Below are 65,046 nucleotides of genomic sequence, written 5' to 3' on the forward strand. Positions count from 1 at the left end.
ATTCAAATCCTCTGGACACATCATTCAAACTCCCACAGAGGGGGATGGTGGTTCACAATATAATTGAATGGGCAGGTGAGATAAAAAAAAATAAAATAAAAAAAATAAACACTAGGGAGAGAAAAGGCACAGATAAATTCATAGAGGACCAGATAAGACAGATTTTTTTTTTTTATATATATTCTGATGTATCTAAAGCACCCTATTTTAGACATCAGCTGGCACATCATAGCATGCACATTCAGTCACCAGAGCAAAAACACACATATTGTTTGCTGGTTTTTGCTTAACAGTTTTGAACTACTGCTATTGTTCAGTCTAGATAGTAATAATAATAATTGAAACAATCTTTTGCTGTCGTTTAATGCCAAATGGCTGCAGAAATGATAGAGGACAACTGTTTCATGTGGAATGAAAAGCAATACACAGTCATCTTATTTGAAAAGATTGTTGAAAAAATATGTTACAAAAATGTATACAAATTAGGTTGTGATTCAGAGTGCTCTAAATTCAAGTCATTGTTTTTCCCTCAGGCTTGTTCAGTTCAGAGATATTCTCATTACTGTAAGACGTCTGCAGAGACAAGCAGTCTTGAAGCCTTTGATGTGTGTAAGATTCAAATCATTGATTTCAATACACTTAATAATGTTTGAATACATTTAATTACGATCATCCTTTTGAGTTTACTTATCTATTGTTTAACTTCACTGTTTGTTGATAAAGTGTTTTAATAGTTGCATTGACTCTTAGTAACCCATTTAATTTAATTTTTTTCTAATTATTTTCTGAAAAGAGTCTTGGGAGTGTATATACACTTACAGTATAGCTACTATGTTGGCATATTAATAAAAGGTGACTAAACCTGATAAAGAACCATTTTATATTAAAAGCTTGAAGATTTGATTACTGACATGAAACGATTTATTGTTGAGCAGAGGGTTAGAGTTATATCAATGATATCTAAACAGACAGACAGACAGACAGATAGATTTCCATACTGTAATCACAGTGTGCTGTTCATATTGATTATTTCTGTTTCTGAATTAGTTTATTATTCTAGTTTATTATTCAAGTATTGAGGACAAGCGCAAATCACTCTGTACAGTAGTTATTCGAGCATTTGTGGGCAGGTGGGCCTTTGGACACATTTGTCTGATCACCAAGTAACGGGATGTGTGTGTCACTCTTGGTCGCGCTCACAGCAGCGCTATCCCACACCGAGCTGCTGCCAGCCGAAGCTGTTCTTCCAGCCTCCGGACACTCCTGCGCTTCCTCCTTCGCGCGTAACGCCATGAGTTCGATCTCATGTTTGGCAGCGGTTTCTAGCACTCGTTGCTTACTGTAAACAATGACGAAGTTGTTTATAATCGGGTGGATTGGCAACGCTATAGCTATTACACCACATAGAAAACTGACAGCCGCGTTACACCTGCCCAGTGTTGTTTTAGGATAAATGTCTCCATAACCCACAGTGGTCATGGTAATGATAGCCCACCAGAAGGACTGGGGGATGCTGGTGAACATGGTCTCCGGGTGGTTCTGCTCCAATGTATACCCCAGCGCGGAAAACAGGAAAATCCCCACGCTCATGTACATCAGTAACAGACCCAGCTCTTTCAAGCTGCTTTTGAGTGCGAATGTAAGCGTTTGCAGACCTGCTGAGTGGCGCGCGAGTTTGAAAATGCGCGCAATGCGCATGATGCGCAACGCCTGCACTGCCTGCTGGACATTGGCGAGCTCCATGATAGCAGTGCCCAAATGCGTAAGAATCAACACCACGTAGAACGGCATGATTGCTAGAAAGTCTATTATATTCATGAAGGAAAACACAAAGCGCAACTGATTCGAAGAGGACAGGAAACGCAAAATGTATTCCACTGTGAACCAGATGATGCAAGCCGTCTCGATGGACTCAAGGGTCGGGTGTTCCACGAGGTTACCCTGGGCATCTTGCACTTGCAGCTCCGGGATGGTTCCCACGCACATGACCACAGAAGAGAGCAGGATCAACGCGAACGACACCACTGCGATTATGCGCGAGGCTAAAGATGACTCTGGTTTCTCCATGAGTTTCCACAGGAACGCCTGACACTTCTGACCTCTAGTGACCCTCACATCATCCTCCAGGTCGTCCAGAATGGTCTTGACCTTCTCTGCTATTTCTGCCAGCTCGGTTTGCACCTCATTTAAACTGCTTATACAGCATTCATCTAGATACTCCTCGTCTATCTCCCAATAGTCCATCTCTCTCATGAAGCGCATGGGACAGATTCCTCGCTTTATGTGAATCTCTCCGTAGTAATATAGCTCTAGGATGCATTTGAAGGCCTCTGGGTCTCTGTCGAAGTAAAACTCTCGCTTTAAGTCGTCATAGTCATCACAGAGTGTGCAGAGATCTTCATGTGTGGAATCCGTTGCTCGGTTCACCAGCTCCGCCAAACGCGTCTCGGGATATCGGTTCAGCACGTCCCCGTGGAGAATGTGCTTGACACCACCGATATTCACAGCAATCTCCGTCTCCTCACTCGCCCCGGAGCCGTTACTGTCCGCGTAACGAGTCCTCGGGAACTCCCACATGTCAACTGATACAATCCAGAGTTTTAGACAAAAACAAAATAAGAATCATTTTTAATCTAGAGGACCATATGGCATAAAAATCAGCATGTCCATGACTAATAGTTTGATAAATATTACAGGAGAGACCGGGGCTAGACACTTCCACATAATTTCAGACTTTGATTTTTTTTTTATCTGCTTCTACTTGTGCTTCTAAAGACTACGTTGCTTGAACATATGATGACCTTTTATGACAACATTTGCCAACAGATGGGCACAATGGGGTAAGTGTCACAATGTAAACTCCTTTTGTAAATCCCGGGACAACAAAAGCGTAAAAGAAGACTTAAATATGATATCCTTACTAGGACAAAAATATTGTAAGTGATCGGTTATATACATTTATAGGCTAACGTTTAAAATGTATGACGTTTGAAAACTAGCTTAATTTGTCTGAGAGCAGATTATACAGAAACGATATTAATATTTTCATAAAAATTCTAATTTACGAAGTGTTTTGATTTTGGCACCAACATAAAGCCTAAACCATTGCTAAGACTAGTTACTGTGATACAGCCCCTGACATTTTCCCCATGTGAAAGCTATAGCCCCGGTTTCCTCTTTTCTATTTGTAAATTTGCAAGAAAGAGGACAAAACTCGTTTTGCTCGCTTTAAGATTAAATAGGTTTATTTATTGTATTGAAGAAAAAAAAACTATTTTTACCTAAGGATTCAATACATTATTCAAACTGAATAAAGCCAAAGCTGTGTTTACATTAAAGTCGAGTGCTCCACGTTTAAATAATGTTCTAATGCAAATGCTAAATTGTAATTTCAAAACAAAAAACTTACATATGTTTGGATCAAAACCTGTGAAGAAAGTCCTGAAAAGCTTCCGACTTCAGCTGCATGATGTCCGCGTGTAGAGCAGAATAAATCCGAAAGCGCAACATGAGTAAAGACGGGTGACATGAGCAGAAATAAGGTGTGTGTGTGTGTGTGTAGGGATGGAGCAGGCGTGATGGGAGGGGTGGAGAGTCATAAATTGTTTTCAGATTGAAGGACCAGGGACAGGCTGCAACTCAGGGAGTCATAAAACATATACTTTCTTACTGTGGTTATAACTGATAAGGGTTCATTTAAAAATAAAACTTGACATCTCATGTCACTCGCACTTTCTTAAACTTTTATTTACACTCATACAGTTTCTTATAGCCTATTATTTCAATTATATAAATATTTCGAATGTAAAATTCGACCAAACGTAAGCTTTTCTTTTGAAATACACTGCTTTCTCGACCCACTCAGTACAAGTAAATGCACACTAGAAAGCCCTTTGGTAAGTTACTCTTGTGGTTTGTGTCAAACAGCAGTAGTCCAGCGGTGAGTTAGCACACGCAGCAGCTCAATGTTGTGTTGAAATATCCCACTCTAGTGTTGAAAAGTGAAAACTGCAAGGCTACAACACGTGCCAGGTGATAACTCTGGAATACCTGACTCACTTTTGCAGTCCACACGCTGCTTGTATCTTTATCTTTATCAGTCAATTTTTTAACACATATAATTTTTTCAATTTTTTTAAAGTGTCGATAATGTTTATTTCATCTCAATAACTTCAACATAAAATATCAAGCAGTTTTGGAATATTTATATTTTAGTAATACAGATTAGAAATTACATTCTATTTTAAGGTATGTTTCAAAATCTGCTAGTTTTGATTACTGGAATGAAAGGATTTATTTACTTATATTCTGGACACCGGCGGCGTTATTTTCTGAAAGAGATGCATCATCATTGCCGATAGATAGATCAGACACAGCACTATCCCACACCGAGCTGTTGTCAACCGAAGCCTGTGATGGCATTTTTGTAGACTCCGGACAGCCCTGCGCTTCATCCTTCGCACGTAACGCCATGAGTTCGATCTCATGCTTTGCAGTGGTTTCTAGCACACGCTGCTTACCGTAAACAATTACGAAGTTGTTAATGATCAGGTGAACTGGTAGCGCGATAGCTACGATTCCACACAGGAAACTCACAGCGGCGTTACACCTGCCCAGCGTTGTTTTAGGATAGATGTCTCCATAACCCACAGTGGTCATGCCAACGATACCCCACCAGAGGGACTGTGGGATGCTGGTGAACATGGTCTCCGGGTGGCTCTGCTCAAATGTGTACACCAGTGCAGAGAACAAGAAAATTCCCACAGTCATACACGTGAGCATCAGACCCAACTCTCTTAAGCTGTTTTTGAGCGCTACGGCGAAAGCTTGCAGCCCTGCTGAATGGCGCGCGAGTTTGAAAATGCGTGCAATGCGCAAAATGCGCAACGCCTGCACTGAATGTTGAATATCGGCCAGCTCAATCTGAGCAGCACCCAGAATCAACACTAAGTAGTACGGCATGATGGCTAGAAAGTCTACTATATTCATGAAGGAAACCACAAAGCGCAATTTGTTCGAAGAGGACACGAAACGCAAAATGCATTCAAGGGTGAACCAGATGATACAAGCCGTCTCGATGGACTCAAGGGTCGGGTGTTCCACGAGGTTACCCTGGGCATCTTGCACTTGCAGCTCCGGGATGGTTCCCACGCACATGACCACAGAAGAGAGCAGGATCAACGCGAACGACACCACTGCGATTATGCGCGAGGCTAAAGATGACTCTGGTTTCTCCATGAGTTTCCACAGGAACGCTTGACACTTCTGACCTCTAGTGATCCTCACATCATCGTCCAGGTCGTCCAGGATGGTCTTGACCTTCTCTGCTATTTCTGCCAGCTCGGTTTGCACCTCATTTAAACTGCTTATACAGCATTCATCTAGATACTCCTCGTCTATCTCCCAATAGTCCATCTCTCTCATGAAGCGCATGGGACAGATTCCTCGCTTTATATGAATCTCTCCGTAGTAATATAGCTCTAGGATGCATTTGAAGGCCTCTGGGTCTCTGTCGAAGTAAAACTCTCGCTTTAAGTCATCATAGTCATCACAGAGCGTGCAGAGATCTTCATGTGTGGAATCCGTTGCTCGGTTCACCAGCTCCGCCAAACGCGTCTCGGGATATCGGTTCAGCACGTCCCCGTGGAGAATGTGCTTGACACCACCGATATTCACAGCAATCTCCGTCTCCTCATGCGCCCCGGAGCCGTTACTGACCGCGTAACTAGTCCTCGGGAACTCCCACATGTCAACTGAAAATGAATGAATGAATAAATTAGCTAATTAGCTAGATAGATAGATATATATGATATTTTAAAAACCCATCCCCTTGCCTTGACTAATAAAAAATATAGAAGACCGGGGGCTAGTTGTCAAAGTTTTTGCATCGGTGAATATTTACAAGTATGCATTTTAAGATAGCTAGATAGTTATTGAGAGAATGCTGACCAATTGTGACACACTATGGGGTAAGTTGTCAGAATCTGGCATTATGCTCTATAGACAAAACTAAAGTAAAACGATTATAAATTACAAAACAATTCATAAGGCAAAAAAAAAAAAAAAAAAATCCAGCAGTTGTTTGGACAAAACACTCTAATATATTATATACTAATTAATGTAATGTTTATATTAATATTATGCACATGTATAAAATAAATGCAATGATTATCAGGCGTAATTAATAATCAAAACAATGTGACATCTTACTCAACCTCACATTATTGAATAATGCTTTTCTTCTTGTTCTTAGTTCCGTAGTTAAACCTGAATGTATGCTAAAAGCAAACAAACAAACAAAAAACTGCAATTGAGTTTGGGCACATGTTCAAATGTAAAGGTCATTTGTGATTAAAACTTACTTATGTTTGGACTGCAGTCTGTAAAAAAAAGTCTTCAGAGTCTCCTCTTCATGCCACTGCTCTTCTGTGTAAATGTCGCTATAACGGACGTGTTTGACCGTTGCGCTTGCGTCTTTTGAAGTCGAGAGACTGTGTTTCCCCCATTCAAATCTCACTTAACATAATAGGGTAAGATTGAGGGGAATTAATTGATCACCTTATGATCTCTCTTTTTTTTTTACACGAATACGTATAAACGAATTATGTTTATATTATAATATATAATTGTAAATAAGTGCAAAACAGCCAACTAGAATTTATGTATTTATTGCAGTTTTTTTTAGTCTATGATTTATTGTCGCAACATCCCCATCTAGTGTTGAAAAATGGAAACTGCAGCGCCAAAGATCAATTCGTTTTGCAACAGTCATAGTGCTGCCTTCAAAAATCGGCCAAATGAAGTCATCTCAGCAGACGGGAACTGAAGCGAACATTGAATTCGGTCTTGATGCCTTCCTACCTTGGAATGCGTCCTCCGGAGGCAGCATTTTTTTTTTTCAGTTTTCGGATGCAGCCGTGTTTGCCATCCGTGTACTGGTTTACATGCTTAGCAATTAATATAAAAAAGTTTTCAGATTCTTGTATTTAAAATGGTTTATTTCGTTCCCCCATCATTTAACAGGTCCCCCAAAAAATTTACCTATGTAAGTACCTAATTAAGTTATTTGGGTTTTAGAATCAATATTAGTCTTAAGGTTATCTATAAGGCAGTGTGCTCCAAAACAGTGACAAAATTCCATAGACAGTAAGCAAAATTCTCATTTAGAAGATATACTTCCGCCAAAACGGCTTAACGATTTTATGACGTCACATCTTCATCTTCTCATCAAATCTTCTGACCAATCAAATGCTCTTTAGAATCCGAAGTGACCGCCTCCTGCACTATAAATAGATGCTGAAGCTCCAGCTAATACCTTAGCAACCACATATCAACACCCTAGCAACCACCCCGAGTACCTTATCAACAGCATAGCAACACCTTAGCAACCCCGGTACCCTAGCAACCACACAGCAACTATCTATCTCTGACAGACTGTATTGCCTTCAAACTTTATGCTTTTAAAACTTATTTACTTTTTTAATTGTATTGGTTTATTAAATATGATACACAACACAATTTGCTTGTGGAAACAAATCACGAATTTGAGAGGAACATAATGTGAAAGTTAGATAGTTGAGGTGCCAACGATCATACAAATATCTCTTTATTCCTGTCCCGCAATACTTTTGCCACATTAAATAAGTATATACTAAAGCCCCTTAAATCAGTGTAGTGTCACACAGCGCCAGTCGGAGAAATGACTGAATAGAGACCAAAAATAAAAATCATCAATCATATTACATATATAAATACATTCTGTTCATTGTTGGTTTTCCTAACTGTCAAAAAGTAATGGGTAACTAGCATGGATTAGCTGTGGTCGTTAACCATGGACTGAAACAAACTAACGTAGCCAGAAATATAATTTCGTAACATTGATAATCTGAATGAGCTTTATTGTCAAGTATATTTATACATGCAATAATTTTTTTCCGTGACAGAAGCTCCACGCGCAACAGACTGACGGCGACAGAACAAAAAACACACATAAAAAAAAAAGCTAAGGAATGACACATAATAAAAGAATAAAAAATCCAAAGGAGTAGGTAAGGAATGACAATATACAAATTGACAATTGTGTGTTCAGGTATATAGGCAGTTCTGTACGTACAGGTATTTTATGTGCAAAAATTGAAATGTACACTAAGTATGTGTGTTAGAAAAATATGTGTGTGTGTATAAATTTAAATATGTTTTATGATTCAACATCCTTGCTGTCTGGATTTTATATTTCTTTCTTTTGAACATCCATATGCAGCACAAAAGTCCGACATTGTCCATTAATTCAAAGTACAGGCGGAGATCGCAGTGTTACCCAATGGTGTTACCTAGCTACTTCCTATGACAAGACCCCTGTTCCAAGATGGCAGTGGTTTTGACACATGCTTAGAACCCCAAGGCGACATCTAGTGTATATATCTATGGGACGGACATTTGTTCACGGTGTTGTGTTTTCTGTAGCAGTAATGTCTCGTAGTTCACAATGTAGGCGATAGGGATAGCAAATGAGGTCTGATTTCACTTGTTTCACGCGAACCGCACAGTCTGGTCCAGAGACATATGCAGCATGATTATGACCACTATTTTGTTTCACTAAAAGTTTCATATTGAATTTAGGGGTTGATCTATTAGATTGTGGATGTCAAATGCAGCTATACCAAGCTCAAAGGCTCTGGCCCAAGCAGATATAGAAGAACAAGGGGACCTTTAAGCTTGAAAATTTCAATTGCAGTGCTGAAAGGCATTTTTCACCATTTAGATTGCAAATACAGATTTTTTCCATTGTTTTATTTTTCGAAAGTATATCACATGTGGAACTGCCTCATCCTGGTGGGCTGCATCTCCAGCTCAGCACTGGCCTATCAGGAGAAATCAAGTTATATTATAAGAGAACAGCCAAACTGAACTTGTACCATTATGCAACACACTCAGACAGTCACCTTGGAGGTTGTATAAAGATGCAGCAGCTGTCTGAGCTCAGTATTCTGTTGTTGAACATTCTGTGTTTCTGCCAGAAGCTTAGCCCTCTCAGTCAGTACAGTACTGCGAATAAAACCTCATTGTTAATGTGAATTTCTCTAAGTCCAAATCAAGGCTTTCATTTGGGTGTAGCATGCTATAATTATTGACAACAAAAATGCACTTACTGGTACTTGTTGAGAGCTGTATCAAGAGCACTCCAGAGCCTAAGTTTGGACTCTGGGATGACATTAGCTATGCATTCCCAGTATGCTGTATCTTCAGATTCATTTCTCGTATCCAATCCCAAAACACTGCTCTTCTGTGAGGCCTGAAGATCACTGGACATAACAACAAACAGTTGATTTTAGGGAATATGTATGACCGCAGAAACCTTTAGGCTTGAAATGTAAGTGCACTGACTGGGGTCTGCAGTGGTGGGCGGTAAAATCTTTCAGAGCCACTAGTAGATCATTATGATGGATTAAGTCAGAAGGTTGGATGTTAGTTGTCTCCTCTTCCTAGCAAAAACACAAAAGAGAAATACAACATATTTAATTTTGTTTCCAGAGTGGTATAGTGAGAGGTTGAGCTGTGATGGATCCCCCTTTACCTCCATCAGTTCCCTCTGCTCTCGTCCATGCTGTCTGTAATTCATTAAGAACTCAGCCATTTTATGCACATCATTCTCACTCTCGATCCCTATTGCCTGTGTTCATAAAAGAAATCAACTGAGACATCAGACTTTGTGGTTTTTTAGTGGTTCTCAACCTTTCTGACTCCATGTCTCCCATTTGTAAAAGGCAACATTTAAAGCCCCTTCAAATGTTGTTCAAACATTTAAAGATGTCTTATTGTAGATTTTTATTTTAGAATTTCTTTAGCATATTAATTATGTCACTTTATTGAACTTTATTTAACTAATTTATAGTCTTATTTGGGGCCCTCTTGGAAGTTTTCTAAGGCCCTCTAGTTGTTCGTGTCCCCCTGCTGAGAGCCACAGATCTAATTATACTTACTGTGAAAATACAATCTAGCTTTATAAGGGACTGTTCATTCTTCTCCAGATGAGACACCAGCTGCAGCAGTTTACTCTCTACGAGAAAACCCTGAAAGAAAGGGAGATATAGAGCAGATATAGTTTCAAATTCACACACGATGCTGATTTATGAATTAGGGACTTTTTGCTGTCTCCTAAGAGGAATTTGAAAAATAAAAACAATTGCTCTAACTATTTACAGGGCTACTGCAGGTTTTACGAAGGTAAAATTAAGTAAAGAAAACTTTTAAGATACCTTCTGATCACACAGATAAAAAATGTATGTGCTTCCTTAGGCTTCTTGTCTTTATTTAGTCTTATTTTCAATGCATATGTCTAGGGTTTCTTAAATCAAGATACATTTTATGTGAAGCAAAATTATATACAAGACGTTTTTCTGATCTAAATTAAAAAAATAAACAGATCTAAAAGAAGTACATGAATAAAACAAGAACAAATAGCAGCTTGATTGAAAGAGAAAACAAGTTTTCATTCCCTGTTAGATATTTGTATTGGAACACAAAATTACTGAGGAAGAACTCACAACTTTCTGCTCTAATCTTTCTTATTATTTTTGTGTCTTAATTTGTGGAAAGATAAATAATAAGACCCACAGAAACCCTGTATTTATGAGGTCTCTTTTATTACTTTTGAAAATCACTGAAAAGTGGGCAAGTATTTCTCCATTTCGGGCTGGTTGTTAAAATTGTGAGTTTTGACTTTGCACAAATAATATAGACTCTGACTTTCGTAATATGGACAAAATAGTTTAAACATTATGAAATATATTTTTCTGTGTTCCATAGAAGAATGAAAGTCATACAGTTTTAGAACAAAATGAGAGATAGTAAACCCCTTTGATATATTTTTGTACTATACATTTTATACATATACAATTTCAAGATTTCGAAATATCTCAAACTAACGAATCGGCCAAAATCACACACTCACCAATTCGTCACACAGTAGCTCCAGAATTCTCTTCATTGTCCTCCGGTTCACTCCACTATCAGTGTCCTCCAGAGCCTCAGATTCCTCCATTGAATTTCCTCCTGTTTCCTCTTGCAGGGTATCTGCAGCTTTCTGGGAGGCCGTCTTGAGGGCGTTATGTTCGATCGGACCGGAGCGCTCCATGAAGGGGAGCGGAAGAGACGTCCAAGCCAGACCCAGCTGCTGCTCGTGAATTATTCTGTCTGTCTCCAGTGCCCTGTGTGCCAAGGCCTTAACTTCACCTTCACTTATCAGCCATATCTTCTCAAAACGCTCGGCATCCAGCGCTGCAAAGTGTCTTTCCAAACACACAAAAACAAGGTTTGTCCTGGGACTGTCTGAATGTTTTCTAGGTCACGATGAGAGTAAGTGCACTCACCTTGCTTTCTTCTGCATGTCTTTGTACTGTTGTTTAATACGTGCGTAGTCATTTCTCACTGATTGTTCCTCGGCTTTTGACTGCTTCTCCTGATTGGTGCATTTAGACTTTAGGTTGTTGAGAATATCTTGCATTCTGGAAAAACATCAGGTCAGTTCTAAATTTAAAATCAACAGGAATCATGACTGGTTTCCTGCAGTAGGGTGATTACTGATATTATAACAATTTAAAATAACAATATTCTATTTTTTTTTTCATGTTTTAAAATGTTATATATTCCTATGATGGCAAAGCTGAATTTTAAGCAGCCATTACTCCAGTCTTCATTGTCTGTAAAAGTTATAATACCTTATAATTTTCCTCTTCAGTTGTGATTTTAAGAGTGCGTTCTCTTCCTCTCTTTTCTTTAGCACCTCATATTTGTAATCAAGTTTTTCTTCATTCAGATGGCAGTTGAACTTCACCTCTTGTAACTTCTTTCTTAAATTCTACACACACAGATAGACACAAATGCAGATTTTGATTTGTACCTAATAGCATTACCGTCTCAAGCATATAGTTACAGTTACAGAGTTATACTCATAATTAAGACTATATCAAATTCACCTGTACTTCTGTATCCATTTTGATTTTGTCTATGTTGTATTCTTCAGCTTTCTGAACCCTCAGCTTCTGCAGCAAGTCCTCATGTTCCTCCAGGAGGCTTAAACCCTGCAACATGTCCTTCAGCTGCAAAGAAAGATGCTGTTGTCAAAGTGGTTTTAAAGATATACACATGAAAATCTGTTTCAATCCAATGTCGTGTGTCACCTTTATACGTACTATACCTCTTTCTCGCTTCGTTCCTTCATCTGATGCTCCCATTTCTTCCTGTGTTTGGTTATCAGCGTTCTCCTCTCCTCATCAAATGAGTCCTTTAATGTTCATAGAAAATAAATGACATAAAATAGTGTGCATTCATGGCTATGCCATTTTATATAGTGTAGTTGCTCATTTCTTATTAAACCAAACATATAAAGAAGAATATTATGAGAGATAATTGTAATATGTCCTCCAGCCTCCAGGAGGCAGTACAACACCTCAATCTGCTTTAGGTCTTCTCGGTATGACATTTTTAGACATGAAATCTGTTCTTCCATCCTCTCTATTATCAGGTCAATGTCTTTAGCCTGTTTTTTCAGGTCCTTCACATAGCGATCATCGCTAGCCTTCAGCTCCTATACAAAAAAGTATTCTTATTTACCCTTGATTTATAGTCTATATGTTTTTGCATGTATTTGTTGCAGTCTGAAGTTCACCTGCTGTAGCTCACTGATCAGTTTATTCTTGTCCGCTACAATCTGTTCACAGAGTTGCTGCTGGCTGTTCAGAGCATCCCTTAGATCCAGTGGGGTCTGTTTCATTTTAGCATCCGTCCATTTGCGGGTGATCTCCTCAAACTTTTCCTGGCTGGACTTGGCCTCGTTTTCCAGCTTCTCTCTCCTTATAGAATCAAATGACACATTTATAGTGAGAATGCAAACTATACAGAGATACAATTTCAAAGACTTAGGTGGACAGAGGAAAGTGTTTCATTGCATGTACCTCAGTCGACATGCCTCCTCTAGCTCTGTTCTCCTGTCAGACTCTCTGGCATCTACAGCTACCTGAATGTTGGTCACCAACTCCAGACCATCACTTTGTAATTTTGTCATGTGCTGCAAAAAGAGCAGAGAAAAGTGAAAATCCTGATCTACCTCACATACTATGTGCACAATATTCAGTATTCAAGAACTACAGTATTTGCTTGTCTAATATTTCTTATCATTAATATAATATAATATAATATCAGTGTTGGGAAGGTTCTTTTTGAAATGTAATATATTACATATTACAAATTATCATATCTAAAATGTGACAAGTAGTTTAACTATTTTAATTACTTTATTAATATAACTGATTACTTTTTTGATTATGTTTCTACATTTCCGATGTTTAATAATTGTTAATAATTTTCAAACATGTAAACAAGGCCTGCTTAATCTTACAGTATCACTAAACACTGATTACTGTCAGACTTTCATATTTCCTAATAACTTGAATTGAGGTTAATTTAATTTGAATTAAATTAACCACTACAAAATGAGACTTACTTTGAAATCATTATGAGGTTGAATACTGATTTAAAAGCATAACAAGAAATAGTTCAGTAGCTATGATTCTGTTTTTAAAATCATATCTTTGCAAAGTTAAGACAGGAAACACTGGCATCTAACAAAAGCTTGGAAAAAAAGAGTTAGGCTAATCTATTCTTAAAAAAATGAAGCATATAAAGCCAAATAGGAAATAAAACGGATAGTAATCTGTCATATTCTGTGTGCGACTTTTGTGCCTCATTTTTTTATGAAAGAAACCAATTACATCTGTATATGGTTTTGTGTGAAAAACAATTCAGATGTAATATCCTTTGTAATCGTTAACCTTTTCATAAGTACGTTAACTGTAAATTACACGTTTTTTTTTATCAGTAACTCTAACGTTAACTGATTACAATTATTTATTTTGTACATAAATTAGGCTGCGTAATTTAGTTATATGTAACAAGTTGCTCCCCAACACTGTATAATATAATATAATATAATATATATGAAGAAAAGCAAACGTTACATTTGAAAAATATATTTAAATGCAGACGACTGACCCTTTTACATTTCTCCACTTCCTTCTGACTTTTCCGTATCTCTTCTTTAATATCCTCTTTTTCCTGGAAATCTTTGCCAAACTCTTCACTGCAAAAATAAAAAAAAAATTATAAGTAAGTTACCGAAAGATTTGAGAATTCCATGTTTATAGCTAATGGAACAAGGGACCGACAAAGAACTCGTGATGAACGTTTAACGTTACCGTGTTTTGGCCTCATTTCGTGCGGCTATGCGGAGGCGACGGGCGGTAATTCTCTCCTCTGGGTTTTTGGACTCGATAGATGGTCTAGATTCGTCTGCTTCTTCCCCTGCAAAAAGTTCAGGTTGCTGCATTTTCACCTGCTTTGATAATCCCTATTACAAGAAATATAACACACAGCGCGATGAATGGAAAAGTATTGTTTACAATAGCGTTGCTATGATACTGCAGGAGTGGTTGAGTGTTGGTACTGCAACCACTGATCTTTAATAGAGAATATCATAGTGACTGACAAATATTTAGAACTGACCACATGCTGAAATTATATGATGATTTAAGAATCCATATATTTTAATATATTGTTTAGTTATTATTATATATCATGTTTTATGTTTATGATTTATGAGTATTCAATTCCGTTTTGTATATATATATATATATATATATATATATATATATATATATATATATATATATATATATATATATATATATATATATATATATATTTTTTTTTAATATATGCATTTTAAATATATTACATTTAACATATGTAGAATATAACACATTTAAAATGCATATATTAAAATACGCACACAAAATGGAATTACACATACATTTTATGGAATATGTTTGAATGTAGTTTGATATATAGGCTATTTATTGTATTTCTAATGTTTAAAAATATTTAAGCTAGAAAATATTTATATATTTAAATATATTTATTCCAAACAAAAATATATTTTTGTCACATGGGGAAAACAAGAACAAACAGTAAGAATTGCAGGGCCATAACTCACAAAAAAGTACTACATGTCAGCAGCGTCTTAGCAGCAGCAGTTTTTTTTTTTTTTAGCAGCAGTGATGCTTGTGTAACAAGCTGAATGTGGCAACAATTGAGGCAAGCTATCTTTACGGGTTTCTCTCTGTGTCTCTCTTTTGTTTGCAGTCTCTGATTCCTGAGAACTTTTGCTTGACTAGCCTGTGTCTAGCTTTACTTGTGCACCTGATTGTGCCATCATATTAAAACACTATACATAAGACTTTAACCTGATGTTACATTCTGTTTTATAGCTGCGAGCTCAATTCTCTTGCTCTACCAATAAGCATTTTGCTCATCCATTATAATAATAGAAATCTGTTTTATCAGATTTATCTTTTGGATCCATCTATCTTTTGAATATTAGCCTCTAAAGTAAGAAGACCGCAGACTGGCAGTGTACTGAATAAGCAGTCACACAGTCTGGGGCTGAAGTACTTGTGCTGGCATGGTAATCACCTTAGGGATTTTAGTGGCTTAACGTTTAGCAAGATGAACATTAACCTGTGCTTGACTGATTGTTAGGCATTATCCGATTAATCAACTAAAGATCTCCTGTCTTTGGGTGTATTGTATTGTTCATTTTTGTGTGTTTGCATGCATGTTTTTAGGGATGTGTTTCTGTTTTATAAAGAGGATTACCATCTAGAATATAACAGAATGTCCTTTGGATCAGTGGTTTTCATTAATGCATCTGCTAATTTGTAATATGGCTGGTATATTAATAAAATATTTAGCTATAACATGTTGAAGGGAAAATTACATTTATACCATAATTTTCTTTTCTTTGTAGGAGTTTTAGATTTAGTGAACAAAAACAATACTAGTATTGGATTGACACTTGATGTCCATTGCAAAATCAGTAACCTAAGCCAAAATTAGCAAAATACCTCTGATGTCTTCATAGAAAAGAAGAGAGAGAGAGAGAGAGTAGCAGGGAACAGGAGAAAGGGCGAGACATGGATGGGATTAAACAAATTGGATTTGTTTAAAACGGACATTATTAGACAGAGACGCATTGGAGGATTGTGTCTGCCTGTGTCTATATCCTTTTTCCTCTTGTTTCTTTTAGGAATATTATACAAACCCGAGGTAAATAAATCTACAGAACAGTATGACGCAGCAGCAGGAGAAGTTGGAGTCTCTGATGAAGAGTATGGAGGTCCTGCTGAAGGAGGTGGAGCAGCTACGTGGGCACTGTGGTCATTACAACCTGGAGTTGAGTCGCCACATCATGGAGCTCCGCCTGGAGAACAGAATACTGACTGACAAATACAACGCCCTTGACAAGGAGCTGCAGGAAGCCTTGGAGACCATCGAGGACCTCCAAGACACTAAATACGCTTTGGACGCTAAAGAAAGGCAAGCTGAGAAGCTCAACCGACAGCTCTGATAAAACAGAAGTCACAGTTTTCACACATTTTAAAGGGTAATCGACATACAAATGACTGAGAGCGTTCTCTGCATATTAAGATGAGATACAAGGAACCATCCATACAATTAGATGCCTAAATGATAGAGAACTCCCTCACAAAATCTTATAAGCACCTAATGCATCCTGTTGATCCAAGTTCATTGTCTCCATAGACAGTGTGGTGTCTGAATATTAGTTGTTGGGGTGGAAGTGAAGCCAGTCCTGTAGGTTAGGTTGTGACAGAGAGTCTGCATTCTCCTAAACAATGACAGCTACCATCTGTCATTTTGGTTGCTGAAAAGTGACAGGGACTAAAATAGCAGCTTAGAAGATTGAATGTCACAAAGCACTTCCACCCCTATGATTTAATACTATATGTTTAGTGGTACTAAGAGGAATGGTTAGAACATTGAAAGAGCTTCAATGTGAGATCTGTCACACAATACACACGTATGCTTGTACAATAATGCTCTCTCTCTTTTTCTAAAAAAATATTTTGGACTTTTGGACCCATTAAAGGAATAGTTTTCCCAAATATTGTACATTTGCTGACACTGTTCTGACCCTCAGGTCATTCAAGATGTAGATTAATTTGTTTCTTTTTTTGGAATCAATTTGGAGAAATGTAGCATTATGTCATCAACAGCTAATAAAATAATCTACAAGTTATCCATATGACTCCAGTGCATCAGTTAATGTCTTGTGAAGTCAAAAGTTGCGTGTTTGTAGCATCAAAACACATTTTTATATTTATAATATTCCTTTAATAGACTTGTCAAATTGTATCTTTCTGTAAAACTGATTTGAAAAATGCTTTGTGGAATATGCTATATAAACTTGATCTTTGACCTTTCTTCTAGAAGACTGCAAAATGAAAGATGAAATTAAAATTTTAATTAAACCAAAATGTCTAAATAAATATGTGGTGTAGAACTGTTTTTCATTTTAACCAAACAGTAATCAATAATTAAGTGTGATGAAGTTTTTAAACTAAGATTTTGAAATTTGTGTCGTAGTCACTGATTAATTTCCCTTTTATCATGATAAGATTCTTGGATGATATTCTCCCAAGAGGGGTAAATCGTAACCTGATATGAGTAGTGTGTATTGGTAAGTTTGTGTAGGGGGTGTTCAAAGGGAGAGCACTCAGTCCTGAGTAAATGGACATCTGTGTCACAACTCTCTCGCTGTGACTGGGTGAACTTAGGACATTCGAAGTAACACACTGAGAAGGTAAGTGACCATTCATCATAGAAGTCTGAATAATTTGTGGTCAGCATAGAAACATTTATTAAAATAATGTATTATTTGTATATTGAAGATGATGCTCCACTCTCTTCTTGCGATCCTGTGCTTGATCTCTGCAGTTTTCAGTGTGAGTAACAAATGAAACACAAGCTTATCTACTAAATTTGTGTTCACATCTGTGTTTTTTGTCCCTGTGTTTCTTTCTAAAACAATTCCCCATTGATGTTTAGTGGATTAATGGAAAATGGTGCGGTCTATGTCAGATTGACAGGTTGTCCCAACCATGATAGATGATGTGTTTGATTGTAGGCGAGGCAGCCGTCTAATGATTACTGGGGTGAATATGGCCCGTACGGAGCCTGCACCCGCACCTGTGGCACTGGAGTAGCAGTGAGAACCAGGGTCTGCAACACTATGAGGTAGGAGAAAACCTTTTCTTTATCAGAACCCTTTTCTTCATAACTCAATCTCTCTTTTTCAATATTAAGGACGGATGGTGGGCACAATTGCGTTGGACCATCCAAGTCCTACAAACTGTGTAACACACAGGTAAACAACTTAACCCCCCCCCCAAAAAAAAATAAATACAAATAAATAAATAACTTATTTATTTATTTTTCTATATTTCTATGGCTTGTGTCCTCTATAAAGGAATGCCCTGTTGGATCCAGAGATTTCCGTGAAGAACAGTGTTCTGAATTTGACCGAACGGAGTTCCAGGGGAAACGTTACACATGGCAGCCGTACTATGGAGGTAGAAAATTACACAAAGCATTAGCTAAATAACATTTTATTGATTATGCAGTTTTAATATGAGGATCTAAACATGTTATGTACGTTTATTTGTGTTTTTGAGCTGAAAAAATATTTATTTAATATATTATAGGTTGGTTTTAAGGAATATATCTTGAATTAATTAATGTCTACCCATTGCCATTTCCTTGTTTTAATAATAAACCTCATTAAATTTGGTTATATTTACATATAAATATAAATAAAATGCCTTTTAAAACAAAATAATCTGTTTTTAGGGATTTTTGGAACAAAAAACATTTTGTTTAAAAGATTATTTCACAGCGGCTTAAATTGAGACCGATTGAAAGACTTTTGTGCAGAAATTAAGCATTTAACATGTAATTAGCTATAATCAGTGGTTAAGCTAGAAACTTCTGGAAGCGCTCATTTGTTTTCATGGTCAAAAACCTTCCTCAGGCAGTTTAGTGTGCTGGTGTCCCAAGATGAGACTCTTTATATAATCACATGACCTGTTGTGTTTTGGCCCAGCTTCAGACCCATGTGAGCTGGTGTGTGTGCCCAGAGGAGAGAACTTTTTCTACCGTCACAGACCTGCTGTGGTGGATGGCACACCATGCTATGTGGGCCGCAGAGACATCTGTGTGGAGGGAGTCTGCAGAGTATGTGTCCACTGACTACAGCACCAAACCACACACACAAACAGTTCATTCTAACACCCTTATCTTTGCTGAAAGGCGGTGAGCCATGGGGAGATTGTGGGTTTTGAGGATCACTCTCGTCCTGTCACATCTGCCCTTCTGGAAACCTACAAGTAATATATGTACATTTTTATGCATGTAAAATGAAAATATGTATCCGTGTATCACTTCATACTTCTTTTGAAATATACTTTTTTGTTTATGTTTTTTTTCATGACTTTCTGTTGTTTTTAATTATATTATATTATATTATATTATATTATATTATAGACTCTCCACTTGTGTGTTTTTCACATAGATTGTAAAACGTAGTGTCCGTGACGTCACCCCTAGGTTTCTAAAGAGTGTTTTTGAAGCTCAAAGTGGGCAGAGCTGGCCGTCACCATCTTGGCAGCGCTCCCGGATAATCTAAAATGGGCAAAGAGACGGGAGCTGATTGCTGAAACCAAGCCAACCTAGCGCAGCGGCTATCCACCTTAAAGTGTTAGTTCACCCAAAAATGAAAATTATGTCATTAATAACTCACCCTTATGCTGTTCCAAACATGTAAGGCCTCCTTTTATCTTCGGAACACAGTTTAAGATATTTTAGATTTAGTCCGAGAGCTCTCAGTCCCTCCATTGAAGCTGTGTGTACGGTATACTGTCCATGTCCAGAAAGGTAAGAAAAACATCATCAAAGTAGTCCATGGGACATCAGAGGGTCCGTTGGAATTTTTTGAAGCATCGAAAATACATTTTGGTCCAAAAATAGCAAAAACGACGACTTTATTCAGCATTGTCTTCTCTTCCGTGTCTGTGTGAAAGAGAGTTCAAATCAAAGCAGCTGGATTTCCGGTTCGCGAACGAATCATTCAGTTCACCAAATCGAACTGAATCGTTTTAAACGGTTTGCATCTATAATACGCATTAATCCACAAATGTCTTAAGCTGTTAACTTTTTTAATGTGGCTGACACTCCCTCTGAGTTCAAACACACCAATATCCCAGAGTAATTCATGTACTCAAACAGTACATTGACTGAACTGCTGTGATGAACACCGAGCCGAGCCAGATAACGAACAATAGACTGACTCGTTCACGAGTGAAGAACCGTTTCTGTCAGACGTGTCCGATTCGTGAACCGAGGAGCTGATGATGCTGCACATGTGTGATTCAGCGTGAAGCAGACCGACACACAGAGCGTCTGAACTGAACTGATTCTTTTGGTGATTGATTCTGAACTGATTCTGTGCTAGTGTTATGGGTGCGGGTAAACCGAAGGCTTGAATCAAGGGCAATCATCGCCAATGACGCCATTACGTCGAGCGCAAAAGAACTGGTGAACCGTTTTCTTCAACCGGTTTATTGAATCGAACTGTCCGAAAGAACTACTGGTGATCTGAACACCGATGCAACCGGTTCTTCACTCGTGAACGAGTCAGTCTATTGTTCGTTATCTGGCTCGGCTCGGTGTTCATCACAGCAGTTCAGTCAATGTACTGTTTGATTACATGAATTACTCCGGGATATTGGTTTGTTTGAACTCAGAGGGAGTGTCAACCACATAAAAAAAGTTAACAGCTTAAGTCATTTGTGGATTAATGCGTATTAGAGATGCGAACCGTTTAAAACGATTCAGTTCGATTTGGTGAACTGAATGATTCGTTCGCGAACCGGAAATCCAGCTGCTTTGATTTGAACTCTCTCTCACACAGACACGGAAGAGAAGACAATGCCGAATAAAGTCGTTGTTTTTGCTATTTTTGGACCAAAATGTATTTTCGATGCTTCAAAAAATTCCAACGGACCCTCTGATGTCACATGGACTACTTTGATGATGTTTTTCTTACCTTTCTGGACATGGACAGTATACCGTACACACAGCTTCAATGGAGGGACTGAGAGCTCTCAGACTAATTCTAAAATATCTTAAACTGTGTTCCGAAGATAAAAGGAGGCCTTACATGTTTGGAACAGCATAAGGGTGAGTTATTAATGACATAATTTTCATTTTTGGGCGAACTAACCCTTTAATTATGCAGAATTTTAAGGTTTAATATAATTTAAACGGTTGAGTTATTAAATCAAACCCCCCACACAGTTGTCATGAAGGGAAAAATTTGCTATATAGACCAAAATAATTTTTGGAACCAGGCTATACACGTTTTTTTCGGCTGTAAAGTTGGACATTCTAACATGGGGAGTCTATGGGATTGACTCCGTTTTGCAGCTAGCCTCTAGCAGCCAGTTGACAAATTACAGTTTAAGTCACTTCTGTGTTGGTATCAGAGAGTTGGTTTTTAGTCACTTTCTGCAGGTGACACTGATATGTCAGTAGGGAGCGATAAGTGACCGTCTTTATGAGGATCAACCGATAAAAAAAAAAAGCTGATTTAGTCAAGCATAGGTCTATGGACGACATTAATGGGAGGGCCGCTTTTGACTGTTACCTGATTTGTCATTTTCATGGCAATATTTTAGAAACATCAACCAGTTTGAAAACGCCCACAAGCTTAGAAATGCCCACTTTTGTTCTTCAAAGACCTCCTATTTGATTCAGTAAGGAACAAAAACGGTATAATTCAAATTATTTGTTTCAAAATACTGATTCATTCAAGAAAAAAAAAATACTGAATTCAGAACTGCATATTACCAAAAAATTTTTACCATATTGGAACAGAAAGAAAACAGAAACAAACTGTTTCATTTTGAATATTATTTTATTTAGTAGTTAAGCACCTTATTTGTAATATTGTCTATTTTTTTTTCTCTTTATTACTTGTTTTGTGTATAATGCTTTCAATATTAGGGCTGACAAATCGATTAATTGTGATTATTGGCAACCGAAATTGGATCGATTCAACAGCCATAAAACAAATATAAAGTGCTTCAAAATGAAAATAAAGTGTGAATGATTGTGTTTATAGGTACACATACAGCACCTTTTCAGAGTGTTCACTGCACTGTGGTGGAGGAGTGCAAACCCGTAGTGTGTACTGTATTTATGAGAGAACATCAGCAACGGTCGATGACTCTCATTGCACTGCACAAGGCCTCAGGAAACCAGCTTCCCAGAAGGTCTGCAATGACCACCCCTGTGCCGAGTACAGTGTTGGTCCCTTTGGTGATGTATGTAGCTATTTAATTAATATCGACACATGCTCTCATAGAGGTGTTGCTCTGTTTTTTCTAACTTTAACTGTTGTTCTATTCTCTTGTTTCCTGCAGTGTTCGGTGACGTGTGGTGAGGGACAGCAGACACGAGAGGTGTTCTGTGTCGGGGGCAGAGGAGAGCACATCCCTGAGCACCACTGCAGGGGTCTCACACGTCCACATGATGTCAAATCCTGTCAGAGATCATCTTGCCACCAAGTTTTTAGATACTATATCAATGACTTCAGCCTGGTGAGAGAAGGAAGGAGAGGAAGGGTGTAAAGGAGAAATCCAATCAGTTTTAAGCATATACCTCTCTCCCTGTCTCCTTCAGTGTTCTCGTAGCTGTGGAACTGGTACTCGCGAGCGCAGAGTGGTTTGCATGGATTTGGATCACAATCAGTATCCAGATGAAAGATGTTCTGTTTTGTCCAGACCTCATGCTGTGGAGAACTGCAACACCCAGACCTGCCCTGGTGCACAAAGTTAGTTTCTTCATGGTCACTGACTGTATTTCCATATATCTTTTTTAGAGAAGAATTAATGTTTTGTTGTATTCTAATCTTTGTCTGGTCAAAAATACAGTGAAAACTGTTGTATTGTGTAATATTATTACAATTTAAAATAACTGCTTTCTATTTAAATATGTTTAGGGGTTCAAGTACATAGCACTGAAACCCTATTGTAACTGTTAAGAAACTATAAAGCATAGAAACTTAAAACTTTGAGATATGGTAGTACCGCGACCTTCAGACTGAAAGTAGGGAAATTCATCAAGTATAGGTCTCTGCAAGAAAGTAATGGGAGTTACTAGATCAAGGTATTTTTGCATTCAGAAACACCCAGCAGTTTGAAAACACCCACATGGTGATAAACGCCCACTTTTCCTCTGCAGAGACCTAAGTCTCGAATTCATGGCAGCTTTCATTGGCCAAGGCCCGCCCATGAGGCCGTTTGACTGACATGTCTAACAACCAATCACAGTTCGTTTTGTTCATCATCACGTTTCGAGGCCACTGGGGGGTCAAATTGCATTTTTAAGAGTGTAACCGACTGCATATTGCATGATCATGTGATAGATCTCTTCTTTCTGAACAACTTTATCTCTAGGACCACTGCTGTCAATCAAATTGTTTACTATTGAAGATTATATATATAAAAAAAAGACTTTTGTGACCTATTTCTAGGTTTTTTGCTGAATCTCAACAAAACCACTGCAGAACAATTCTTTAGACTTACTAGATCAATAATTATCAAAATAATACTGAACTTTACCTTTAAACTTTAGCATGATGGGGTAATTTAGAAAAGGGGCATGATCAAGTGCATGCAAAAGCCTATATCGCCAAAACAAAAGCTCAGAACTTCATAAAAATAGGTGAGCACATGTGGCATATGATTCTAAACAAGCATGCAAGCTTTTCTGGAAATCAGACAATAGGTGGCAATGTAACTGTTAAAAAGCTTTAAAAACCATGTAACTGTAAGTGCTGATGTCTATGATATACGTCGTAACATGCTTGACTAATAAAACATAGCTCCTTTTCACACATGTGCTTAAAAGCCCTTAAGTTTTTTAAATAATTGCTGCTCGCAGCTATATTTTAACATTCAGCAAATTTGAATTTTCAGCAGTCATTAGACTTGAAGGGAATCTTCATATTTGACAGACTGTGGCATGAAATGTAAAAAAAAAAAAGCCCTTTGCTACGAGACTCATTGTGTACTGTGTTACTTTTCTTTAGCGGTGCCCAGCGTGCAGGAGCCCAGTGGTTATGAAAGCTCTTTGCGTGGATTTGTGCTGTATACCCATGATGCAATCTCAGGTTAAAACGCTGTCACAAATATATAGATGATTTGAAAGCAGTTTTGAATTTCTGTTTCCAATACTTATGTGCTTATTTTTATTGTGTATGTTCTGAATGTCTGCTCTACGTTTGCTCTGTTAACAGTTCACAGACCAAGTGATCTATACCCCCCAGTGATTGGACCACACTGTGCCCAGTCATATTATGGCTGCTGTCCGGACGGCCACACTGCTGCCTCAGGGCCTCGTGGGGACGGCTGTGCTCACGATGACTGTCATAGGTCTAGGTACATACATATAGTTATATTATTTGCCCACAGATACACTTGAATCACTGAAAAGACCACAAATAATAAATATCATATAAATAAAATATACATAATAATATAAAAACAGAATTTTTTTAAATTGCTGACTCTCTCTAATAAATCAAATCCATTCAATATAATGACAACTTCACAACCTATGAACTGAACATTACTATATCTCACTCTATTATTTATGTTGTGTGAATGTGTTTGTTGATAGATATGGCTGCTGCCTTGATGGAGTAACAGCTGCTAATGGTTTTGAAAGAGCAGGATGTCCTGATTACCCCTACAACGTAAAACAGCTCATGGATTTTCATGCTATGCTCCATCTAATGCTCCCATGTTATTTTATTTTTTGTATGAACACTCTTTCCGACATGTTATCTTTTTTGTTTTTAGGATTATAGTCCAGTCCGTCAGCCCTCTGCTCGTGTGTGCTTTTTGGCACGAGAAGTTGGATCCTGTTATGAATGGACAATTCGTTTCTACTTTGATTCTTCCTCTGGCTCTTGCTCACAATTCTGGTTCGGTGGTTGTGAAGGGAACGGCAATAACTTTGCCTCCAAGGACGAATGTGAGCGGTCATGTTTGGCTTTTGCCAGAGGCTCTGCCCCAAGAGAGCCAACATCCAGGAGAGTGATCAGTGGGGTCAGAGGTTATAGAGTGAGATCCCGTGCATAAAGGGTTTAAAGGAAGGGTCATTGAAATCCCACAACAAGCAAATCCAGCTCACATACATGTAGACAAAACAGTTTAGTTTATTCAAGGTACACTCAGTCATTTATGCTGATATTAAAGGCATCTTGTTTTAATGAGGAAAATAATATTAATTGCTCTCTCAAGCTTTTTATTTTACATTCAGAGAAACACATTCACTTCATAGTATTTGTCAAACATGACAGTATCAAAACAGTACAGACAAACTTTTACAGTCGCAAGATAGAGAAGTTTCACCAGTTCCATGAAAATAAGATTGCTGTTGCTGAATTAAGCTAACATATGGTTTCCTTTCTTCATTCTGTGTTTTTATACCTGTACACTTTGTACTTCAGTTGTATACTTTATACACACTTTGTACTTCAGTTGTCTTGCTATGCCATTAAAGTGTTAACACAAACTAAGAACACTTATTCTTAATGATTTCACCTAAAAATGTGCTTGTACAAAATGTGAAGGAGTCTTGGAAGCAGTTTTTAAAAGTAGTTTATTTAACAGGAATAGTGCATCTTAATAATCATAATTATAACTATATACGTGACATCAAGCGCCTTTTGAGTTAGCCAAAAAGGCTATTTTTCTTCTGTAGTCCCTGAGAAAAGTCACGCTTAGTACAAAATTAAAAAAGTAAGATATTAAAAAAGCAAAACATAAGTCTGCACAGTACAATTCAATTATAAATTGTTGCTTTTTAAGGGAACAAAATATAAGAATTTAACCATTATTATTTGTTGCTATTTACCAGTGCCGTGACATTTCTAGTCAAACTAAAATAAATGAATACAATTTAAAACTGTACACAATTTTCGCAATTTTGTCACAAGACTTTAATTTTGAAAATTCAACGTGTCATCGACGCTACCGGAAGTGGATATTCGTTGCACATTTCTGTTCTCTCTGTAGCTGCTCTCCGTGATTAGCCGTCAGCGGTTACCACAGCCTTCAGCGCAACTTTTAGTTACCAGAACCAGATATGGTAAGTATTTCACTGTTGTATTTTGTATTCTGGGGAATATTATAGGCGTTTTCTTGGTCAGAAAGCCGTGTTTCGTCGGCTTCAATGACACGTTTAAGAAATATTCAAGTGATTGAACGCGCGCAGCTAGCATCAATGTAGCGACAAAACATCAAACATAACGTCGAATATTCACGAAATGAACGAGTTGTGAAGGCTGCTGGAATATTTCTAGATTTCCTTATACAAAGTTATGCACTTAATATAAAGTATGACTTAAACGTATGTTTAATTTCACCCGTTGTTGTAACCGTATTTGTAAGAAGCATCTGGGCTGTTTTGTTTTGGGGGAGGGTTGCAGTTCAACAGCTGCTGTTTCCAGGGTCTTATGTCAGAGATTCTTGTTGATCGTTCGAGTTATCTTTAAATTTACTTAGTTCATATGTCAAACAAGGACGAGTGGATTAAATGTCAGATTAAGATGACATTCATTTGAAATTATTTATGTTCTATTTTCACAGCCGTTACTGGCAGTAAGGGCTTCACATAATCGGGTCACATCTGGTTTATGTATTTATATGTGCAGTGTTTTTAATCCAGCTTTTACGTCTATAAAATATGTAAACAATTTAAAATGAATGTAATATCTATTAACACTTGCTTTTTTCTTTCTGATTTTCAGTCTCACACAATTCTGCTGGTGCAGCCCACCAAGAGACCAGAAGGCAGAACATATGCAGATTATGAGTCTGTCAACGAATGCATGGAAGGTAGAATAGTTATTTTGATCATAAAGGGCGAGATTGATTTAATGAACAATTCTAATGCTGCATTCTTTCTTTTCTCTTTAATAAAAGGAGTATGTAAGATGTATGAAGAGCATCTGAAGAGAATGAACCCCAACAGTCCCTCCATCACATATGACATAAGCCAGTTATTCGACTTTGTCGATGATCTCGCTGACCTCAGCTGTCTTGTGTAAGTAAATTAACACAGCATCTCATCAGTCATGTACAAAGGTACCCAATTTTTTTATACAATGTAGTGATTTTCCTATTCTCTGGTCATTTAAACAGGTACAGGGCAGACACACAAACCTACCAGCCCTACAACAAAGACTGGATCAAAGAAAAGATCTACGTGCTGCTGAGGCGCCAAGCCCAGCAGGCGGGGAAATAAGGAGTGTTAATGGTTGAATTATTTCTGATGCAAGTCCCCAAATCTATCAGAACTACGCTGCATCACTGGACAAACATAGATGAGCTAAGTGGTGAAGTGATGTTGCTTAGTTCAGATTTTGTTGAGCTTATTTAGTCAGTAAGTCAAAGCATAGATTCAAAATATTTTGCATTTTTGTAACCGGAGTTAGGGACTTGGGTATTTATCAGACTAAAGTGTAAAATTGGGGGAGGGAAAGGGTTAAGGATTTTTTTCAATCCCTCTCAATTGATGTTTTTTTTCGGTTGTTTTTTAAAAATTGTGGTTTAATTGTTCTTTAATTCAGTGAAGTAAAAATGCACACGTTTCAGATTATGGAGATGGTTCGGAGTCATTTTATATCCCAACTTTTGTCCTCCGTGCCATTACAGATTTTGTTGGCCCTATCTGTTTTGTGTATGTATCCAGTAGTCACAACTGGAAAATAATAAAACATCTTCTCACACAAGGTTTTGATGGCAGTACTATTTTGTTTTCTTTCTTTTAACATACATTAATGTTCTAAAGTTAGGTGTCATTAAGAATTTTTTTTTATAGAATGAAATGCTTGTATTCAGCACAGATGGATTAGATTGATCTAAATGGACAGTTTTACAAAAGAGTTCTATTTCAGTTCTTTCCATCTAATTAATCAAAGAATAATGAAAAAAAAAAAAGAGTATAGAAATCAAGATTAAGCAGAAGTGCCCCAATATGTAAGATTGATTTCTGAAGGATATAACACTGAAGACTGTTACAAATTCAGCTTCATCACAGTAATAAATTAGACCTTAAAGTATATTAGGATTGAATTTTTTTTAATGACATTCCGACCTGGTTGCTTTTAACTTAAATAGATGCTTCAAAATTATTTATCCTGACCATGAGTCAAAATCAGATTTTAGTGAAAACTAGAATTACAGATAAAAAACTAATTTTGTTAAGAAACATGGGGAAAGTTTAAGTCTAAAAGCATTGGGTGTCTTCTGAAACAAATGCGAATAAGATTATACAGTGCAGCATGATTGTTCTGTTTTTGTACACTTACTGTGGCATGAATGTACGTTTATAAGCTACACTGTTAATTGTTCCAATAAGAACTTCTTGAACAAATTCTACTCTGTAGTACAAAATCATTTATAAGTTCATGTTATCCCTGGGGCTTTCATTATAGTTTGTTTAAAAATCCGATCAACATCTGTCTTGTAATGAAGTATTAAATTGTATAAGCGGTAATTGTGTAATCACTAAGACCAGTAGGCTACCAATACTTTTTGCACCGATATTTGCTTTGTGCTGGTATTGGAAACCCCAAACAGTTTTTTTTTCTTTTTTTTCGTTCTGTGGGTTATATGATCCACTGTGTAGTTTCGATGTTATTGGAAATTACTTACCAACTTGTGAGGAAGTGCATTCATTCTGTTTATGACAGTTACTGGGCAACTAAGGAAACAGCTGAGGCTGAGAACAAAACTTTAATGTACCAATAAACACAATAATACTAGATAGAAGTGTAAGATAAAGCCACAACAATTTTTGTAACAGATTTGCAATTTAACCCTTAACTGGCATGGTCAGTCTGACTTGATCTGTGCTTCTTAGCCCAATTTCTGAATGGGAAACTGCAGTGTTTATCACACACATTTGTGATTTTTATAGAAATATTTATATATGTACGTACATATACAAACAAGAAGTGAAATCAGTCCTTAGTGAAAGCAGATTGTATGAAAAAATAACATTTGATAGCACCAACTCAAAACTTAAAATAGTAATAATTTGCTATGACTGTGTTTGTCCATCTGTTTCCACCATAAACTCATGACATAACAAGAAGCAACAGATCTTTTACTTCATAATGTGACATACATAAGAGTAAAACACATTATCGGAAAAATGTAAGACGAATTGGTTCCATCAGTTTTTGCTTGAGATAATTTGTAAGAAATGTAGTTAAATTATGACATTTTGATTAAAAATCATTAGGTTAAAATGTATTAATAAACAAACAAACACATGGATGGATAAATAGTTCACAATAAGATCATTTTGTAGAGATAAGGTGAATGTTCATTTCATGCTGACTTTAACATTTCTGTTAACAGAGGCTGAATTAGGAAATCACTCACCCTGCACACCGCATAACAATCCACAACACACTAGCAACCATATAACAGAGCTCTGGAGACACCAACACCTTAGCATTTGTGGTGGCGAGTTTTGCATGGACAAGCAACCCTAAAATGTAGTTAGTAAATCAATTTTACAGTTTCATAATATTTGAGCTGGTGGTGCAATCATGTCTGGTTGACCACACTGGCTGTGATATTATAATGACTGCTTACTTGGTTAACCCTATTCCAAAGCTCAGACTAGACTGGTTGACCAACAGCAGAATAGGATTGGTTGGGCTAGTTGCCCAGTTACTTATAATGACTGGAATTAATTAAACTAGTGTACTGCACTTTGTTTACAGAAACTAAAACAGCAGCACAACTGCACAACACATCTAGCTCCATTTCTTTCAACAGAATGGCAAAAGCAGTAAGGTTTATTGTCTTAAGAGGGCTATAGCAGTAATTAGTTCAAGGAGCTGTACGTTTTCGCGCTTATTTTCATCCTCATTCACATTCCTCTCCATGGCCCTTTCTTTTCCACCAGCAGTGAGTATCTGGTGTTATGAAACACCAGTGTGTCTGCGCTGGTCATTTTGGCGCACTGTGTCTTTAAACTGTGTCGGCCCTGCGCCTGCAGCACAGGAAACCCCGTAGCGGCTTTCTGAGGGGACCCAAGATGGCCGAATCTTTACAGTGGGGCTAATAATTACTTTTCGTTAAGAAGCTGCTATTTCATGGTGCTCGACGGTCTCGCTGGCCATTCGCCCTCCCGGAAAGTGAAACGAGTGAGTCTATTCGGTTAGTTACATCAGGGAGTGTTTATCTCTATATAAGAGACAGGCTGGTCCATCCGCGGCCCTTAGCCAGAATATGGCGGAATACTTGGAGAAAATATAGCTTAGCTTATTATGAACGCGCCGCTTTATACAAGAGCCTTCCCGCCTTTTCCCCTACCGCTCGCAAGTATAATGATTAAATAGCGTTTTCGGTGCGTCTTTGGAGTTCATTCGCATGCGTTTCGAACATTTCTGGGTTAAAATGATTCGCGCGAGGAGATAGCCTGCTAGCAGAGGCGCTAGCTACGCTAACCCCTTTTGACTGAATTAGTCGCAGCATTAGCATAGCCTAGCTTGTTTAAAGTAAAGGAGCACGGAGGAAAATAAACATTCTGCGTCCGTGGTCTGGCTTTCGTCGTTCAGTTTATAAAAAGTTGAAAATATTGAGTATGTTGTGGAGAGTCTCTGCTGCACACAACAGCTAGCTACCTGACCATCGCTAAACTGGTCAGAATAATTCTTCTGGACTGCATAACTTTACTGTGAAAGACCCCACAACAACATACTGCATTTTCTTCGCGACATCTTGCCAGTGAATACTATACATTTCAGCTTCAAGTTGATAGCAGATTCTGTAGCACCTTTCAAGCCGACGAGGACGTTGATATTTATTATATCAAGGGCAAAAGCCTGCTTGAGAGTTACTTGCAAGGATGACTGACACTCGTAGACGAGTAAAAGTGTACACTCTGAATGAGGACCGCCAGTGGGATGATCGGGGGACGGGACATGTGTCATCCGCCTACGTGGAGAGGCTGAAAGGCATGTCTCTCCTGGTGCGCGCCGAAAGTGATGGTAGGTTTGCAGACACTACAAAGACGATGTACAGGGCCACTTTTCGTTGACTGCAAGTAAGATGTGCCGGTTTTTTAAAACAGGGTCACTGCTGCTGGAGTCCAAAATCAACCCTAACACCGCCTATCAGAAACAGCAGGTGCGTTTGAAATGTTGTGACATCATATTGTTGACAGAGCTCATAACTGTTTTTGTGGACATAATTCGTAATCAGTGGCACTTAATATCTAGGTTAAAGGGCAAGTACATATATATCTTGTAAGATGCAAGACATCAGAGGTAAATTGGGAAAATATGAAATTATAAATATCATCAAAATTCCATAGTTAATTAATCACAGTACAGTAGCCCTGTGAAGCCTGCTATATGAAAACATTTTAAAATAGAACAGTAATAGTTAGAACTTTTAGACAAAAAAATGTAAGTTTGGAATTTTTGGATACGTCAAGCATCTGTGGCTCATTTTATTCATTTTATTTTCACTCTATATCTTCTAATCACATGTCAGATGATACTTAAATACTTAGAATTATGATCAGAGTTCTATATTTTTGTTTATGGGGTGCAAGACCATAATACAATACAATAAATATTGAGAGATGTACAAATAAATGTTAAATAATATTGCATCACGTTTCATACTTTCATTTTAACATGGTTTCTCTATAAAATGATGTATGGGTTTAAAAGTAAACCTAAGTTGCAGTTCAGTAAATGTTCATAATAAAAGATATGTATTGTAATTGAAATCTACAGGCTCAAAAAGATAATATCATAAACAAAAGTCTACGGTTGTAAAATTGACCTGTGCATGAACAAAAGTTTTTTGCCTGTGGTCTTTTGCATTAAACTGTAGATCCCTGAATATTAGTGCTTGTGCATCACTTGCTCTTCCTCTTTTGGTATTTGTTCATGTTATTTGTTCATGTTATTTGTGTTTTGTCTTTGAAGGACACATTAATAGTATGGTCCGAGGCTGAAAACTATGACCTGGCCCTCAGCTTCCAGGAAAAGGCAGGTTGCGATGAGATCTGGGAGAAGATATGTCAGGTGATTATGTTTGTGATATAAAATTATAATATTTTCTCTTAGTATGTTTTGCTTTACTCTGAAAGCCTTTATTTTTGTGTCTACAGGTCCAGGGAAAGGACCCCTCTGTAGACATCACCCAGGAGCTGATAGATGAGTCTGAAGAGGAGCGCTTTGATGACATGTCCTCTCCTGGTCTCGAACTTCCGCCGTGCGAGCTCTCACGGCTGGAGGAAGTGGCCGAGCTAGTGGCGTCATCCTTACCTTCTCCGTTACGGCGGGAAAAACTGGCCCTAGCGCTGGAGAACGAGGGCTATATCCGCAAACTGCTGGAGCTGTTCCGAGTGTGCGAGGACTTGGAGAACCGAGAAGGCCTGCATCACCTCTACGACATCATCAAAGGCATTTTTCTCCTCAACCGCACGGCCCTCTTCGAAGTCATGTTCTCTGAAGAATGCATCATGGATGTGATCGGATGTCTGGAGTTCGATCCTTCGCTACCCCAACCACGGCGGCATCGAGAGTTCCTCACCACCACGGCACGGTTTAAAGAGGTCATTCCCATTTCAGACCCGGAGCTGCGGCAGAAGATTCACCAGACGTACCGGGTGCAGTATATTCAGGACATGGTGCTCCCCACCCCCTCTGTCTTTGAAGAAAACATGCTCTCCACCCTGCACTCCTTCATCTTCTTCAACAAAGTGGAGATTGTTGGCATGCTGCAGGTGGGTTTTCATACTCAATCATTTATATGTGTCCAGCTGTGAACTTTGCACATTGGCGGTTGAGTTGAAATGCTGTTCAGGGGCTAAACTAGTTGAAGGAAGCTGTAGATTAACTTTTCACAAAGCCTTCTAACATCATACCTCACTGGTAACGCACACAGTCAGGCTTGCTGTGTGTCATTGTGGCTTTTCTACAGCAGCTTTGTCCCTCTCAAATTCATTGCATCCTCAGCAGAAAACCCTGTTTGCAGAGAAGTCAGTGAATACATGTTTGATGCAGCTACTAATATTTCCCCGTTTGATTTACCGGAGACCATCTCATTGCTCTTGATGAGATGCACATGGTGGGCTGTACTTTGGCTTTTAGTTTTAAAGGTCATATGTTTTCCACACTAAAAATAAAGGGCTGCAGATCTAGATAACAGATTTAAAGATAACAGTGCTAACTGCTTGCACTATGTACATTTCATTATTTAGTAGAAAATCGGCAATGGTATTTGCCTCAATGACGAGTTTCAAGTGGGAGTAATTGTAGAGTATTTATGATGCATTGACAAGTCAGAGTATTTTTAATGCCCTTTTCATCAAGTTAGATATTACTTCAGTTGTGGCTATTAAACAGTTGTGCATGGAAATGGTTTGATACGTGCTTCTCACCTAAACCTAACAGTGGAATTGTTTTATACTGGGATTGGAGGTAGGGGAGGGGGCTTGTTGCCATGGAAACAGCACCATCATGGACTTTAGAGCCATATCATGTGATGAGACAAACGCTTGGCTGGCGTGCTGGATGATTCTTTTCTCCAACCTCCAGACAGCTTCAGTTCAGTATGGTTGTTTGTCCATCTTTGCAGATGAATGTGCTTGTTATGGCACAATATTGTTTTAATATTGCCATATCCCATTAACACCTAGATGTTGAATAAACCAACCATAGATGGTAAAAGCTTTTTGTGATGATTGTCTGAGCAATTAGAAGAACTTTCCCATGGCAGCGTAATCGCAAACCATGTTTTGATTCACTTGACTTGTTCCCCTTTTTTTGAGGTGTGATCTTTTGTCCATGACAATTAATGCAGTAAAATACAGTATCAGTCATGTGTTTAACCTCCATTTATCAAATATGTCAACCTCAATTGATGTTGCAGAACTGTTTTAAGCCACTCTGTGATCTACAGCTTTATGGTGTGCTCGAATGACATCAGGATAATGTATATAGGCACCTATAAATTAACATTTATCAAGAAGCAGGTTTATTGTGATGTATCTGGCTAAACAGAATTATTTATGGTCGCAGTTCACACAGTGTGCTGCATGGATGTATTATGCTGTGTAAATAATTTAATTATGAGAATTAATGTGAATACTGGCTTAAAATATTTTAAATGTTTAACTTCTATTGTATAATTGTATCCAAATGTACATTTTCTATTGTTATAGGCTTTAAAGCATTTATAAACTAGTTTTGTGTGTGTTATATATATATATATATATACATGTGTGTGTGTGTGTGTGTGTGTGTGTGTGACCAGAAATGATATTTCTTATGCTTTTGTTTTCAGGACGATGAGAAGTTTTTGACTGAGCTCTTTGCACAGCTAACTGATGAAGCCACAGATGACGACAAACGGCACGAGCTGGTATGAAGCAGATTACTAATGGATGTGTTAACCTCCTACTCAAAACAATGGATACAGACAGGTTGATATTGTTTGTCACATTCAGGTAAATTTCCTGAAGGAGTTCTGTGCGTTCTCACAAACGTTACAACCACAGAACAGAGATGCATTCTTCAAAACGCTGTTCAACATGGGTATCCTGCCAGCGCTGGAAGTTATTCTTGTAAGATTTACTTGCTATTCCAAAGAAGAGATTTACTGTCAGGTTTCTAACTTCTAACCAGTCTCTAACTTCAACTTTGCTCTCAATGAAGACTAAATTTAGCTTGCTCTTGCTTTATTTTTATGAACACGGGTGCATTGTGTTAAAGGGCATGGATGATGTTCAGGTGCGTGGAGCAGCCACTGATATCTTCTCTTACCTGGTGGAGTACAACCCCTCAATGGTGCGAGAGTTTGTTATGCAGGAGTCTCAGCAGAATGACGATGTAAGTCATATGCCACATACCTGCTGACTCTTGTGAGTCTTTCAGCTACCTGTCTTTATCACTACTTGTCTTTATTTTACAGGACATTCTGTTGATAAATTTGATTATTGAGCATATGATCTGTGACACGGATCCAGAGTTGGGTGGAGCTGTACAGCTAATGGGGTTGCTCAGGACACTAGTGGACCCAGAGAACATGCTGGCAACTGCTAATGTGAGACATGTTTTAATATCACTATATATTTGGTGCATAGTACCTCCTTTTTACTGTTATTCATCTGAATGTAGCGAAACATGCCTTTTGGTTGATTCCTTTCAGAAAACTGAGAAGACCGAGTTCTTGAGTTTCTTCTATAAGCATTGCATGCATGTGCTCTCTGCTCCACTTCTTGCCAACACCACAGAAGAAAAACCCAGCAAAGGTAATAGTTTTTGCACAAGCTTGTAGGATGCATGCAGACTGAATGTGTAGGCAGCCTTTTGGATTCATTTCTCAATTTACATTTTGCATATATATTTAAAGACCTGACCACTACAGACTTCTCACGGTGTGTGTGTGTTTGTCTTGTCAGATGATTTCCAGACATGTCAGCTGCTGGCTTTGATCGTAGAGCTGCTCACTTTCTGTGTGGAGCATCACACGTATCACATTAAGAACTACATCATCAACAAAGACATCCTCCGCAGAGTACTGGTGCTCACCGCATCTCAACACGCTTTCTTAGCCTTATGTGAGTATGTGCACGCAAACACATGAGACATAAGCCACATGTGAAACTGAATATTCAGCAGAAAATATAGTAGGGTGGGATTTTTGTTTTTGTCTATCCAGATGTAATTGTGATGTTTAAAAGACAATAATATTACTGATCAAAATTCTTTCTATTAGTGGCAAAGAGGACTTTTTCCCCCCTGAAGCATTTTGATGTTTTTATGCACTGCTTTATCTTGAAAAAGAAAATCAGGGACAATAAGTTAGTGGGGTCATTTGTTTTTAATTGCTAACAGAATGAATTTTTTTTTTTTTTTTAACGCTTGTCCGGTTTGGCCAGTAGCTCAGATTTCTAAGTGTCCTCCTAATATTTCACTTGCTCTTACCACCAACAATGTAAAAAGTTTTAAATTAATGTAAATGTTAAATTTTTATATATATATATATATATATATATATATATATATATATATATATATATATATATATATATATAATATAATTTTTTTTTATAAAAATGTAAATGTGTATATATAGAAATTCTGCATACAATGTCTAATTGTTTCATCAAATGTTTTTCAGTATAGATTTATAAATCCCATTCTTATATTACCAGTCTTATCCTTTGTGCTTAGATCAAATTATTTTAGTATTATTTATATACTGTTTATGTACTGTTTTAGTAATTTTAGTTTTAAATTGTATTTTGTATTTTAAGAAAAATTATATAAATAAAATATACAAAAAAAATATTTTTTAAATGTTTTTTTATTATTTTTTTTTTATTTTAATATTGTCTTTATTTTTAATTTATTTTTAAGTTTTGCTTTTACAGATAGTAATTTCAGTAGATCCACTTAAGTCTGTTTTAATTAGATGCCCAACATATTTATGTTGATGTTTTAGATTAATCAAATTGAATAATTGTAAAAGATTTCATTTACTTTTTTTAGCTTAAAATATTGAATACCTTTTTAATTATTACAACACTGATTAGGTTAACTTAGTTGTATTTTTGATACTGTAAGTATGGAAAAACGTGGGAAGACTTAGAACTCTAGACTTTTAGAGAAGTAGAGCTGGACAAATGGCAGACATGGGGAGTAATTACTTTCCACCATCAAAGCCTTCAAACCGCACAATCAATAACACGAACACTCTGTGATGCTGATCCATTTCTGCTATGAATTGCTCTGATAATGATTACTGTTACACTGTCATTTCAACACATGCCAAAGAATTCTGCATTCAGGGCCAGAAGCATTATTAACAGGCACTAATTTATTTTGGATAAACACCAAGCATGCAATATTACCCTGCTGACAGACATCAATTATAGCTTGGCTGTTAAATCTCTCTGTACCTTTCTCACTCATTTCACTTGTCCAGGTGCTTTGCGTTTCATGAGAAAAATCATTGGGCTCAAGGACGAGTTTTATAACAGATACATAATGAGGAACTTCCTGTTTGAGCCAGTGGTCAAAGCTTTCCTCAACAATGGATCCAGATACAACCTCATCAACTCAGCCATTATAGAGATGTTTGAGTATGTCAGAGTGGTGAGTACATTCATCTAATCATCAAATCTCGAAATGTTTTTGAATGCACATTGTTTATTTTGTGTGTAATTGCTGTGTTCTGTGTGTAGGAGGATGTGAAGTCGCTGACGGCTCATATCATAGAGAACTACTGGAAGGCCCTGGAGGATGTAGACTATGTTCAGACATTTAAGGGTCTTAAGCTTCGATATGAACAGCAGAGAGAAAGGCAGGACAACCCTAAACTTGACAGGTCAGTGGTCACTTCAGACTATTATTGTTAGATGGATCCTCATATAGTAGGAGGATTATTTCCCTGCAGTTACCAAATTTGTAACGGTTTATAAATGATATGATTTAAATTCTCCTGTGTTTTTTGCTAAATTAAAGCTCTGTGGTTTAAAGGGACAGTTCACCCAAAAATTTGAATTTGATGTTTATCTGCTAACCCCCAGGGCCTCCAAGATGTACTGGTCGTCTCAAAAAATTACAATCGTGGAAAAGTTCATTTCAGTATTTCAACTAAAATTGTGAAACTTGTGTATTACATTCAGTGCACACAGACTGAAGTAGTTTAAGTCTTTGGTTCTTTTAATTGTGGTGATTTTGCCTCCCATTTAACAAAAACCCACCAATTCACTATCTCAACAAATTAGAATAAGGTGACATGCCAATCAACTAATCAACTCAACACACCTGCAAAGGTTTCCTGAGCCTTTAAAATTTTCTCTCAGTTTGGTTCACTGGGCTACACGATCATGGGGAAGACTGCTGATCTGACAGTTGTCCAGAAGACAATCATTGACAAACATTCATTGGCAAAGAAGCTGGCTGTTCACAGAGTGCTGTATCCAAGCATGTAAACAGAAAGTTGAGTGGAAGGAAAAAGTGTGGAAGAAAAAGATTCATAACCAACCGAGAGAAACGCAGACTTATGAGGTTTGTCAAGGAAAATCCATTTCAAGAATTTGAGTGAACTTCACAAGGAATGGACTGAGGCTGGGGTCAAGGCATACAGACGTGTCAAAGAATTTGGCTACAGTTGTTGTATTCTTCTTGTTAAGACACCGCTGAACCACAGACAACATCAGGCGTCTTACCTGGGCTAAGGAGAAGAAGAGCTGTACTGTTGGCCCATTGGTCCAAAGTCCTCTCTTCAGATGAGAGCAAGTTTTGGATTTCATTTGGAAACCAAGACCCTAGAGTCTGGGGGAAGGGGGAGAAGCTCATAGCCCAAGTTGCTTGAAATCCAGTGTTATGTTCACCATGATGTTTGTGTGCTTGACTGGCCAGCAAACTCACCAGACCTGAACCCAAGAGAGTATCTATGGGCTATTGTCAAGAGGAAAATGAGAAACAAGAGACCAAAAAAATGCAGATGAGATGAAGGCCACTGTCAAAGAAACCTAGGCTTCCATACCACCTCAGCAGTGCCACAAACTGATCACCTCCATGCCACGCCGAACCGAGGCAGTAATTAAAGCAAAATAGCCCTACCATGTATTGAGTACATGTACAGTAAATGAACATACTTTCCAGAAGGCCAACAATTCACAAAAAATGAAGTATTCTAATTTGTCGAAGTAAATTGGGTTTTTGTTAAATGTGAGCCAAAATATCACAATTAAAAGAACCAAAGACGTAAACTACTTCAGTCTGTGTTCATTGAAATTATTTAATACACAAGTTTCACAATTTAAGTTGAATTACTGAAATAAATGAACTTTTCCATGACATTCTAATTTGAGATGCACCTGTAGGTGACTGTTTCTTCAGTAGAACAGATTTTTAATTCAAACTGTTGCAGTCTGTCAATTATGAAATGGAAGTGAATGGGAATCAGTGCTTTGATAATAAAAAAACGTCATGATCATCATGAGCTGCAGGGCATAATTTTTTTTTCTTTTTTTTGATCATCAAAGCCATGATTCCCTTATGATTGACAGACTGCAACGGTTTGAGTTAAAAATCTTTGTTTGTGTTCTACTGAAGAAACCATCACCTACATCTTGGATGCCCTGGGTTAAGCAGATAAACATCTAATTAAATTTTTTGGTGAAATATCCTTTTAATGTTTGACAGCAATAATATTAGTATTTTAATGCAGTGCTGTAAAATAAAATAATTATTATACTGGTTAATGCTTTTACTCATTCTCTAATGGATATTTAAATGTTTTTTCGCTAGGAATCTTTTTTTTTTTTTCATCAAATAATGCAGTAAAAATAGAATATTTGTTTAATGATGCGAGTTGGTTAATTGTTTGTCAGTACTACTTGTTTCTTGTACATTGAATTTGACATGAAAATAGCCATAGATGCTGGTATGGCAATCTAAAAAATATTATTATTTTACTATTTTTGTATTTTACAGTACAATAGTATTTTTATAGTATTATATTTCCTTATTGATTTTCTTTTATAATTTAATAAAATATTTTATATTGATATAAATTATATATTGTTCTCTTTTCACAGTGCAGTAGAATTACTATTTTCATATTTATTGTTTTTTGTTTATATTATTATGAATAATTAAATTATTCTTAAATTATTCTTGGCCTGAGACAGCTGAAGTGTAGAGAGAGAGAGCGAGAGAAAAACGGTATGGGGTGGATTTTATTCTCCCTATATCCTCATCCTAAATTCAACTGTAAAGCAATATTTTGATAGTATTTAAAAAATGCTCCCACCGAGGGGTTTGCATCTTTGTCAACTTTTTCCACCCCTAATAATTGACCATTACAATTTCTTTTTGTGGACTGGAATTTCTTGTGCATGTAATAGATACTTTTATGTGGAAGTACCATTTAAAGATTGTATCTTTTGTGTCCTCCTGCTTGTCTCCAGTATGCGGTCGATTCTGAGAAATCACCGTTTTCGCAGGGATGCACGGACGCTGGAAGATGAAGAGGAGATGTGGTTCAACACAGATGAGGAAGACTTGGAGGATGGTGAAGCTGTAGTGCCGCCCTCAGATAAGATGAAGAGTGACGAGGACCTGATGGATCCTATCAGCAAGTTCATGGAGAGGAAAAAACGTACGTTACTGCTACATACAGGCGGCATAATGTTGATGACCAACTTATGATCCCCTCTTTGATTGCAAAATGCCACTGACATTGCTTGTTGAGCTTTGATTGTTTATTTTCGTTCCCAAGTGAAAGACTCTGAAGAGAAGGAGGTGCCGACAGGGAAGGCGAGCCTCTCAGGACGACAGAGCCCCAGTTTTAAACTCTCCTTCTCCAGCTCCCCAAAGGCCAGTCTGTCCTCTCCCCCGGCCGCATCCCTCCACCCCGGTTCACCTGGTTCTCCAAGTTCTCCCGGGACAGGAGCCCGGAGCTCCCCCCCTATGACAGCTGTCACCACTAAGGTAATCACACCGATTCCAACAGATCCAACAATGTTTTGAAACGCTTCTTTCTTACCGGTTACTTAATTTTTATCGCCATCTCGCTCCAATTCCAGGGAGGACTTGTGGGGTTGGTGGACTACCCTGACGACGACGAAGAGGACGAGGATGAAGAAGACGCAGACAGTAAAGAAGAAAGTCCTCCGCTGTCCAAGAAGTCCAAGCTGAGCTCCTAAGGCACTCCCTCGTCAATCAGCACAGTCATGCTCAAAGGGAGCTTCATCCAGAGACTATTGCAGCGCTCAGCCTAGAACTCAAAACTGAAACAAAGTGAATGAATAAACAAATGAATGGATAAATGAATGAATGCAGCCCCCCGCAGGAGTCCAAGGGGTGCCATGTGAGGAACGGAGAAAGGGAGAGCAAGAGATGGAGAAGATACGGTCACAGAGCGAAAAGGTGAATGTCTCCACGTGGAGTTTGTCCAAGTGCCAATCTGCAAGAAAGAGAGAGACTCGTGAAATGGATGGAGAGATCGAAGACGAGATGAAACTGGTCCGGACAAAGAATAATAAAAAAGGATTTAATAAGACATGAATTTTGACAGCTAAAAGTACTGGGGGGTAAAAAAAGACCACACACACAGTCAGTCAGTCACTCGCAGACACTCAAACTGTTGCCCCACAGAGCGTCCCAGGCTTGGACCAGGACACACTGCCCCCCCTCTCAGGGAAGGACCTCACATGACCCGAACTGGGCCAGCCAGTCCAAAACCACCACTCACCTTTGCTGACTCCATCTCCATTTCTTTCTCTCAACCCTTTTTTTCTGTTGCTGTTTTTTTTTTTCTTCTTTCTTTTATTTTCGAGTTTCTAGGGCCAGACGGGACACTACGGAGCAAAGAAGTCTGGGTCGTCATTGTTTAAGATGTCACCGTTGTTCTCGTGGCTCAGCGGAAGTTCTTCCTCTTTCAAAGCCAGCAGTTCCCTCCTTTTTCTTATTCTGTTGTTCTCCTCTCTCATTTTTTAAAATGACATAAGAGACCTGCCTTTAAATGTTCAGGACGTTTTCAGCCGCACTTGAACAGGTTTTTAAAACCTCAGTGGGGGGAGATAGTTTTACCCTTTTTTTGCCCTTCAAAACTGCAGATTTTTTGGAAAATTTGTAAGCCCGTCTTGATTAAAGATTGAGTGGAACTCTAGATGTGATCGATTTTTGTCATATCTTCATTTTCTTTTCTTTCACATGAGTGTACTCTTAGTTGTTCGGTATATTTGGGACCATTAAAAGATCTTTGCTGTAGTAGATCTCTCACGGTTGTGCTGGTTCCCTATATCATGTCAACTGTGCTGATATTTTGTCTTTTGAAATGGGATTTCATCACTGAAATGATCCTCCTGTCTGCTCGTCTGAATGAATTCATCAGTGGAAAGTCCTGCCTCGTCTGACAGAGGCTTTCTAAACAACCTGCACACAATTAAAGATAAGTTTTTATTTTCTGAAATACCATTCGTTTCCCTTTGTACTTGAACACCATGAGAATGGAGCAAACGTGCACTAGAGGGCGTCTTTCTCATTCACTTACATGCAAAAAAAGAGCCACAAGCTGGAGCCAGAAAGGAACTTTCAGTCTGTATACACTAGCGGTCAAAAGTTTGAAATAACAAATATTTTTTTAATATATATATTTAAAAATACAGTATAACCATTTGTCAGTGTAATTTACTTCTGTGATGGCAAAGTTGAGATTACAGTCTTTGGTGTCACATTTTTATACGTTGGTTTGTTGTTGCGCTCAATAATTAATAATGGTTATCAATGTTAAAAAGCAATATTAGCAGCAAAACTGTATTCCACTGTGATAAATATTTCTTGAGCAGCTGAAAATTAAGCTTTGCCATCACAGGAATATATTAAAATGTTAAAACAGAAAATGGTTATTTTAAATTGTAAGAATATATAACAATATTACTGTTCAACTGTCTCCTCCTTCAAATAAATAAAACCCAAGTAAATGGTGAGGAGAAATATCTTTAAAAACATTTAAAGAATTATTCCAAACTTTTGACCGGTATGGTATTTTTTGGAAAAAGTACAGTTTTGTAAGTCTGTGGGTTTCATATGACATGCTGTTAAAGACGTTCTCATTTGCACGAGTGAAAGCAATTCTGAGCTTGCACAAAGCAATCCTTGTCTGTTGTAGCTCTTCTCTATTTATGATTTTAAACATATGTTCTTCCACCTCATCTCTTCTCATCATTGCCTGAATGCAATATGTCTCATCTTTGGAGAGATTATGCTCTCATAAGCAGCACGCACCTGCCAGTGTCCTGGCACTAACATGCCTTTTAATTAGAAATTGAACCATGACAAATCAAGCCACACAAATGCTCTTAGAGTATAGCTCATCCTCATCCGCTGCCAGTCAAATCCAAGAGCTGCTGGCAGTTCCTCAAAGGAGAGACCTTGCCAACATCTCCGCACGAGCTGAAGTGTCTCCCTCGTCGTGTGTGGCCGTCTGCGCACATTAAAGCAGTGTTTTATTTATTTGTTCAGGATTATTGGTCCTTTCCATTGGCATGTGGCAGTGCCAGTGCGCATGGAGCCGTTAAGGATGCCAGTGGAGAGTTTCTACAGATGTGCCTTTTGATGTGAAGCCACCCAGCAACTGAGATCCCCAGGTCAGACCAGGATCTTTGGAAATTTGCAACATATCAAGAAAGGGTTGATGGTTTAACCGATTTGTTTTTACTATGTATGCTGAAAAGACTGGCTTAAACCAGTATAGTGTTTCTTCTGAATCTGGATGACCTGGTTAAGAGGCCTAAGCAAGTTAATTGTCTGGTTCCATGCTGGTGATTTGTGTTTCTATACTTAGATTTAATGTTTTTTTTAGTGCTGTTTATATTACACGTGTTCAAAAGTTTGGGGACAGTAACTTTTTTTTTCAGTAAGCATGCATAAAACTTATAAAAACATTTACAATAACATTTATATTTCAAATAAATGTTATTATTTCAAACTTTCTATTTACCAAATAATCCTGAAATGAGTGCTTCATGCTTTTCACAAAAATATAAAGCAGAGCAACTGTTTTCAACATTAATAATACAAATGTTTCTTGAGCACCAAATTAAAATATTAGAATGATTTCTAAAAGACTAGAGTAATGGTTGCTGAAAATTCAATTGTTAATCAAATAATTCCAAACTTTGTGAGGATTAGATGTCTTTAAAAAAAAAAAAAACTGAACCCAAACACACATTTTATATATATTTAAATATATTGTAAACACTTCATAAAATGATGTAAAAATATGTTTTTAATTTTGAGGTTATTTTTTATCTATCTTAAGTTATTTTAGTAGGTCTTCTCCCTGACTAAAATTAACCATGTTTTGTTGGCGTATTGATTAACATTGGTGTAACCACAGTTTTACCATTACCATGGTTTAACTATAGTACGTTTTTTTTTTTTTTTATTTTTTTTTTATGATTATTATTATTTTTAAACCAAGGTTAAGTCTGGCCTTCATTACTGCAGCAATTTCAGAATCAGAAAGAGCTTTGTTGCCAAGTTTGTTTACACACACACACACACACACACACACACACACACACACACACACACACACACAAGGAACTTGTCTAGTGTTAGAATCTTCCAGTACAGAAAGTACATACATAGTGCAGACATTCATATGATTAAGTAAATAAAACACTAATAATCAAGAGTATAGACAATAAGTTAGAAATAACAATATACTAAAAATATAGAGAAAGAAATTGTGAATGTGTATGTGCTATTTACTGATGTAAAGTACTGTGTTTAGGTAGGATATGGCCTGAGGGAAAACTGTTTTTTTCTGGCTATTTTGGTGCTCAGTGGCGCCAGAAGAGATCTGAACCTCAGGTTTTTTTTTTTTTTTTTTTTTTGCCTTAATGTAGGCTACACGTGCATTGTTCAAACTAAATTTGAAATCAAGTCACGTGCGCTACCTCTTATCCAGCAGTAGATGGCGGGCGATGTCCACACACTCCCCTTTTGCCCAGGAGAAAGGCTTTTGTGACAGATTGTATAATCGTTAAGGGGCAGTAAAGTCTGGCGAACAGGAAATCCACAGCGTCTCTCGACGAGGTTGTCAAAACAGCCGCACAATGTGCACTTTCATGTGCAGAACTGGACCCTGTCGCCCCGACCAACAATCGCTTGTGTTCGCTGCACAAAGTGGCCTCTGTGTCGGCCGGGCCGCCTCCTTATGGCCCGGCGGCCGCTGTGGAGGTGATCATGGGGCATGTTCAGCATAGCGTGTCTGTTTGTGTGATTAATCACCGTGTAAAACTCCAGCGTATCCGTTTCGGTGGGAGCGAGGAGCCACGGGCGCCTCTCCGTTTATGCGTCATTGTGTCTAACGGTGCACGGTAGCTGAGAGCAGAGGGCAAAAGTTTGAGCATATGGTTGAGATTAGGACGCTAAAGAAACTGATTCACATGATTGGGATTTGTTTTATTTTGAGTTTGGCTGATTACTGAATAAACGTCTTAAAAGTGACTGATCTTTGGGAATACTCTCTAAAGCCTTTTGTTCAGTGGAGCATGATCACAAACATCCATTCCACATCCAAAGTGTTAGTTGCTTCCTATATGTGTTTACATCTGTTCGGTTTGGTTTAAGGTTATTTGCATGCTGTCTTCGTGAACCTTGGTTGTTTCTGACCCTAAATCTAAATTATCATCTCTTCTTACCTTTGGTACTTTTCTGCATGTACACGAAGTATTTTGCACAAATATACTTGAATACCCTTCAAAATTTGCACAACCTGCACCACAGCACATATCTGCAGAATCATCTGGAATTAATCTCTTTCTTGACTTATTAGTTGATCATGCTGCCAAGTTTACCCATTTTTACCAAATCTTGGATTATAAAAAGCAGAATATTCCTAAAATATTAATTAGACTAAACCCTATGGCCTCAGCCTCATGGACAGCCGCATCCAGCTTCGCTTTGCACAGAGTCTCTCAACGAGCCCTGATTAAACAAACAACAAATATGAACAAGCTTTATTAAATTAACATATTGGTCTCTTGTGTGGGTTAAACAGTGTGGTCTACGTAGGATAGTGGAATAATCTACCATGTTAAATTTACCTTGTATAATGTTACATAAATGGAATAGGGGGTGTTTTCATTCTCAATCAATAAACACATTTGAGCAGGCATGAAGAGCGAATGGCTTTACCATGTGGAAACACACACACATATTTGGATCCTTGCCAGCAGTTAATGTTCAAGTATAAATATAACCTGCAGTTCTTGTTAGAGTGTAAATATAACCTACAGCTGCAAATCTGTGCTGTTCTTGGCAACGTAATTCGGTTTTTAATGTTAAAACATCGCTATTAAACTTTTTCAGACTTCGCTATTAATATATTTAAATTGGGGTCTTTACAACTTCTTCAGAGACCTGGATGGTGATGGCGTTTAGCTTTTGGTCGTCTGTGGCACTGTGTAAAGGGTCATGACTGTTGCCGTCTCTCTCTCAGTTGCCTGGGCGAGAGATAAGAGAAGCATGTCAGTCTCTGCTGATGTTCAGCATCTCTCTTTCTTTCTCCGCTGTCAGAAAGCCTGGGGGTCTCGGTTAGCCTGGGCACGAGATAAGAGAAGTGTGTCAAAACTGTACTGCTGTTTAGCACTGTAATGCTCCGTTCCATTCCCTCTCTCGCCCCTTTAAACTATTTCAGGGTTGAAAGTGGATGGATTATCTGGTGACAAGTCCCAGACCAGCGTTCTCTCATTAGCACATGTGGCGTTCCATCACATTGTACCTTTGAAATGCTTCTACATCTGAGGCCACAGTTGGCATGTCAAACACCTAAGTCCCTTGACAGAGGTGTCGGAGCCCGTGTGTTTGATTTACACCCACCGCTGTGCTCAAATCGCCACATGCTGTGTCTTTTAGTGCTGGGCATGGATAAAAAAATGATAAAATTTGATTAATTGCAATTAATAAAGGTGTTTTTTTCATAAAGACTGGTATGTTATGTTATCAACATCTGGTAAAGAGCTATAAAATGTGTTTTTGCAGGCTGCTACATGTGCAGCACACGGATCTATTCTCTTTCTCTTTCCCTCTGTTAATTTTAAGAGCTCCTTTGAGTGCATCATAAAAACAACAGCATGAAAGACTAGTCTTGCTCTCAGTGCTCTCATATCTGTCTCATAACCCTTAACACACACACACATACATTGATGCCAAAAACAGGTTGTTAACATTGCCTTGATTGTGGAGTGAGGTCTTCCACTGATTGCATTGGGAATATATTTATTTATTTATTACAATATATATATAAATATCTCTCTCTCTCTCTCTCTCTCTCTCTATATATATATATATATATATATATATGTGTGTGTGTGTGTGTGTGTGTGTTAGTTATAAATTAGACATAAATAAATATATTTAAATTTAATTGCAAATGTTGTAGGGCATCAACTAGGCCTTTCTCCAGTTAACATCATTTAGGATAAAATTCCAATAAAATTTATTATTGAAAGACTTGACAAATATATTTACGCAAATATTTAGAAACACTTTATAGCAGAGACGGGCCACTTGTTAGAGACTCCCACTTTCGAAAACAAAAAAGGGGAAAATGACCGTTTGATGACCTTGGCTGCATACAAAGTTGCATAATGTCCTACTGTTTAGTAGGTGAAAAACATTATTTGCCACAAATGTATGTCTAAATTCACAGTATTCATAAAAGAGTAGGCAAAAAGTACCCAAATGATCTAATACTCCTGGTGTAGTAAGTCCAGTGTTGTTTTGGACCCTTCTGACATTGATTATATGAACAAAAACTGTCTACAAATGTCTTAGTTTGTGTTCCACAGAAGAAAAATAAGTCACACGGATCTGGGTGAACTAACCCTTTAACATGAACTGTGGTACAATGTATTCTATTCTTTCCCCTCTCACTTTTGCATATGGGTTAAATCTAAACGACTACTTTAAAAGTGAGTTCGGAAACACGGTTAACGTGTGTCGATTTATGTGTTGAGGGAGAGAACAGAGTCATCTCTGTTAAAGTACATCAGGGGCGTTGAGATCTCTCTCCTGCTGTCCATAAAGCCTACCGCTCAGATTGTAAAATGGCCTTTCACGAGATGACACAGGAAGCACTCCCTAGCTGAGGCTCAGCCGTTCCCCACCGACCACAAATCACTGGGCAGCATTCAGCTGCGCTAACCCTCTCTGGGTCAGAACTGGTACAGTAACAGCTGGTTTTGAATTTAAAGGTGCAGTAATATATTCACAGATGTTATGGCTGGTTGAAGATCAGTGATTTGTTGAAATGCAATTGTCTACCGTCTCCGCTGGTGGTCACGGGCTAACAGGTCAGTGTGCGGTCTCAGAGGAAGAGCACCGCTGACAATCAAGTCCAAAGTGCAGGTCTGCTTTGGTTCAAATATCTCACTCTGTCGGGACTTCACATGCTAATCAAAAATATGTTTTATTTCAGTCTATTTATGACCTGAGGAAACATGTTGTAGAGCACAGCATGAAAGGCCTTTTCTTAAGCCTTTTACTGTCCTCTGTGGAAGAAACAGTTGCTGCACACCTTGTTATTGGTTTCTAAGTGGATATATTTTGACTTTTTGTAATTTAGATAGGCCTGTAAGATGCTTTTGGTAAAATATTTTTATTGGTTCTAGAATCTAGATTTGATTTATAGATTTCAGGTAGCCTGTTCCAATATATTTATTAACTTTTTTTTCTAGAATCAAATCTTAGTAAGATTTAAGGTTTATAGAAATTAATCTTATAGAAAGAGTCACCTTGATGACTGTTATCATTTATCTACAGTTTTTTATTTTATTTTAGTCTTTTAAATTAACGCTGTTTGGTTGTTAAAAATACATGTTGTTTTTAAACGAATCCGAGTCTTTGACTCGTTGGTCTCCGCCTACCGGTATAGTGACGTAACCTACAGAAAGATTCGTTTACTTTAGTTGAACAGAGACTTAGGTCTCTGCAGAGCAAAAGTGGGCGTTTATCAACATATGGGCGTTTTGAAACTGCTGGGTGTTTCTGAATCATGCAATCTAAATTATCCCCCTTACCCAACCCCACCCCTAAACCTAACGTCACTATTACATCAACTAATCAGGTATCATGGTGTAAAAACACCTTGATCTCGTAACTCCCATTACTTTCCTGCAGAGACCTATACTTGGTTGAACATGTTTAAAAGATTCATTCCATTCGGATAATCAAAATAATAGAGGACACAGTCATTCGACTCCCGAGTCCCGAATCAGTCGAACGTTACTTTGAATCAGACTACTTTGTGCATTAAAACGCTAATGGTTATTATCAACATCGTTGTATAAGCCTCAGAAGTGATATCGTTTCATAAAACTTTAATTATTTTTTATTTGTTAACAATCTTTGTTGCCATCATGCATTATGGCTTGTTTTCATTAGCTATGGCTCGAGACACGACAACGTCACTGGTAAGTTGATGTTCGTTTATTTTTCTTTGTGGGGGTGTTTACGATTTGACAATGGAACCACTTTAGAAATAGCAAACTCTGAACAGTAGTGCACTGACTTCTAGTGAGATCCAGCTGATTAAAACAGGGCCTGGCCTAGTCATGTCACACATGTCAGGCCTTTCAGTCGATCCCCAGAGTGAAACTGATCAACCTTAGGAGTACTAAGTTAAATACACAAAGTTTTCCACAAGCAGTGAAGGCGTCTCGTTTACTGTTCTGAGAAGATGATGTTTGTGCTTTTTTCATCGTGACGTTGCCCGTTTTTATATGGTTTTCCCAGTGACGCCTATAAAGCATGTGAGGCGGTTGTTAACAGATTTCATGTCAGAGGCACAAGGGTCAGTGCTGCACTAGACCTACACGACAGATCATTTCCTGCGTATGAATGAATATGAACATTTTCAGTCATCACTCTGTCTGCACTACATCTCTGAGTTTTTCATATCAGCTTTTTTATTTTCTTTTCAACTGTCAGCTACTGCTGTTTTTGTTGTGCACTCATTCCTTGCAGCTTTGTGTGGAATTGATGGCTGTTTGTTTGTGTTTGGTAGTTCATTTCATTTATACAGTGTGAAAATATCACTTGCACTTTCTAACCAAGTGTTCATGAAATATGTCATACATCAGTATCCATAAATCACCTCAATACCCATATACAGAATAATGCCCTATTTGAGGGAGGGACAGCTATTTGAAGTGGTGCCAGAAACCAAAGTGGATGTTATGGAGTGCACTCGTTAAATCCCATAATGCACAGTAACAATGATTTTATAGCCGATGTACACTCAATGGCTAGTGAATACCCATAATCCACTGTGATAGTTGGGTAACAGTAAATGCTGTTCACAATGGAATCTTGCAGGCGTAGGATACTTTTTAAATTTATTTTTAGTTTCATTTTATTTTCGTATTAGAATTTGACTGTTAGCTAAGTGTCCAAATTCACTCACTTGTTTTCATTCACCCCCTATAGAGGACTGGAGAGAAATAATGTAGAATAGTAAAAGAGGGTATATAGGGGTGATTTTGGATGCAGCCCTTGTTTGGAATGGCATATTAAGTGTACTACTTACTGTATATCCATATATAAATTGTGTCTGTGTAGGTCTTAGAAACCATTGCCACTAATTTGCTTTATAAATAGCATTCAACACTTTTGGGAAACAAAGTCCTATGCTCAATGATGCAATTGTAGTATGCAATGCATTTTGGGATACAGTGTCCCATAGTTTGCAGTATACTGCACATTTTTGCCAAATGTAAATGTTTAGTTGTCCCAAGTGAATAGAAAATATGCATATTCCCTCCTTCCCCCAAACGTATGTAGTATTCCATTCCAAACATACCTTTTTCCCTTTGTGCCTTCTCTTTAACTGATGAACCGATGATCGAACAGATCAAAACATCAATGATGAGTGATGAGCTGTTTTCTCATGAGCTCCACCAACTGCTGTCATCCGATGCAAAGTCCAGTCACTTGATTAAACCAAACTCCATGGCCAGTCCTGAAGGTGAGAGGTCACTGGTATTATTGGACCTTTCTGCAACCTTTTGAGGCAGGAATGTCTGTGACCACAAAAGATTGCTTTGGCCAGATGATCAATGAAGTCCAAACTCAATCCGTTAAGGTCAGGGTTGAAATGATGCTGTAGTGGATCCAGGTCAGAGGTGCTCTCTGCTCAGTCATGTGTGACGTTTTGAGAGTCATGTTTCGTCATGTTTAGTCACATTTCAAAGAGATATGCTGGCTTGCGTCACACACAGAAAACAAAAGACCCTTACGAGGTGATCCAAGACTGATGATCATATCAGGATTTATTTTCCGTCAATGTCTTGCTGACTGTATGTTATGCATTATGTTTAGCTCACCTGCCAATTAACTTCTGTTATACTGATAAGCACCGATTATGTTCAGTGTTGGGAAAAGTTCCTTTTAAAAGTAATGCTTTACAATATTGGGTTACTCCCTAAAAATGCACTAATTCCGTTTATAGTTACTTTTTATGCGAAGTCATAAATTACTCTTCTTTTTGTCACCAAAACAGGGCTTCCTTATTTATTTTTAATAAAAAGCCTTGGTCTGGAGGAAGTGCCTCTGCACCTCACTCCCGATTTCTCTCAACACTGAGACCGGAGAGACATCAGGGAATAATTGGGAAAACAAAGCAACTTGGGTTAATAATTTGAAAAAGTAACTCAGATATTTTCTTTAAATTTAAATGTAATAAGTTACTTTAGTTACTTGAAATATTAATTTGATTTTCTAACTCATGTTACTTGTAATGCTATACCCTCAAAAAGGCTTATTTTCTTAAAGGGATAGTTCAACCAAAAATGAAACTACTGTGACCATTATCTCATCCTTTATGTCGATCCAGTCTCGTATAGGGCTGTGCAAAAAATCAAATGTGATTTTCTGCTACTGTGATTAGTAGTATATATCCAGCCCATGAGTTCAGATCAGGGTTGCCAGGTTTTCAAAACAAAACCTGCTCAATTGCTTCTCAAAACTAGCCCAATTGCGTTTTGTTCCAGGCAATAAAATACACATTTTTTGGCGGTGTTCCCTTGGTAAAATTAGCATTTTAGGGGCTAAATATCACATTATTGGGATTGGGGTCGCTTCGACATGTGGACATGAAAAACAACCACGGAATTGGCAACACTGGTATTTTTGGAAAATGTCTCTGTATAGTGAAAGTCAATGGAATCCAATACCAACCAAATACTTTTTTTACTGTATGAAAAAAAAAAGAAAAGGGCTCAAAAGCATCCTTCAGAATATCTTCTTTTGTGTTCCACAGATGAAAGGAAGTCATGCATATTTGAATCTTTATAAAGGCTGAGCAAACACATTTTTGGTTAGCTATCCTTTAAAAGAGGGCAGTTAATATAGTAAAGTGTATGCGAGTTTTGCAGTAGCAGAACTACAGCAGCTGGTCATCAGTCAGGTCAGACAGATGTCCTCTGGCCTGTGGAGGTCATAGTGAACAGACTGAGCTGCCACCTCCGGTGTGCTGAGAAAGCGAAATCCTAGCGCAGTCTCTATCCTCATTGATCGGCCACACTTTAGCACGCATTAGGTTGCACCCACACAACAGCATACTCTAATGAAATCAATCTGCTGTGGAAACGCCTCACCCGGGTACCGGAGACAGAAGGAAGATTTACAAACCTATTACTGTACCATTAACATCTGTCATTTGGGTTTTTCATATATAGTTCTGTATACTCAGTCATCGTTTATAAATGTGTATGTGATTTATGAATGAGGAAGAGAGTTCACATCTTATAGGAAGGGCAAAAAGCATTAAAGGAGTAGTTCACCTAAAAATTAAAATATGCGGAAAATGTACTCCGCTTCAGGCCATCCAAGATGTGGTTCAGTTTGTTTCTTCATCGGACAGATTTGGTGAACTGTTGATTTAAGAGTAAAGTGGGAGCCCCACACACACATACACACACACATTGTGCACTCATCTTGACCTTTTTTTTATTTTAAGTGATAAATGATCTGGAAGCAATATTAAGTACTGTTTTGTTTAAATGACTTCTAAATTTTAATTTTAACAGTTAAAATACAAGTTTGCCGATTTCCTTAACCTTACCTGTAGTACTTTCAAATGAACAGTGTGTACACTTTATCTGTGTTACCTGCACCCAGATCTGGTTGGTTTGTCAGCTTTAGTGTTTTTGTTAAAACTACAAAATCCCACCCACGGACAATTGGAGCCCTGGGCATTATGGGTGTTGAAATTTCATTACGTTTTTGGCAAAAGGGAATTTCATAGCCCCTTTTCTCTGTTTTGTCATGTAAAACATTTTTTTGCCTTTTTAGTGCATAGACATCCAAGTTTTATTAAAAGCCCATCTTTCCAGTGGTGAATTACCCTTTTAACCCTTCACTAAGTTCCACCCCATTGGTTACTGTTGCCAACTCAAACTTTGCACAATATCCCATAGGTACCGGGAATTTCTATGCAAAGTTTTTTTGTTTAAATATATATTTTTAATTAATTCATAATGTGTGAAATTGATTGAATGTGTGCTAGAAAGAACTGTTGCATTTCAAAGCACCTTATCTGTCTTTTTTATTTAAATTTTTTTTTTTTTTTTTAAAGAAAGTATGTTATTTGGCAACACTGTTTGATATATAGAATAGTAAATTGTGAATAGTAACTATTACTAAAAGTAGGATTTGTTAGAAACATTTTTAAAGCAGATCACAGCCAAGCGTCAATTATCTGACACATGTATGCATAATTGACATTAAATTACCCAAACATTATTTATTAGATGCTAAACTAGTAAAATAATGTGTATCAATTTCTAAAAAGGACAATTTTATACATGTGGTTTCAGTTGTTCCTAAATACGACTTCATAATTTTGAAAACATTTTATTATGGCTGTCAAAATGACTGAAAAACTAAATTCGTATACCGCTCTCTTGGGTGAGATGCGAGTGCATTTTCAAATGTGATGAAAATGCGTTCTGTATGAACAGTTTTTTTTCAGGTTCTACATAAACAACATCCTCTCCACACTGATGCTGTAATTTTTCACAATATATTGAATGACACCGTAGCAGTTCTGCATCTACTGGGTTCAACTGGATAGGCTAACAAAAGCATTAAAACGCAATGACACTTACATCGTTGCATTTCGTGCGCCACTGATAAGGCTGCCTGACAGCTGACGCAGAACTCATATTCTAAAGCAAAATTTTTGCATTCGAATGTGGATTTAAAACAACAACAACAAAAAACGTTGAATATCCAAAATTCATATTTTGTTTTGACAGCCCTAAATTTTAGTATGAGAGTTATTGGTGAATCATGATTTCTTCGTAAAAGAGGCAGATTTCGTGCTCAAATTTGTTTATATGCACACTTAATGACTGAGAATGTGTTTTAAACTCATTTTCATGTTTTCACATACTGTTTCTCATACAATTCTTGCTGTAAGTTAGGATTCCATTCTGAACATATCCCGTGTCTGTTTTACCCCGTAGCTCAGCTCAGTGACACACAATATTCTCTCTAGACAAAGTAATAAATATCTCTTCTGCGAGATAAATGGAGAGTGTGTGTGAGATGATTACCCTCAGATGTGCCATATGTGTGAGTTTACCCACAGTACTCACGGAGCCGAGAGGATGAAGGGAGTAGAACGTCCCCACACTTGTTCTTTTCATCCCTTTATTTTTGGAGGAAGAGGCACATGTATATTTTGGGGGGGCTGCGAGTGGTGTGTTTTCTCTCAGTAGGGATAATGCTAGTCATTAATCATCGTGTCTTGTGCTGAAACGGCCTCCTGCTTGAAATGTCACCGGGATCCGCTGCGCCCAGCGCCCCCTGCCGTTCATCTGCTCCGTTAACCGTTCGCGAGGGGCTCCCGCTGGTTCACACACCTGGAGCCAAGCCAGCCGACCGGGATATCTTTAATTCCGCTTCCTCTTTACCTCAACCCTCAGGAATGCTCTCCCACCTACACAGCGTCTGCTCGCCATTACTTTTATTTGAAATTCGGATCTATATTTGCTCATCAAAAACACATGCTACGGTGGGTAAAATACACATGGAGCGTTCGCAATGAGGAACATCTTGGAGCCCATAAATTACGCTTACTGTTAAATTGCCCCAAACCATGTGAATATGTGTATCTGTGTTACAGGAACACAGGAAATACCATCTTATTAAGCAGGTTTTTGATCTATATATCCATACATGACCTCTCGAATGAAGGCCAGTGCTGTGGAGATATATTGGGACCAGATCCAAAGTGTCTGAGAACCAGGTCAGTTTCATTCAAGCTCACACACAATGCTCCCATTTACAGTGAGTCACAAACACTCTTGTGTGATGTTGAAGTGGATCCTTTTTGTTGGAGTGATGATGTGTGGCATCTGCACACTTCATAAAGGCCTCATGCTCATGGGGGTCGTGTTATTGTTGTAGTGGGAAGTTCTTCACATCTTAAATACGCCTCTGGGAAACATGACTTTGAGGAATTGGAACATGCTTTCTAGGTAACGCGTAATTTACACACCAAACATTCCCAGAGGCAGATGCCTGTCTGACTGACTGGGGCAAATTGTAGACCTAATGGCCGCAGGCTTGCTTTTTTCAGCCTCTTTGTTTGAAACCGGAATTTGAACTGCATAAATAGGACAAATCTGCCCGGTTCTCCTCCTGGACCCCATCTCGGTAAGAAGTTTCTATGATCAAAAGCATTGCAAAATGGTTCCAGGGCAGGATATTTCCTCAGTGTGTTTCTCAGGTTTTAATGGACAAAGAGGAAGAAAGGTTTCCCTTCTTTTTTTCAGCTTTTGAGGGGAGACCCCAGAGTAGTTTTTTTTTGGGGGGGGGGGGGTAACGCTACATTCCACAGGAGTCATGATAATTGGGGTGGTCTATATATATGTTTGCATGTCTTTTGAAAAGTTCAACCCTTATGTTTGGCATGTTTGACTTCTTTGTCTTTGGTCTTCTTCCAGACATCAGTGTGATTTATTTATAATAATAGGATTGTTTTATGTCTAATCTACCACGTTTTTGATTTTATCTTTGTTCAGAAAATTAATAATGAACAGATGAAGACACAGAAATGGTGGAAGCCAAACTACTAATTGAATTCATAAATATTTAATGAGTAATATATTATTAAAATATATTAAAATGTCACAGTTTTTTAAAACCGTCAAATCAAAAGTCAGTTTTTTTTTTTTTTACATATTTGAAAGTCTCTTAAGGATCCATTTATTTGATAGAAATACAGTTATCTTGTGAAATATTATTACAATTTAAAAGGCCTGTTTTCTATTTTAAAATGAAATGTATTTCTGTCGTGGCAATGCTGAACTTTTAGCAGTCATTACTCCAGTCTTCAGTGTCACATGATCCTTCAGTAATCTTTCTAATATGTTGATTTAGTTCTCAAGAAACAGTTCATATTATCATCGCTTTTTAAAACACTTATTTTTCAGGAAGAATAAAAAGAATAGCATTTATTTGAAATATACATATTTTGGAACAATGTAAATGTATTTATTGTCACTTTAGATCAATTTAAAGTAATTTCTTAAAAGAAATAAAAAAATAAAAAGGAATGGCAGAGTACTGAAAACAGACTTCTGGTTTGAATTGACATTTAATTACTCGGTAGTAATTTCAAAATTTAAGTATTATTCCCTTTAAATTATTTTAATATACTAAAATAAATTTAGCAGCTTTTACTGAAGCTTTGACCCCAAACAGAACCTGAGTGTTATTGCTTTGTTCATAATATCCGTGATAATCTACAGCTATCGCAATATTTGTCTTTTTTTATTTTATTTTATTTTTTACATTTCTGTTGTGCGCCACAACAGCAAGCCTTTGATTGGCCGACAGCTCTCTGCTCTAATTAGGATAACTTTAACAAAGTGCCCACTCCCCCTGTTTTACATATGCACTCTTTATTTAAATTGGCCCTGTCATATGCAGATCAGCAGCTGCATTGTTTTGCAAGGGCCGGTGAGTTTCACACTCGTGTGTTGAAGTAGACAAGTCTTTCCTTCCTCTGACTGCACAAAAACAAAACGTGTTAAGCAAAGGGAGGAGGAAGCTGCCAATTAGAATCTACAGGCCTGCGGATCTGTGGCTGCTGATTGGCTAATTGGGTGTCTGAACAGAGAGCTCTCTCAAGCAACGATGCAGATCTCATGGCTCAAACATTAGCGTCACGCTCTCATGGTGTCTTATGTGCTTTGATTTATGGATTATTGTTTCTCTTTATCCTTTTCTGTCTCTTGGTTTCCTTATCCTTTTATTCTGTCTAGCCTGCAAACATTTGGATCATGTCCTGTGATAAGGTGATGTAGTTTATCATAATGTCACCTGGTATATGAATTGTCTTATGCTGGTGAAGAATGACTGGGAAATTAATAATGTTACTTTGTATTTTATGTTATTTTATTATCCAAAAAATGCTATTCAGGAAAAAAAACGTTTTTTTTTTTTTTTTTACATTTTTGATATTTTTTGACAAAATCTACAATTTTCATAGTCATGAAAATAAAGAAAACTCTTTGAATGAGAAGGTGTGTCCAAACTTTTGATCTGTACTGTATATGAAAATGAGAATATAGTGAGAACAGTTAAGCAATATTACTACTACTTGTTTTGAAATATTTGATTTGATCATTTAGGGCTCTGGCTTTTGAAATTAACGTTTTTCTCTTTAGATTTTTGTGTTTCACTATTAATTTATTATATTTTTACAGCCATCGCAATAACTGTAGTGACTGTCATTTTGGTGGGAACTATGGTAAGGAATGCAATGTTAAATGTTAGTTGAGAATGAAAAGTTTGCATCGAATTGCACCAGAATATATGAGCTATGCTTTGTAATTATTTACCATCTGCAGTGATGTAACATTTATTCCATATTATGTAATCAAATAATGGTGGTACTCCTGTAGAAGGTGGATTATTGGAGGTGGAACATGATTATGGGATTGACTGATTATCTGCAGCACAAAAGAGTCAAATTATTAGAGCAAGTCAGTGATGTTGGTTGATTATATAAGCTTTGTGACGACATCTTGGAAAGGGAGTTTGGGATGGTCTGTTAATAGCTGATGGTGAACAGTGGTTTCTCTCTGTCAGCATGCATTCACTCGCCTCTGATATATATATAGGGATGCTCATTTCAACTGGTTAACCGTTAACAGAGAGTAAGAATTTTGACCGATTAATACAATCAGTTAAAAGGTTTAAAAGTCTTTTTTTCCTAGTTATTAATCAAAATATTTTAAAATGTTTGCTGCATGATTAAATGCACTATACGTAGACCTATAAAATTAAATCAAATAAATTTGAGAGAAAAAAAAACACATTGCGTAGCCTATGTTGCATTTTATTATTGACTTCAGAAATAGGCCTAATTGCGATGCGTACTGTTTACAAACATTATAAACATATAGGCTTTACTATTTTAGTTTCCTTCACCCCACAGCAAATTATAATTTTTTTTACAGTATTCAGAAAAGAACAAGAATTAAAAACGTAAAAAGCTATAGCTATATAGGACAAGCCAAAATTAATTAATTAGACACAAATCCTATTTGTTTCCGTATTCACGATGTATTTGAATGCCAAAATATTATTAATGTAAACCTAGTTTTGTACTTCACTCTCATTCCAATATCTATCTAAAACAAAATTTGTCAACAGATTTTACTACATATTTAAACTGAGCACTGTGTTTTTTTCCCATATGTTTGACTGACTCTATTTTATTAGGATGAACAGGCTGCATTGTCAAGTTAGCAATGCTCAACTGTGCAGCGCCGGAGCTTGAATTTTTTTATTTTTCCTTATAACAATGGAAACAACTACTTTTCCTAGTAATACAGATAATCTTAACTGTAAAAGGTTTGCTTTTATTTGTGTACATTCACAATAAAAACAAATCTTTGTGCTTTTATAAAATAACGAAAAATAAGATGCTGCTTTCTGCCGTCTTGGTTTCCTTTTGCGCATGCACCACAACAATGCATAAACTGAAACTCTGCATACTAGACTATCCGTTTTGTTGTACAGTTTTTTCATTTGCTTTGTTAATTTTATTAAGTTAAAATATATTTCTTATATAGGCCTATTTATTCGTTAGATACAGCCTAGCTTTATGATGTTTTTCTCTGCTTGCTGAAGTGATGCATGTGCGTGATATGACCATGTGAATCTTCATGTTCTGTTGTTTGCAGCTTTTTGCGCATATATAATGAATCCCTGGAAAACAAATGTTAGTATTTAAAAAGAGTTACAGACACTAACGTAATTCTATTCTACTTTAAAATAATCTTGTTGGTTAACGGTTAATAATCGATTAAGGAGCGTCAGCTGTTGGTAAGGAGAAATAACCAAAATGAACATCCCTAATTCAGCACAATAGAATGATTTGTTAATATAGACCACTTTTTACTTTCTTGATATTATACAGCTTGACCCAGTTCTCAATTCCTTGCATCATCAAAGAAAAGGCAGAGCATTTTTAAAAAATATATATATTTTGTGTTGCAACATGATGCTGAACTATTTTCTTCAAAACATGAGACATGCATTGTCCAATTCAAGGGAGCCAAATAACCAAAAAATGTAAAAATGGCGCTCTGAAGGATTTTGCTTGAGTTCTGTGCTTTATATTGAGATCTGATGGCTTTTGACAATAGTGAGCCCCCTCCTCGCCCTATCCAGATGCCTCTACCCCTGAGGGGGATCTCGGGGGCCCACGGCACTTCGCTCCTGGGAACTACTGTGGGTGATTGGCCCCCCGCCTCACCCACCTACAACGCTGGTACGAACAGTGCGCTGTGTGTAGGGCAGAGGCAAGCGGGACGACCTCAGGGCCTCCTAATAAGCAACAGCAGCCGTGGAGCCGGACCTCTGAAGACATCCAGCAACAATGATTGTGTAATGATATGGAAATGACAGCAAAACCTTAGCTCGGCTACCAAACGGCAGCGCCGTGAGGGGAAGCCTTGTCTGAACTCATTAGGGTTTCTGTATGTGTCTCTCTTCTTCTTTTTTCCCCCCCTTTTTGCAGGCATTCTCACTTCTGATAGGACTGATGTTTTTCAGTGTGTGAGGTGCTTCAAACCTGGCAGGCTCAGTATGTGCGATGTGCGATTGGACAGTGGAAATACCCAATCCCAACTGGGCCCCTTATCATGTACAGCACACAAATTACGCAAAGCAGCATCCATCTGCCACACAAATAGAGCTCCAACCCAAACCGGCACTCTGCCATTGTTCTGGCCATTCGCCGCCCCTCCCGGGGTAATTCATGTGCCCCGCTACTCTGCTCACCCGTCACTGTCTATTCACTTAAACCTGAAACATTTCCATGATCACAAAGGCTTCAAACATGGCTGTGACAAAAGAAAGGATTTCTGCGTTTCTATTCTTTTCCTCCTCTCTGTCTTTCTCCTTCTTTAAGACATTGTGTTGTTTAATTGGTTGTGCTTGGCAATTTCGTCTCTTGTCTTCTCCCATACTGAGTGATTGTGCGGGGACAGACGTTTGCTTTGACTTGATCGGACAGGAGCGGGTTCCCTCCCGTATGCTGGGAGCCGTCTACCTTTGTTAGGTATGCGGAGTTCGGTTCGGGCTCCGTGTGTGGTAAGGTTTGGGAATCCTACACGGATGTCGTGGGAATGCTGAGGAAACGTCCCTCCTCATGCCGCTGAATGACTGAGATGACCCCTCTGTGACGCGCTCAATGAATTCATATCTCCGGTCTTGCTGGTGATTAATGATTCCTGGCGCTTTCATGCCGAATCCATTGAAAAGCCCAGCAGTGAGCCTGTACTGTACATTTTCTTTGTTGCCGAGGCTGTGTGTGTGTCCTAACATGCTTTTTTTTTTTTTTTTTTTTTAATGAACTCCATACTGTAGGCCTGCTGGCTGAAAGAGCATCAAGGTTAACAGTCTATGGAGAGAGTGGAAAAGCAGGAGAGTACGAAGGAGAGTAAGGGAAAACGACGGTGGCTTTGTCTGTACAAAAGAGAAGGTGCGTGTATGTGTATGTGTGTGTGTGTATGTGCGCTCCAGTGCATGTGTGTGCATTTGAGATGGAGAGAGGGAGAGAGAGAGAGAGAAATAGGTTCAATGGGTTTATTACCTGGAGTCAGACATAAGCTCATCTCAGCCAATCCTGCAGCGCCTCTTTATTGTACAGCTCTGAGGTTGTGTAATACACTTTTCAGCCAGAGCTGGAATTCTTTGTTCATTGCACCTGGGTTTCTGCTTTGTTCTACACATTAAGTATATGTTTTACAACCTTTAAACCCCCATTTTAAATCCTAAATTTCTTAAACTGTCATAATGTTTTAATTGATAATTTTTTTTATAATACAGTGACATTTTTGATTGCTTGAATATCTGTTTGTGTACTGCCTGGCCACCCGTTGTTATTAATTTATTTTTTTTTAATCTATTTTTATTTTGTTATCTTGATAAAGACAAACTGAAATAAATTATCTGAAATTCAAGTGATTATGCAGGATGTTGAAAATTGCATCTTTGGCAAAACACGTTTGTTATTTGCTATCTATAATAGACATCTTATGGTTTAAAATTTTAATAATGTATTTGTCAGTTTTTGTCAAGAATCCATCACCTTGTCTGTGTGTGTGTATGTATGTGTATGTGTGTGTATGTGTGTGTGTATATGTATATATATATATATATATATATATATATATATATATATATATATATATATATATATATATTAAAAGTATTATATAGGATAATTAATTTATAAATTTATAATTTATATAAATAATTTTTGTATATATAATTTATTCATAATTATTAAGATGTTATTGTGAAATAGTTTTTGCCCCAATGAGATTAATTTCAAAATTTTTAATTCAAATTTATTTAAACATTTCTTATTTTTTTTCTTATTTTTATTTTTTTTAAACTGGCTGCTAATATTCGTTACTTAGAGCCACTGTCTGGAACTTGAGCTAACTGCATGAGTGCTGGGAAAATCAATATTTATTTATATAGCATGAGCTAAATGTGCATGTATAAATGTGAAGGCATATGAAGCATTCCAGACAGTAGCCTGCGTGTTTCATGTGTCCTTGTAAAGCCCTGCAGCACCCCGTCGACCCTGTTCTCTCGCCCCCGCCTCCCTCGCATCTCTCTCCATCTGTTTCTCGCTTGCATAATGGCGGGAGCGAGCGAGCGAGCGCGTCTGCGAGGCTGGATGTATAGAGAAAAGGGATGATCTCACTGTACAGTTCGTTGCTGAAAAGCAGCCAGGATTTCATCATCCCTCTCTCCTCTCTTTCTTTCTCTCTCTCTCTCTCTCCACCCCCATAGAATGTGTAATACAACTGTCTGCCTCATAGGGGTGCCATAGGCCTATGATCAAACCAGGGTAACACACACACACACACACACACACACACACACACTTGCTTTCTTGCAACCCGTTATTGAAATATCCTGGCACCAGCTGAAACTGCCAGACTGCCTTAAGCCCTGGTGCATACTGTGCGGTTTTTTCCACACCATTTTGCCAACTGAGACACATTTTGGTATCATAAAAAAATCCTTTGATTGTAGGGCATAATTGTCCACCCACTGATAGCTGATTAATTGGATGATTATTTTAAATGCATGTTGTCTTATATGATTTGGAATTGATGTGCCTTTGTTTTGACCATATCTCAGCACTCCTGTATTGTACAATCTAACAAGCAGCCGTCTTTAAGGACAGAAAAAAATGCACAGTGTACACAGAGACTGAGGCACCATCAGAGAGGGAGGGACACACTGATGTAGAGGTATGATGACGGACAGCTGGAGACTGCGGAGAAGAGAAAGACTGAGAAAAGAGGTGTGGTTAGGTGGGCTGCATTGTTAGAAGCAGAATAAATCAGTCTGGTCAGTGTCTGCAGGGCTTCATCGTTCTGGGATCCAGTGTGAATCTGTGTGTGCCTTGTTTCAAGGTCATCCTGCTCCCCCAGCTTGAAGGTTGAATTATGTAACCCAGATATTAATGCCTTGAGTGTATCTCTCCCCTCATTTCTGTCATGCTGGGATCCAATGGTTGAAAAGCTTCTGTGAGAGACTGTTGTTATCATTAAGAGAGAATAAAACTATTAAAATAAAATTGAAAATAATAGTTGAGAGGAAATAAAATGTGATTTAATATTGAAAAATATTGAAATGTTGCTTAGGAACACATAACTGAATAACTGAAATAAATAGATTTTACCTTAAATGGAAGTACTAAAATTGCCAACTAAAAGAAAAATTAAATAAAAGTAGCACTGAAATAAATACAGATGAAAACGATTTAAAAATGTGAAACCTGGGGAGCGAATACAAATTACAATAGCACAAAACAAAAGCAAATATCATTAACATGACTGAAAATTAAACCAACATAAAATAATACTGAAAAAATCAAATCTAATTCAAAATAATAATAAAAAATATTGTTGTGTGTTTGTATATACATTCTTTTGTCTAATGAGGAAGTTAGTACTGAAGATGTACTTTCCTATAAAACATGTTTTTCGCACATAGATCTGAGGCCTTTTCTTCTCTTGACCCGGGGTGTGCAACATTTTGACCTGTCAAAGTGTCTGGCAGGGGTGGCCCATAAACCAGTGGGGTGTCCGAGAAACCCTCACTTCTCTGCACACTTCAAGCCTTTATTAGAGGAACAGGAAAGAAACGAGGGGTCAAGAGAGGAAAAGGGGAAACTTTTCTCTTTATGAGGCCACATATTCATTTTCAAGAATGAAAGTCACATGCCTCAAAAACCTAGTAAAGAAATCACAAAGGCTTTTCGTTGAACCCGGTGCTCTGCAATTACCTTCGCACGTTCTCTCCGGCTCCCACACACACCTGGTTCAGTGAGTCCAAACCTGGCTAATCTGTCTGCCAAGCCCTCCCCTCGCCCCTTCCTCTGCACCCAGCAAACATCTCATCATCTTGACTGAAGTGTCATTGTGAAATCCCTAAAGTCATTAACAAATAATTAATTAGCAGCCCCCCTGAGGGTATGGATTAAGACCTCTGCAACGATGTTTTGTTGCACTCCTGGGAAGAGAAAAGGGGGAAGTGGAGGAAGAGCTTTACAGACCAGGTTGATTCAAGTCATCACCTCACACATAAAGCCTGATTCATGCCTAAATCTTATGCTCTTATCTGGAGACATTATGCTCTTTTAAAGGATATTGCTTGATTTTATATGGAAATCATATATTTTGAAATTGCAATAATTTGGCTTTTTTTATGTTGTCCCAATTCACTACTACATTTGTTTAAAGCAATTAATGCAAAAATATGAATGCAAAATAATGCATTTATATATATATATATATATATATATATATATATATATACACACTCTGTAAAATTGTATCTTATGTGTATGTATGTTCAAATATTATTTCAATATATACCAGTGGTTTGAATAAGGTGCTCTATTTTTTTTTTTTAAATAAAAAATAAATAAAATAAAAAATAAATATATAAACCGTTCGTTCTGGTTCTCAAAACTGATTGGCTGAAAGCCTTTTCCAGGTGTGTGATATTCTTGTGATAACTGCACTCCAACCGTTTCATCGTTTGTATAACTCCACTTGCAGTATTTCCTGCATTGAGTGTTATGGCGGACATCGTAAACCATCCTAATTTTTAAATATTTTGTCACATAATTTAGTTTGTTAGGTGAGAATGTAGCTGTTTAGAGTTCAAATATGCAGCTTGTTAATAAAGATAATGCCTATTTAAAAATGCTAATCTTTTTAAAAATACAAATATACATGAAATTATAAAATATATAACAAATTGGTTTAAGAGGAAACTGTTGATGTCAATGTAACATTTTAATAAAGATATGCTTCTAATGCTTACAAGGACATACATGTGTCAGTTGAGAAAGATCTGAGGGTTAATATTTAAACGAATCCCTAATTAGACACATTATTGAAATGAGGCAGAAAAGCAGCAGTAAAGGACCATTAAAGTTTACAAGTGGACTTTAAAGTCAAACGTCGTAAATGCACAGACACACTGATAGGCTTGGCTTCAGGGTCGCCAGGTTCACCCTTGACCTTAACGAAAACTCCCATATGTTGATGAAGCCATTAGCTCCACGGCCCATCTCTCTGTCTCTCTCTCACAGACAGCTGAAGAAACTACCCTTGTCTGTCTCGTCGCGACCCGATGACCTTGTCCTCCTCGACCTTGACTCTGCCCACTTGTCTTGCCAGTGTGAGTGACATCATCACATGGTTGGATTACAAAGTTTCTGCAGCTGTCGCCTTTAAATCCTTTTAACCTCCTGTCATCCCTCTCTTCCTACTCTTTCTTCCTTCTCCCTTCCCTCTAGTGCTTTTGTTGGATTTTGATAGCCGAAATCGGGATGGATGAATCACGGCCTCCGAACT

The 65,046-nt window shown here is 37.7% G+C and overlaps 5 protein-coding genes across 7 annotated transcripts; 3 read left to right on the forward strand and 2 right to left on the reverse strand.

The window, feature by feature from the left end:
• Positions 1-789: 789 nt before the first annotated feature.
• On the reverse strand, positions 790-6,026 carry kcnf1a (potassium voltage-gated channel, subfamily F, member 1a). 2 transcript variants are annotated; one of them, XM_052587172.1, is made up of 2 exons: positions 5,271-6,026; positions 790-2,099 (listed from the first exon to the last, which is right to left on the reverse strand). In XM_052587172.1, the coding sequence occupies exons 1-2, from the start codon at positions 5,746-5,748 to the stop codon at positions 1,093-1,095; spliced, it is 1,485 nt and encodes a 494-aa protein (XP_052443132.1). In that variant the 5' UTR covers positions 5,749-6,026; the 3' UTR covers positions 790-1,092. The 2 variants fall into 2 exon arrangements, with proteins under 2 accessions (XP_052443132.1, XP_052443131.1); XM_052587171.1 differs by lacking the exon at positions 5,271-6,026 and adding an exon at positions 3,410-3,545 and having other exon boundaries at positions 790-2,582.
• An 847-nt stretch (positions 6,027-6,873) lies between these two features.
• On the reverse strand, positions 6,874-14,417 carry LOC127984509 (dynein regulatory complex protein 1-like). The gene is made up of 16 exons (XM_052587168.1): positions 14,253-14,417; positions 14,050-14,137; positions 12,954-13,066; positions 12,668-12,851; positions 12,449-12,586; positions 12,197-12,283; positions 11,976-12,098; positions 11,718-11,857; positions 11,370-11,504; positions 10,952-11,288; positions 9,981-10,070; positions 9,575-9,670; positions 9,385-9,482; positions 9,150-9,302; positions 8,943-9,045; positions 6,874-8,861 (listed from the first exon to the last, which is right to left on the reverse strand). The coding sequence occupies exons 1-16, from the start codon at positions 14,381-14,383 to the stop codon at positions 8,808-8,810; spliced, it is 2,070 nt and encodes a 689-aa protein (XP_052443128.1). The 5' UTR covers positions 14,384-14,417; the 3' UTR covers positions 6,874-8,807.
• A 2,883-nt stretch (positions 14,418-17,300) lies between these two features.
• On the forward strand, positions 17,301-25,561 carry paplnb (papilin b, proteoglycan-like sulfated glycoprotein). Of its 2 annotated transcripts, XM_052587169.1 has the most exons (14): positions 17,301-17,716; positions 17,805-17,858; positions 18,041-18,150; positions 18,220-18,280; positions 18,383-18,485; positions 19,016-19,146; positions 19,222-19,298; positions 22,094-22,295; positions 22,395-22,571; positions 22,654-22,804; positions 24,065-24,145; positions 24,272-24,413; positions 24,655-24,730; positions 24,837-25,561. In XM_052587169.1, exons 2-14 carry the CDS (start codon positions 17,805-17,807, stop codon positions 25,116-25,118), a joined length of 1,647 nt encoding a protein of 548 aa, XP_052443129.1. In that variant the 5' UTR covers positions 17,301-17,716; the 3' UTR covers positions 25,119-25,561. The 2 variants fall into 2 exon arrangements, with proteins under 2 accessions (XP_052443129.1, XP_052443130.1); XM_052587170.1 differs by having other exon boundaries at positions 17,301-17,858.
• Positions 25,562-25,977: 416 nt separating this feature from the next.
• erh (ERH mRNA splicing and mitosis factor) lies at positions 25,978-27,775 on the forward strand. The gene is made up of 4 exons (XM_052587174.1): positions 25,978-26,130; positions 26,792-26,879; positions 26,967-27,087; positions 27,186-27,775. The coding sequence occupies exons 1-4, from the start codon at positions 26,128-26,130 to the stop codon at positions 27,286-27,288; spliced, it is 315 nt and encodes a 104-aa protein (XP_052443134.1). The 5' UTR covers positions 25,978-26,127; the 3' UTR covers positions 27,289-27,775.
• A 2,250-nt stretch (positions 27,776-30,025) lies between these two features.
• smek1 (SMEK homolog 1, suppressor of mek1 (Dictyostelium)) lies at positions 30,026-41,717 on the forward strand. Its single transcript, XM_052587167.1, has 15 exons — positions 30,026-31,054; positions 31,138-31,193; positions 32,006-32,104; positions 32,191-32,808; positions 34,371-34,448; positions 34,534-34,650; positions 34,799-34,915; positions 34,998-35,129; positions 35,235-35,337; positions 35,488-35,646; positions 37,017-37,186; positions 37,276-37,418; positions 40,015-40,205; positions 40,326-40,537; positions 40,633-41,717. The coding sequence occupies exons 1-15, from the start codon at positions 30,913-30,915 to the stop codon at positions 40,750-40,752; spliced, it is 2,457 nt and encodes an 818-aa protein (XP_052443127.1). The 5' UTR covers positions 30,026-30,912; the 3' UTR covers positions 40,753-41,717.
• Positions 41,718-65,046: the final 23,329 nt, after the last annotated feature.

The sequence above is a fragment of the Carassius gibelio genome, chromosome B20, assembly GCF_023724105.1.
Source record: "Carassius gibelio isolate Cgi1373 ecotype wild population from Czech Republic chromosome B20, carGib1.2-hapl.c, whole genome shotgun sequence".
NCBI lineage: Eukaryota > Metazoa > Chordata > Actinopteri > Cypriniformes > Cyprinidae > Carassius > Carassius gibelio.

Excerpts from the sequence above, each read along its gene's own strand:
- kcnf1a (XM_052587172.1), bottom strand. The coding sequence starts at position 5,748 with ATGTGGGAGTTCCCGAGGACTAGTTACGCGGTCAGTAACGGCTCCGGG. Across the intron at positions 2,100-5,270 it reads TGATGTGAGGATCACTAGAG|GTCAGAAGTGTCAGGCGTTC; the intron begins GTCAGAAGTGTC and ends GGGTCACTAGAG.
- LOC127984509 (XM_052587168.1), bottom strand. The coding sequence starts at position 14,383 with ATGCAGCAACCTGAACTTTTTGCAGGGGAAGAAGCAGACGAATCTAGA. Across the intron at positions 9,483-9,574 it reads AGCAGAGGGAACTGATGGAG|GAAGAGGAGACAACTAACAT; the intron begins GTAAAGGGGGAT and ends TGTTTTTGCTAG. Across the intron at positions 8,862-8,942 it reads ATCTTTATACAACCTCCAAG|GCCAGTGCTGAGCTGGAGAT; the intron begins GTGACTGTCTGA and ends TTCTCCTGATAG.
- paplnb (XM_052587170.1), top strand. The coding sequence starts at position 17,805 with ATGATGCTCCACTCTCTTCTTGCGATCCTGTGCTTGATCTCTGCAGTT. Across the intron at positions 18,486-19,015 it reads ATGGCAGCCGTACTATGGAG|CTTCAGACCCATGTGAGCTG; the intron begins GTAGAAAATTAC and ends GTTTTGGCCCAG. Across the intron at positions 19,147-19,221 it reads GTGTGGAGGGAGTCTGCAGA|GCGGTGAGCCATGGGGAGAT; the intron begins GTATGTGTCCAC and ends CTTTGCTGAAAG.
- erh (XM_052587174.1), top strand. Across the intron at positions 26,880-26,966 it reads TGTCAACGAATGCATGGAAG|GAGTATGTAAGATGTATGAA; the intron begins GTAGAATAGTTA and ends CTTTAATAAAAG. Across the intron at positions 27,088-27,185 it reads GCTGACCTCAGCTGTCTTGT|GTACAGGGCAGACACACAAA; the intron begins GTAAGTAAATTA and ends TCATTTAAACAG.
- smek1 (XM_052587167.1), top strand. The coding sequence starts at position 30,913 with ATGACTGACACTCGTAGACGAGTAAAAGTGTACACTCTGAATGAGGAC. Across the intron at positions 34,916-34,997 it reads AGTCTCAGCAGAATGACGAT|GACATTCTGTTGATAAATTT; the intron begins GTAAGTCATATG and ends TTTATTTTACAG. Across the intron at positions 35,647-37,016 it reads ACACGCTTTCTTAGCCTTAT|GTGCTTTGCGTTTCATGAGA; the intron begins GTGAGTATGTGC and ends TCACTTGTCCAG.